Below are 72,089 nucleotides of genomic sequence, written 5' to 3' on the forward strand. Positions count from 1 at the left end.
AGGAACACATCATTTTAATTGGTACAGTTTGTGAAAAACAACCTACAGTTTATGGGCACTGATGATAACTGATATAATCACACACAGAAGGAAGTCTGAGCAACCAAACCGGTCATCCTTGAGTTCCAGGTTGCTACAGGACCCATTGTCTTCTTTACTTGACTGATGAGAAGCATTGAGGATTCATATAGGCCAAGAAACAGTAGCTAACAGTATGATGAAAGAGTAGCTAACTTTACTAAGAACAACCAGTATATTACGGTCACTTTGATCACATACTGCATTTACAAACAACTTGGAATCAGATTATTAGATATTAAGGTTATATGGTAACACCGATAAGAGTACATGAACTACCATTAACGAATACAGTAGTTTACATGAACGAATGATGAACAATGACATGAACAAACAGTTAATAATGATAAGCCTTAAAGTATTAATGATTTACAAATGTATTAACTAACAGTGTGTAGTGTCATTTGTTAATGTTGACACAGGACATAAACTCATGTCGTTTTTTGAAGGAACACACCATTTGTACTGTAATTGTTTAATGTTGATGCAGGACATGCATTCATGTAACTAGTTGTTTGCATGAATAGGTTAAGTACTATAAATTATGAATAAGATAATCCAATTTGTAAATATGATTACAGTGTGGCAATCATTATTACTAAGAAGGCTGGCTACTTGATTTCTCATAATTTAATCTGTTTTCCAGGTTGGTAATGTACAAAAGTACACTGGACATTTTGATACTCTCCTGTTAAAGTGTATGTAGAGAGTTGGAAAAGCATAATCATTGTATAACTATGAGCTAGACCGAAAACCCATGATGGTGGTGCCTTCCTTTGAAAAAAAACACATTTGTTACAGTACTGTATGAACATTTTATTTTATAAAACAACACTCCTGACAATATCCCTACAATTAATATAATTGAATTTTGTAATTGTTTGCGGTTGTTGCCCAGTAAGGGTTAGCGATTAGCTAGTTACTGTTAGCTGGCTCCAGTTAGCTGTATGCTAGCTCCAGTCAAGTGTTTGTTAGTTTTGGTTAGCACTTTGCTAGCTTGCTCAGCTATATTATATTCGTGTTAACATTAAGGTAATTTGCAATCCTTTTACCAGATTTTACTACACTATCTGAACATGAAGGTGTTATACACATAAGTGTAACATTACTGCTGTATAAGAACTTTGTGAAATGTCTGATGTAAAAGGGGCTTGACAATTACATTTGATTGACTGATTAATGTGACTGTTTATTTTTGTTTATAAGAATTGCCTGTTTACACTTACACTAAAAATACATTACATTACTCATCTCTTCCTTCATGATGTCCATGTTTCCAGATTGGTTATTCTACAAATTGTCTTTATAGCTTACACTTAGTTAATCCTGTCATTCTTGAAGGGAGGATTATGTGCTATCACTAGTATTCTAACACCAAACCATTAGTTCATACTCTTTTGGCCCACTGAGTAACCATTGAACTGGAATAAAGCATTAATAAAGGATACCTCACTATTAGGTAATGACAATACACTCTGTTTGTTAATGCATTTGTAAGTCATTATTAAAGTAGGAGTTATCATTATTAACTGTTTGTTCATGTCTTTGTTCATCATTCATGCATGTTAACTACCGTATTCGTTAATGGTAGTTCATGTATCCTTATCGGAAAGTTTTACCAGGTTATATTCTCCCCAACTAATTTTCCTACCTTCCCCCCTCTGTAACATTCTATGTGATACCTTAACTCATTACTACATACTTATCTTATAGCAGGTGAAAGAGAGAGATAAACGACCTAATGTGGATAACAACACGTACATGTACACGGAGGTATGCACATACAACCATGTATACACTGTAAGTCTACTAAACTATTAGATCCCTGTAAATGACATCACCTAGGGAGTGCTACCATGGTCATTTTTAAACGTTTGTTTTGAGGATTGTGTGGCGGAGGCTTGGTAGCGAAACGGGAAACTAATTCCACATTTGATTTTAGACTGGAGGTGACAAATGAGGTTCTGGAAAGAGACTGAGTGTTCTAACCAGATACTGAGATAATTGTATGTACAGACATACTTGTTACTCAACCATCAAGTGTGAGAATGTTAGTAGTGCAAGCAGGTAGAGGTTGTTTCCTTAGTGCAGCATATTTCTTAAAATGGAATTTCACCACAGCTCTCTTACTTAATATACTAATTGCTAATATTAGCAATGATGTATTTGAGTGATAAAAATACAACATTTCCTCAAAACAATCTAGAATTGACTTCCCCTACTTTTTGTCTGTTCATGACATATTACAAGTTCCAGCATTCATAAGGAATGAAAGTACTGCCTCCCTAACAAAATGAAGGGTGTGATAATAATGTAAACAATAGTTAGACTTAAATCAATTGCCATTTTAACGACAGTAGCCATATTTCAGAAGTGTAGGTTATACCGTAGCATTATCCTGCTAAAGTTGTCATTAACACTAACATTAACACACACTGAAACAAATTTTTTAACACAAATTGTCATAAACACTAACATTAACACACACTGCCAAAACACTAATATTAACACACACTGGCAAAACACTAACATTAACACACACTGGCAGAACACTAACATTAACACACACTGCCAAAACACTAACATTAACACACACTGGCAAAACACTAACATTAACACACACTGCCAAAACACTAACATTTACACACATTGACAGAATCACAAATACTAACACATATTTTCAAAAATACAATCCTTAACACACTTTGCAAAAAAAACTAACATCAGCACACATTGCGTAAAGACTAATATTAACACACACTGCCAAAACACAAACAGTTACACACACTGCCAAAACAGAAACTTTAACGCACACTGCCAAAACATAAACATAAACGCACACTACCAAAACACCAACATTTACACACACTACCAAAACACCAACATTTACACACAATACAAAAGCACAAATATTAATACTACATTAAGTCTACTGTATTGCAGGGCCTTTGCCCATGACTGGTTGTGTATGAGATCAAAATGATTTCACCCAATCGGTATAAAACAGCAGATTTAATAAACACTATTATGTCTTCTATAATCTAATTGACAGCAGAAAACAATTTCCCAAAACCATCGGATAATATATTTCCAAAATAAAAGAACAAGAAACATTATCACATGTACAGTACATAAACCACTCATCATTCAAATGTATTATAAAACATTGTAGCATGTACAGTACATACATCACTCTGCATTCAGATGCAATATGAAACATTATCACATGTACAGTACATACATCACTCTGCATTCAGATGCGTCATGAAACATTGTTGCATGTACAGTACATACATCACTCTGCATTCAGATGTATTATGAAACATTATCACATGTACAGTACATATATCACTCTGCATTTAGATGCATTATGATACATGATCACATATAGATTACATACATGAATGCATTCAGATGCATTATGAAACATCACATGTACAGTACATACATCACTCTATATTTAGATGCATTATGAAACATTATCGCATGTACAGTACATACATCACTCTGCATTTAGATGCATTATGAAACATTATCGCATGTACAGTACATACATCACTCTGCTTTCCAATGCGTCATGAAACATTGTTGCATGTACAGTACATACATCACTCTGCATTCAAATGCATTATGAAACATTGTTGCATGTACAGTACATACATCACTCTGCATTTAGATGCATTATGAAACATGATCACATATAGATTACATACATCACTCTGCATTCAGATGTATTATGAAACATTATCACATGTAAAGTACATACATCACTCTGCATTTAGATGCATTATGAAACATTATCACATGTACAGTACATACACCATTCTGCTTTCAGATGCATTATGAAACATTATCACATGTACAGTACATACATCACTCTGCATTCAGATGCATTATGAAACATGATCACATATAGATTACATACATCACTCTGCATTCAGTTGCATTATGAAACATTATCACATACAGTACATACACCATTCTGCTTTCAGATGCAATATGAAACATTATCACATGTACAGTACATACATCACTCTGCATTCAGATGCAATATGAAACATTATCACATGTACAGTGCATACATCACTCTGCATTCAAATGCATTATGAAACATTGTTGCATGTACAGAATATACATCACTCTGCATGTAGATGCATTATGAAACAGTATCACATGTACAGTACATACATCACTCTGCATTCAATTGCATTATGAAACATTGTAGCATGTACAGTACATACATCACTCTGCATTCAGATGCAATATGAAACATTATCACATGTACAGTACATACATCACTCTGCATTCAGATGCGTCATGAAACATTGTTGCATGTACAGTACATACATCACTCTGCATTCAGATGTATTATGAAACATTATCACATGTACAGTACATAAATCACTCTGCAATCAGATGTATTATGAAACACTGTTGCAAGTACAGTACATACATTACTCTGCATTCAGATGCATTATAATAAATTATCACATATACTGTACATACATCACTCTGCATTCAGATGCATTATAAAACATTATCACATATAGATTACATACATCACTCTGCATTCAGATGCATTATGATACATTATCACATATAGAGTACATACATCACTGCATTCAGATGCATTATGAAACATCACATGTACAGTACATACATCACTCTATATTTAGATGCATTATGAAACATTATCACATGTACATTACATACATCACTCTATATTTAGATGCATTATGAAACATTATCACATGTACATTACATACATCACTCTATATTTAGATGCATTATGAAACATTATCATATGTATAGTACATACATCACTCTGCATTCAGATGCATTATGAAACATTATCACATGTACAGTACATAAATCACTCTGCAATCAGATGTATTATGAAACATTGTTGCATGTACAGTACATACATTACTCTGCATTCAGATGCATTATAAAACATTATCACATGTATAGTACATACATCACTCTGCATTCAGATGCATTATAAAACATTATCACATATAGATTACATACATCACTCTGCATTCAGATGCATTATAAAACATTATCACATGTATAGTACATACATCACTCTCCATTCAGATGCATTATGTAATTTCCTTTGGGCGGCAGTGCACATTACATCCGGAAACAAATGGCAAATGCTTTATTAAAATCCACAAATTAGACTTACATTCAAATAGGATTCAAACCTTACAAAGCATTTTAGGCATCAACACATATATAGCACATGCACAGACACACATTCACAGACACGCACAAGCAAACTATAAAAAATATGCTTTTGCCACTACTGCATATCGCTATCCATATCAGTTTATTGCCATTGGTTCAATACAGGGAAGCAGGGGAGCTGCTTAAATAATATAGCTGCTCTCACACTGTAGTCCATGTCCAAATGACACCCTGTTCTCCACACAGCACACTACTTTGGAGGGAGCCTATTCTCCATAGGATCTGGTCGAAATGAGTGCACTATGTTGGGAGTAGGGTGCTATTTGAGACATGGGCAAAGTAGCAGCTCTAACTAAGTGACAGCTTTATGATCACCCACTGCCATATATTTTCCAACCAATTCAAGCCCTCCTCTGTGCAGAGCCAGGCTGGGGTATACCAAGGCTCTCATTCACACCATAAGACTACATTATTTGTACTTTTCAATCACCCTTGTTTGTCTAATAACATTTGTGTTTATTTGTGCCAAAATTTGTTTTGCTTAGACTCCTTTAAATGCTCAGTCTGATCGGGTACCCCCCCCCCCACAATGGTCTATTGTGATTTTACCACATTTGTGACATCACAGAGTATGTGAATGTGTATCATTCCACCAGAACATTCAAACTGCTGTTTATATATCTTACCCAAAAAGGGCTTGATGAGATAATTGTCACAATTCTGGTGTTATTTCAACCTCAAAGTGTGGAATTATCATGAAAAGAAAATATTATCAATTTGACTGTCAGAGTCTGATTATAGATATTTCTGAGTAAAAAAATAAGAAAGGGAGAAACTTTGTTTAAAGAAGCTTTAAATAAAAGATCATATTTTAAAATCAAATCCAGAAATGACACAGAGCCCTGGTCCAGAAATGAATAAGCCTTTAAAGGTAGAATCAAAGAGGTGACGTTGATCAAGGAAAAGCTGTGCATAAATTGAGGTGAGAGCGATGCTACACCTGTCTCTTTCACAGTGAGCCAGTATCTATACAAATCAAGCTCTTACAACACAAACACTGAAATAGCACAACATGAATGGACTCGATGTTGCAATGTGATCAGAGTCTTAAAAAGGCAGAAAATACTGCACTGTACAGCAGTGATTCTCAAACCCTTCCTCAGACACACAGACTTTCAACATGTGTGTTATAGCCTTGAACCTTCTGACCCGATTCTCTCAGAAGTGCTTCATAAGTAGTTGAAGTAACACTAAAAACAACAAAAGGTTTACTATTGCTGGTTTACTACTGTTTTCAACAGGTCATTTTAAGGTATATATTCATAAAAAAATATGAATATTAACGTGTTATACTGTACATAAACACTGGATACATAGCAACAGGTAAAATAAAGTGTACGGTTTTAGTTTTTCATCACCTGCTACTGTATACAAAGACATTCAAGTGAGAGAGAGAACATACTGAACAAATTCTCTATGAATTTCTAAACATATAAATATATTGTTTGATAAGCCTGCATGTTGATACTGTGCAAAAGCAGTTTTATTGTACATTTTATTGTCAAACATTGTACAGCATATTGTATTGTCTGGCAAATGTACTGTGTTATATTGTATTGTCTAGCAACTGTTCATCGTCATGAGGCAGTGTTAATGATCCTATTAAACATTCAAACATCGGATTAAAGCAAACACTTCTGAACATGAACCTTACATAATTATTATAAATATGACATCTTATATCTTGAAATATCATTTCTTTTTCTTGCACATTCAACATGAAAGTTGTAAGGGTGTGTTTCAACAATATCCATGATAATTTACTGAAAATACTGATGTATAATATCCCTGCACCCAACATCATTCATTATTACAACTCTTATACAGAAATATGTATTTCATATATTTAGTATTTGTTATATATACTTTCATAAATATACATTCATCTCCTAAAGCGTCGCTCTAAAAACAACCGTTCCCTATCACAGTACACAGGTCACAATATCCAATATATGTTGATATTCCTAAATAACCTGGAATATTTATTGGCGTTGCTGGTAATTGTAATGTTCTCATTACGTGTTCAGCATCTCTGCCCAGCCTTTTATTTGTCTGTTGTCATGTGTCTTCACAGGTCCTAAAATGCTTTTTTAGTGTTGGTTGTTCCCACATGTGTCCCACATGGCAGAAATCAGCAAACTGTCATTGGAGATACACCACCCTCCTCTGAATTTCTCCACCTGTCTCTTTAAAGACTTAAATTCTCACAGGACAGCCTATTCTTCACCGCTACAGACCCTCCCTCTGTAAAGTGAACGGAGAAAATGCTAAACTGTACGGAGATCATCAACACCTTCACTCTCAGCACTACGATTCCCACCTCCCAAAAATTCCCAGAGTTTCTAGAAATCCTGATTGGAGGATCCGATTTTTTTTTAAACCAACAAGCAGGATTTCTGTCAAAAAAAAAAGACTTTTAGGAGAGAGAATTTGGACCCCCTCTTAACATTGTTCCTCCCCCAGGGACCCGGAGTTCTCCCTCAGGTCGATGGAGCCCGAGGGGCCTCTCATTTTCCCTCTCCCGGGCCCTCCAACCAGCCCGGACGCAACCAGGCCAACACCCCCAGGCCCTTCAGATCCTCCAGGCAACCCGGCCACTCCTCCAGAACCCTTCCCAGGGTACACCTCAACAGAGCTGGATATGGACCGAAGGGACTGGTCCCTAAAGTAGTGGAAGGCCTCCTGGTCCAGGAAGTTCTGCTCCTCCCGGAGGCCCTGCTCAAACAGCTTGCGTTTGTGCCTGAACTCGATGACAGTCTTGGTGTAAGAGTTGAGGGTGGTGACGGAGGCCGCCATGCAGCACGTGAAGGACCCCCAAGCCAGACTGGGAGAGGGAGAGAGGATACATACTCATTACAGAGAGCAAGAGAGAAAAGGAGAGAGAGAGAGAGGGGGGGGAGTACAGATGAGCAGGGAGGGGGGGGGGTACAGATGAGCAGGGAGAGGGGGGGAGTACAGATGAGCAGGGAGAGGGGGGGAGTACAGATGAGCAGGGAGAGGGGGGGGTACAGATGAGCAGGGAGACGGGGGGGTAGAAAGAGGAAGTGGCATACTAATTGATAGAGGGTAGGAGTCAGGCTGGGGGGCAGGGGCGGGGGGGCTAGAGAAGGTGTAAGAACCCTGCGTCAGGCTGGGGGGAGGGGGAGGGGCCAGATGGCAAAGGAAAAATTAAGCAATTTCCCTGGATCCTGCTAGCAGCATCTGGACTGATTCAGTCAATGTAAAAACCTCCTCCTCCTGAGAGGGGTACAGATGGAGAGAGAGAGAGAGAAACAGGATCTGCAAAGCCCTTGGTTCCACCTCCTCTGGTCTGACTCTACATCTCTCCCCAAGCCCTTGGTTCCACCTCCTCTGGTCTGACTCTAGATCTCTCCCCAAGCCCTTGGTTCCACCTCTCCTCTGGTCTGACTCTACATCTCTCCCCAAGCCCTTGGTTCCACCTCCTCTGGTCTGACTCTACATCTCTCCCCAAGCCCTTGGTTCCACCTCCTCTGGTCTGACTCTACATCTCTCCCCAAGCCCTTGGTTCCACCTCCTCTGGTCTGACTCTACATCTCTCCCCAAGCCCTTGGTTCCACCTCCTCTGGTCTGACTCTACATCTCTCCCCAAGCCCTTGGTTCCACCTCCTCTGGTCTGACTCTACATCTCTCCCCAAGCCCTTGGTTCCACCTCCTCTGGTCTGACTCTACATCTCTCCCCAAGCCCTTGGTTCCACCTCTCCTCTGGTCTGACTCTACATCTCTCCCCAAGCCCTTGGTTCCACCTCTCCTCTGGTCTGACTCTACATCTCTCCCCAAGCCCTTGGTTCCACCTCTCCTCTGGTCTGACTCTACATCTCTCCCCAAGCCCTTGGTTCCACCTCTCCTCTGGTCTGACTCTACATCTCTCCCCAAGCCCTTGGTTCCACCTCCTCTGGTCTGACTCTACATCTCTCCCCAAGCCCTTGGTTCCACCTCTCCTCTGGTCTGACTCTACATCTCTCCCCAAGCCCTTGGTTCCACCTCTCCTCTGGTCTGACTCTACATCTCTCCCCAAGCCCTTGGTTCCACCTCTCCTCTGGTCTGACTCTACATCTCTCCCCAAGCCCTTGGTTCCACCTCCTCTGGTCTGACTCTACATCTCTCCCCAAGCCCTTGGTTCCACCTCCTCTGGTCTGACTCTACATCTCTCCCCAAGCCCTTGGTTCCACCTCCTCTGGTCTGTTGGCTTTCTCTATCCCTGTGGCAGGGTATTTGCCTAAGGTATTCCTACTCAGTCCAAAGTGCTCTTTAGAAAGGCAGGTTTGAAAATATATATGGCAATGGGAACAGCCAGCACTGGCTTGTAAAAATCTTTCTTAATACTGGAGGCAGAGATAGAACACAATTAATCCACACATTAATCTCACCCCTGAGAACTAGATTAAGGGTTTTATTGCCAACAAGCCCAATGCTGTTACTTATGTTCTTCTGCATGAGTGTTCAAACACCTATTCTGGATAGATGTTATGAATTTATTAATTACCAACACCAATCACAGCATGCCAATTTACTTAACCATTACATCACATCCAATAATGTCCTGTACTAAAGAGCCATAGAGGAATCTAACACACACACACACAAACACACAACCACACACACATTAATCCTTGCTATACAAATGGGAAAATCAAAATGTATTTTCCTAAAAATAGCTTACTAATCCCAAAACTAACCTCAAAACATTGTCCTGGTTTAACCACAGTTTGCAGATGTTTTTTTGTTCTCATTCATATAATAAAATCTGAGTACAAACACGTGTTTACTTTGCATTTCAGTTTGTCTGTGTAGTTGCCTTGGATAACACTGGTCTCATTCATCTTATTTTACATATTGACCTAAGTGCCTTTAATCAAATGTGAAATGTGTGAGAGGAATAAACAGGCTTGTCAATTTACAGACTGGTTATGTATGGTCTGGCGATTATTGACATGCCATGAACAGTCCACAATAACAGTCCGTAATGCAGGGGTTTTATGTCTGCTTGTTTTCAGGACAGTTCAGACACGTGTCTTTACATCAGTGTGTAATGTGATCCTGTCAGGGTTGCATTCGAAATGTAATCCATCACAGTTACTTGTTACTGGTGAAAAATTTTAATAAGTTACATAACATCTAGAGTACACAGTATGTAATCTGATTACTTTGGTTTCTTCTGCGTTACTTTTACAAATTTTATTGGGAGACATTAGAAGAAAACCAGTGGGGTTTGGGAGGCTCCAGGCAAATCCCACCCCTACCCAATCCCACACACAAACACACACACACACTCAACCACCTACGAATGCTTCTCTGTCCCTGAAATCACTCCAACCCCTGTACAGACAGTTACTCACAAATGTAATTCTGTCGGTCCCCTATTCACCTATCGTCTGACCACAGCTAAATGACCTGACTCAGAGAACAACACATGTACATATGCAAACGTGGGTGTGTGTGTCTGTCTGTCTGTGTGTGTGTCTCAGACAACACCTGTCTTGTCTATCTCCCGTTGTGGAATTAGAGGTGGAAAGCCAAGGAGAACCCAAGGCAAACTCATTAACCAAGGCAGACTCCCAATTGACCCCCTACGTCCTCCTAAGTGCCCTGATTTAGACGTGGCCCAGAGGGAAGCTGTAGGGCAGAGTTATGCACTATACAGGGGACAGGGCTCCACATGGGATGTAGAAAGCTTCCAGAGAAAACAGCCACATCACCGCTGTGAGGAAAACCTGTTATCTCCAAAACAGAAAGGCTTTCAGACAAGGAAGAAAATCACCATCATTTTTAGCATTAACAAACATAAAAATGATTACCCTTTACAAGCTGTTCTGGTTTCAGGAGGAACTGCTCAATAACTAATTACAAGGTTTCATTGAAGGGTAATGATATCTGTTTGTGTTTGTAAATAGCGTTTGATATGGACATAATGGTTGGTTGCCAGCAGGTTTCTATGGAGATGTTGCTTTTGTTCTGAGATGGAATTCGCGGGTATAGAATGACCTGGACTGAATAGAAGTCATAGAATGTTTAGTGGATTCTGTTATCAGTGGTTAGGTAGTATCCACGGGTTGCACATTTCCTTAAAATATTATTTTCAATGTTTGTTTTAGGGCTCATGACCAGCTGAGCATTTTACAGTGGTTCAAAGTATCGTGGCTGATGAATATTTGGTATGAAGTGCATCACTGATGCTTGAAAACATATCTCTATATCGTCTCTATAGATTGCGATGTCAATTAGTAGCTAAATATTTTAGAATCAATATGATGTCACAAGACTATTTTCAAATACAATATAACTTTAGCTAGCCAGCTAAGATTAAGTCCACGAAATCAGAGCTACCTAATGTTTGCTCGCCAGCTTACTTTGGCTATTAATTGTTTGCCAAATATTTGGCTACTTCACAAATAATATCATATATTTTAAATCCCCTTGTTTATTTAAATCAGTAATAAGCCCCTTGGTAACCATGGCATCAACGTGACCAGTCATTGATGAGGCATCCAAGGAAAACCAGTTGATCAATTTCTTGACAGTAACACCAGCAATCACATCCAGTCTACTGACCAGAAGGACCATCCGTAGTCCCAGGAGTGGGGCCGCCAGTCTTCAGGGCCGAGACTCACTGTGATCTGGAAGACCTGAGTGAACATCATGTGGGCCACCATGCCGAGTAGACCTGAGGAGACATAAACACACACACAGAGATATACACACACAGATATACACACGCACACACACACAGATATACACACACACACACACAGATATACAAAGATACACACAGATACACACACACAGATATACACACACACACAGAGATATACAAAGATACACACAGATACACACACACAGATATACACACACACACAGATATACACACACACACAGAGATATACAAAGATACACACAGATACACACACACAGATATACAGAGATACACACACACAGATATACACACGCACACACACACAGATATACGCACACACACAGAGATATACAAAGATACACACACAGATATACAGAGATACACACACAAAGATATACACACACAAATATACACACAGATGCAAACACAGACACACACAGACACACACACACACACACAGTATTAAACAGTATGGAACACATTTCTATGAGTGAAAGACACACACAAACCATAAAACATGCCTACACACACCGATTCAACCTTCCCTCACCACCATTACATTGGAACTGTACCTGTGCAAACCACTGGTTTTGTGGTTTCCATGTATACACATATTTGTAGTTAGAACTTTGGTAATTTCCTACAACTCCCAGGATCTCCCTCTGTCTAGCTGTCCCTCCTCTACTAACTCCACACCAACGACTGCACCTCCAACAAGGATATAGACCCTCATCCGTCTACTAACTCCACACCAACGACTGCACCTCCAACAAAGATATAGACCCTCATCCCTCTACTAACTCCACACCGACTGCACCTCCAACAAGGATATAGATTCTCATCCCTCTACTAACTCCACACCAACGACTGCACCTCCAACAAGGATATAGATTCTCATCCCTCTACTAACTCCACACCAATGACTGCACCTCCAACAAGGATATAGACCCTCATCCCTCTACTAACTCCACACCAACGACTGCAACTCCAACAAGGATATAGATTCTCATCCCTCTACTAACTCCACACCAACGACTACACCTCCAACAAGGATACAGACCCTCATCCCTCTACTAACTCCACACCAATGACTGCACCTCCAACAAGGATATAGACCCTCATCCCTCTACTAACTCCACACCGACTGCACCTCCAACAAGGATATAGATTCTCATCCCTCTACTAACTCCACACCAACAACTGCACCTCTAACAAGGATATAGACCCTCATCCCTCCTCTAAAAACTCCACACCAACGACTGCACCTCCAACAAGCATATAGATTCTCATCCCTCAACTAACTCCACACCAACGACTACACCTCCAACAAGGATACAGACCCTCATCCCTCTACTAACTCCACACCAATGACTGCACCTTCAACAAGGATATAGATTCTCATCCCTTCTCTACTAACTCCACACCAACGACTGCACCTCCAACAAGGATATAGACCCTCATCCTCCTCTACTAACTCCACACCAGCGACTGCACCTCCAACAAAGCACCTGTAAAGTCATTCAAGTTTGCAGATTCCCCTACTCATGTTGTCGCTAACATCCCTGACAGTGACAGGTCTATGTAGCATGAAAGACAGCACCTCAGCTGCTTGGTGCAGTCAGTCAATCAGGTTAGTAATATGGAGAAATCCTTGGAGGAAGTGGTTGACTTCTGGACGTATGTGGAAATCCCACGATTTGCATGCGCACAAAATGATTGGGATTTATCAAACTGGCCTACACTACACATACTCATGCTTCTTCTCATAACTCAGACCCATACTGTACTTCTATACTTCTATATTCATGTACGCAGAAGTACTATACTGTACTTCTGCGTACATGAATGCCTACCCCTATAAGGTATCCAAAATAACCCAATTGAATATGTAATTTCAGTCGATACACGAAGCAAGGTGGAGAAAATACATTTCCCATAATGTGAACTTCAAATTATATTATCTGATAAGGAATATAAAAAGGTGTAATTTTTGGAAACGTAACAAGTAGCCCGACAAGTAGTCATATACACTCACCTAAAGGATTATTAGGAACACCTGTTCAATTTCTCATTAATGCAATTATCTAATCAACCAATCACATGGCAGTTGCTCCAATGCATTTAGGGGTGTGGTCCTGGTCAAGACAATCTCCTAAACTGAATGTCAGAATGGGAAAGAAAGGTGATTTGAGCATGGCATGGTTGTTGGTGCCAGATGGGCCAGTCTGAGTATTTCACAATCTGCTCAGTTACTGGGATTTTTACGCACAACCATTTCTAGGGTTTACAAAGATTGGTGTGAAAAGGGAAAAACATCCAGTATGCGGCAGTCCTGTGGGCGAAAATGCCTTGTTGATGCTAGAGGTCAGAGGAGAATGGGCCGACTGATTCAAGCTGATAGAAGAGCAACATTGACTGAAATAACCACTCATTACAACCGAGGTATGCAGCAAAGCATTTGTGAAGCCACAACATGCACAACCTTGAGGTGGATGGGCTACAACAGCAGAAGACCCCACCGGGTACCACTCATCTCCACTACAAATAGGAAAAAGAGGCTACAATTTGCACGAGCTCACCAAAATTGGACAGTTGAAGACTGGAAGGATGTTGGCTGGTCTGATGAGTCTCGATTTCTGTTGAGACATTCAGATGGTAGAGTCCGAATTTGGCGTAAACAGAATGAGAACATGGATCCATCATGCCTTGTTATCACTGTGCAGGCTGGTGGTGGTGGTGTAATGGTGTGGGGGATGTTTTCTTGGCACACTTTAGGCCCCTTAGTGCCAATTGGGCATCGTTTAAATGCCACGGCCTACCTGAGCATTGTTTCTGACCATGTCCATCCCTTTATGACCACCATGTACCCATCCTCTGATGGCTACTTCCAGCAGGATAATGCACCATGTCACAAAGCTTGAATCATTTCAAATTGGTTTCTTGAACATGACAATGAGTTCACTGTACTGAAGTGGCCCCCACAGTCACCAGATCTCAACTCAATAGAGCATCTTTGGGATGTGGTGGAACGTGAGTTTCGTGCCCTGGATGTGCATCCCACAAATCTCCATTAACTGCAAGATGCTATCCTATCAATATGGGCCAACATTTCTAAAAAATGCTTTCAGCACCTTGTTGAATCAATGCCACGTAGAATTGAGGCAGTTCTGAAGGCGAAAGGGGGTCAAACACAGTATTAGTATGGTGTTCCTAATAATCCTTTAGGTGAGTGTATATACTCCATTGCAAAACATGGTTGTTGATCATATAAGAAACTGGTCAGAGATCAGTCAAGGTGGATGCGAAGAAACATATCAATACAGACATAAAATCAAAGTGAATTGGTCAAGCCCAGTTCAAGTCATGTGGGTCTAGGACTTAGCTGTTATTTTTGCTACAAAACAAATATCTGCAGTGGCATCCCAGAGTGGGGTTGCGGGGCTCTGCAGTTGGGCAGCGTTCCGTATGCTATCCAGTGAGAACTGTACCGGGTCGTGGTGGTACAGCTGAGACAAGATCTGTTAAAAGAAACAGTAGCCTACAGAAGGTATATAAAATTTCAGACGTTATATAGAAGATCAATGACTCTTGGAAAGACCTTGTGACCAAATGATTGTTCCATTTTAGAGGAATGCATTTTTCTTTTGGTGCTGCATTGCAATAGCCTACAACTTTTATTTTGAGTAGGCCTATTGGCTGTTTTATTCGATCTGTGGTGAATAAACAAACCTATTTTATGTCCTATTCATTTTTCATTCAGTGCGAATTTAAAATTCAAAAAAATTTTGAAATGTATTGTCAATTTAGTCAAATTAGAAATTGTGTGAAAATGCTGTAGCTCATTCAGAAACACAAAGAACCACCAGGTCCTAAAAGTGAGCATCTTTAAATGTATCAGCATATTGTAGTGTATGGTAAAATGTGCAATATCAAATGTGTTGCTTTACGCACAGGCACATGGGGCTATTGTTCGTCTTGTTTTCAAACTGTATGGATATGCCCAGTGAAAGGGCTTCGTTTTACAACCTACTGGTTCCAATAGTTTTTGGATCAGCTACAGGCTGTCGGTTTTTGACGATTGCTATATCCATAGCCTATAAACCTACGATGTTGCAGGAAACTGCGTAGGTTATTCATATTTCTATTGATAAGATTTTTCCTGTTTGTTTCAGTTGACATTCCTCTACCAGCTTTTCCGAAATAGCATGGTATTTCTCCAATTCAACCGCTAGGCTGTGCATATGCATGAGTTGAAATTACACACACTTTCCCGTCAAGTTCAACATTGATAAATGCCAACTTTAGCATATAATTCTGGCGTACGCATGGTTTAGGCACATTTGGTGCGTATACACGTTAGATACATGGCCTATTAATCCATCAGATCCATCCTCACTTCGTCCATCACTACCTGGCGTTGGTCTCCATCTACTCTCTGCTGAGGTAAACTGCCATGCATTGTATAGTCCACAGTAAAGGACGTTGGCTGCCGTGTGGCCTTCAACAAGGACCTACATGACTGAAGTGCAGGAAACTGTGAAGACGAGAGCAATGTTGACCCCTCCAATGCTGGTCATGTGCTGTTCCAAAACTGACCCCCCCAGTAGTGACCCCCAAAATGATCCAATCCTGCCAATCCTGCCACCTAAACAGCCCCTATACCTGCGTTATGGCCCTCAGTACCCTGTCCTCTACCCCACAGAGACTAACAGGATTACATCGAGACACCCCCTAGCTGTTAACTGTAACCTGCTGCAGTGTTCTTCCCTAAACCACTGCCAGAGCCCATCCCTCTGTATCTGCATCTTGTAGATGGAACTGTAAATCTGGCAGTCCGCTCTGGTGAAGTCAGCTAGTGCCTGACAGTTTATGGGAATCCCTCGCTATGAAACTCCAGCTGTGATGAAACGATACGCTCAGTGATGATTTAATGCCATATGCAAGGTGGACTGGGTGTCTATGCGGTGGACTGACTAGGAAACGTGAGAACAGACATTGGGTCAAATTCCCCATCCCCTATTTCTCATGCTGTATTGATTATGCACATCAGCCATCTATATCAGCTGTCATATATTTAATTAGATATGGCCAGGCAATTAGTCATAAATATACCAGTCAAAAGGAGAACACTATATAGGACGCATGAGGCCATTTCACTCTGAGAGAAACAGCTGTCCTGAGGCTATAGCCGAGATAAAATAAAACAGCCAGGACCCTAACCCTGCACTGGAGGAGAAATGACATACATACAGGCATAGCATTCTGGTAGTGTGAATGTCAGACTGTGGAAGCAGTCATTAGTCACTGAGGTCTGTGGGGGAGAGCTGTGATGTTGACCCGCTCTGAGCTAAAGGAATGACAGACTGGGTGACAACTAGAAGAACAGGGGAGGGAGGGATGGAGGGAGGGAGGGAGGGAGGGAGGGAGGGAGGGAGGGAAAGGGTGAGAAAACGGTCACAGAAACAGAGGAAAAGCACTCAGGCCCCGTTGTGAAGAAGATAAAGGAGAAAAAGACTAGAGACAAATGTGTAGGAGAAGAAGAAGAGCCATGATCAAGAGGATCCAGTTACGTGTTGTTCACTCTGGTTGAATTCTGGTACCAAATATGAGCCAATCACTTACAACCAACTAGCCAATGTCGCGTTAGATGGTCATTCTCAAGCAAATGTTGTCATAGCAACAGTTCTCTTTCGTTAAGGATTCCTTGCGACTCCTGCTTCACGTAAACAGTCGGCTCATTCTGAACATGCAATCATTAGTTACTAGCGAGTGATAGCGACACAACAAGCAGAGTGTCTTTTTAGCTATGGATTTATTGAAATGGCGTTAGCTTTTTGTCGTCAATACTGTGACCAGTTTCCTGGAACACTATACAGGTTACCCCAAATAGTTAGACCTTGGAAGTAAAACAAAAAATCATTTTTTTTTAAGCACTTTTCTACATTTTAATGTGTTACAACAGTCCATTGGGTCAAGGTGAAAAACCTACAAATAATTTACAAAACAGAAGATAATGCATAATATGCATAATAATTCACCCCCTTTAGTCAATATTTTGAAGGGGCACCTTCACCAGCATTAACAGCCAGGAGTCTATCTGGGTCAGTCTCTACCAGCTTTGCCCATCTGCACACAGATGTTTCTGCACATTCTTCACTGCAGAATGGCTCAAGTCGGATGAGGACCTTCGGTGAACTCTTTCCACACATTCTCAATTGGATTTGACTAGGCCACTACATGACATCGTCCTATCTGTTTTTAAGCCTCCCCAGTGAGGCTTTGGCTCTATGTTTGGGCTCATTGTCCAGCTTGCAGATTCATCTTCTCCCATTCTACATCTTTTGCACAATCAAGCAGGTTTTCTTCCAGGATTTCTCTTGACTTTGCTGTGTCCATTTTGCCCTCTATCTTCACAAGCTTTTCTGGGCCTGACGCAGAAAAGCATCCCCATATTACAATGCCGCCACCACCATGCTTCACGATATGGGCGGTGTTGTCAGTGAATCTGCCTAGCTTGTTCTAGGCAGATTCACAGTGTTACATATTCTCTCCATTTGTTAATAATGGACTTTACTGTGCTGAGGGGGAAAATGATGACATTATGGACTTTTTTTGTGTTGATTAGTACATGTTATAATTTGTAATAAGATGTGGATGTCTGTGTGGGTGAACCAGTGTATCAGCAGAACATTGATGTGCAATTGATAACACAAATCAGGGATGCTACACTAACAATTAGTGCTGATACCGGCACAACACCCCCCCTCCCTTAAAACTAGACATGAAACGAGATAATAAAGTCCTTGTTATTCTCACAGAAGTGTTGTCATGGCAATGTCAATGATTCCAGGTGGATTGTGGGCACTTTCAGCTCTAAGAGCCTCATCGCTGTGAGGAAGTAAAAGAAGGGTTGGTATAGCATAGCAACACAACCTTCACTTTTCATCAAGAAGATTCGGAATAAACTTAACACGGCCTCATCTGGGCTTCTGAGGAATCCCCCTGAGTACATCTGGCAAGTGATGTCAACTTCCAACATAGATGAGAGAGGAGAGTCAGAGAAAAGGAGAGTCAGAGAAAAAGAGAGGGAGAAGAAATGAGAGAATAAGTGAGATGGATGGAAAGAAAGAGAAAAAGAATACCCTAACCCATACCCGTACAGCCCCACCCGTACAGCCCCACCCGTACAGCCCCACCTGTACAGCCCCACCCGTACAACCCCACCTGTACAGCCCCATCCGTACAACCCCACCTGTACAGCCCCACCCATACAACCCCACCTGTACAGCCCCACCCATACAACCCCACCTGCACAGCCTACACCCATACAGCCCGATCCGTACAAACCCACCTGTACAGCCTACACCCATACGTACTGGCCCACCCGTACAGCTCCACCTGTACAGCCTCACCTATACAACTCCACCTGTACAGCCTCACCCATACAGCCCCACCTGTACAGCTCCACCTGTACAGCCTCACCCATACAGCTCCACATGTACAACCTACACCTGTACATTCCCACACATACAGCTCCACCCATACAACCCCACCCATACAACCCCACCTGTACAGCCCCACCCATACAGCCCCACCCATACAGACACACCCATACAGCCCCACACGACAGCCCCACCCGTAAAACCCCACCTGTACGGCCCCATCCGTACAATCCCACCTGTACAGCCTACACCCATACGTACCGCCCCACCCGTACAGCCCCACCCCTACAGCCCCACCCGTACAGCCCCACCCCTTATCGCACTGTCCTACATCTAAAGACTAAAAATTTTAAGATCTGTGGTAAAAATAAAAACAACACATCCTTAGTCATAAAAACCCTCCTCAAATTGCATCACACAGAAAATATATATGGAGTAGCTAGTTCCATTTTCTAGCATGAGGGGTCAAACATACACATTTTAATATATTTCTATTTTATAACTGTCAGGTCCTGGCAGATGCCTCTAGGCATATCTGCATTATTGTTTCTGTTCTCCCCAATTAGAGAAAGCTGTGTCTTATTGTCTCTAACTGGGGACCCTATCTAAGTTGTTCTGTTTGCCTTTCAGTTTGTTGGTCATTGTTTTGAGTTAGCTGTCTGGGTTGCTGCTCTTCAGTTCTGGTTTGTATCTCTCCTTTTTTCCCTGTTAGTTTTCTGAAAGAAGACCATTAAAAGGATGTACTTCAGCTCTGTGCTTCTTGTCCTGCCTCTGAAATGTGACAATAACTTTTATTCGCAACTTTCCCTATTCGTTTAAACATTCTCATATCTCTAGCAAAGATGATAACATACAAGTAAGCAAGCAAGTTTATTTATATAGCATAATTCTTACATAGAAGCAATACAATGTGCTTTACAATAAAAAGAAACATATAAAAATGCAATAGTATTAAAACAGTCAGACAATTCTCTAAACCAGCTGTCTCCAGAGGAACTGAACATGAACTTCAACACCCCAGTATCTCAATCCTCACATTCCAATGCTAGGATGAACCCGTCAGTCCTTTTGTGAGATCATCTTTGCATCGATGTCTTACTTGGCTCTCTCCAGGGGCATATTTAGGCCATGTCTGTACATGCTTTTTATTTTCATCCTCAATGAATTACAGTTACCATAACTGTTTACTGAACCACCCTGGTATATCAATCCTCACGCTCCAGCACTTGGATAAACTCGTCAGTCCTTTTGTGAGAAAATACCCTACATCGATGTCTAAACAACAGAACAAGAACTTACATTATAATAATCAATTTGCTTTACAAAGAAAAAGAGAAAATGTAAAAATAAAATAGCATAAAAACAAGGTTGATATTTATTAACAATATAGTATCAAAGAAATCACACTTTTACCCCACCACCCAGGGGAAAGGGAGGAATGGTATTTCCCACCCACATCTGGAACCAAATTTTAGGGCCTGATTTTCCCCCAACCAATTTTTTATGAAACACGTCTGGCTGTCATGCTACAGACATGGTGCCAGCCATTGGAAACCACAAGAAACAACAAGGTAGTCCAGATAAATGACTAACATGTTTAGTTATATGATGTGAAGAAATAAAATCAGCTACCGTCATGACTTAAAAAGAACTCAACATAGCCACTGACAAATGCCACTTGCAATAAAAAAAAGAAAGTAAGAACAGAATTTCAGAAAGAAATGGTGTCGTCCTTCATGTTAGCCATTTAGATGTACTGCCGAATTACGTTAATGAATTTCTTACTGTGCCATCCATAGTGCTACCGTCACACCATGATTATGATGTGCCCTTGGCTACATTTATCTCAATGAGCTGGTGAGGTCTGCAAAATCATACCAGACTCTGAAATCAGATGTGACAGAATTCAGGAACGGAGGATTATGTCGCATGTCACTACTTTTCAGGAGAGCTGTTTGTAAGAAGAAAAACATTCTGGAACATTTTGTATTTTTTTGCGGAAATGCCTTCTTGAAGATGTGAACTTTCATGTGACTTATTAACAAACTAGTATGTGAAGTGTAAATACGAACAAAATTTTTAACTCAAACCCTTGTTTAACCAGCGTAAAATTCAGGACTTTTCCTGATAGACATGATTGGCTGAGATAATGAAGGGGCTGGACATGCTGAGTTCTCTTTTGTCTATCAAGTCACCAGCTTTTGTCATAACGCAACTACTTATTCAGCAAATCGATTCAAACATGGACAACTGTGAACGTGTTGATAGAGCTCTCAACCAGATCACTGCCTTGATATAGCTGGTGTGGTCAACAAATCTGAGTAAAACAATGGTCCACGAACAATGATGCACAGATTCTTGGTGTATTCAACACCTTGAGTGTGAACGGTAGGGAAAACACAAAGCTTAAAAAAACGAAGTCACCAGACCAAATGAAAAAGGACTTTGTATGTAATGAAGTGAAATTCTGTCTGCCTCTAAACATTCCTACATGTATACCGGTAAGTTTAACGTTTACTAGCTAGCTACAGATAATTCCTTTTCAGAAGCTTTTCAAAGTCCTTTTCATTGCTAATTATCTATCTATAGCTACTAATGTTACGTTTAAAGTTAGCTAGCTAGGTAACAATGTTAACTTACCAGATAACATTTCCTGGTTTCTAGCTTGTTCGTTGGGTAGCTAGCTTTTCACGATAGTGAGCATGTCACTTAGTTTGATAATAAGCTACCTGACTGACCGGTCATTCATCCAGATGTGTGTGATTATGCCTAGCTATTATGTATACATTGTCTTTACTAAAATGAGCAAGTCACTTAGTTTGATTATTAGCTACCTGATTGACCATTCATTCATCTGATTCTGATGCGTGATGTGTACAACCCAGTCCATCAGTACAGTAAGACTGTTAAACAGCTCAGTGGCAGTCCACCTGCACCTTTCACTGTAGGTACTGTTTATACCTGATGTATCAACTGCTTATGAAAAAACTTTAATTTTATTTGGTTTGATATATAGGACCCTATTCCTGAATTCTGTCACAAATGTTTGCTGGGAGTTTGATCCCTTGTTTTCATGTATTAATTAAATGGTCAGTTTCAACATCCATTACATGCTGGTTTGTATTGATACTGTATGTTTGTAACCACAGAATTCCTTTGATGTTCCTTGTTTAATGTGTTCAGAGTGTAAAGAATGGGGGAAACCAGATCAGTGTGAGCCAAAGTCCTTAAATGATGGAAACATCTCTCCATTCTGAAGGTACAATCAATTCTCCAAAAGTTGAAAGCATTGGGTTGTCGTTGGCATGCCCTCAAGGACCATGAAAGGAGCTGAAATGATGTACACTCTGGGAGAGATTATTATTTGTGGGACCATTGTGTTTCCTTGTCTTTTGGCTAATCACCAGTGGTATCATTGGTAAAAGATTAATAAGATTGACTGAATATTAGCTAATGGCTTGTAGTGAGTTTCATGTTCGATTGTAGTGAGTTTGCAGGTCATTTGTTGTGGATTTTTGTTTTAGATTCCATCACTCACAGTTGAAGAGTACCTATGATAAAAATTACAGTCTTCTACATGCTTTGTAAGTGGGAAAACCTGCAAAATCGACAGTGTTTCAAATACTTGTTCTCCCCACTGTAACCCTGCTTAAACATCCGCACCACAAGGCTATAAACAAGGACTTTCTGGGTAAAAAAGAGCCTTGTAATCCAGATGGTTTGAGGGCTGTGTTCACAAAAGCAAACAGATGCCACAGAGCCCCAGGAGAGCAACCCAATCAAATAATGAGGAAACAAAAAGAGAACTTTGTGACACATTGGAAAGAATCAAACCCCCAGAAAACCTAACAAAACGGAAAGAGTTTGTATTAAACAGACTCAAAATAACTGACCACTGTGACTCACCCAACATGGGACTCACCCAACATGGGACTCACCCAACATGGGACTCACCCAACGTGGGACTCACCCAACACGGGACTCACCCAACACGGGACTCACCCAACATGGGACTCACCCAACGTGGGACTCACCCAACACGGGACTCACCCAACACGGGACTCACCCAACACGGGACTCACCCAATGTGACTCACCCAATATGGGCACCTAAACTGCACTTAAACACTTAAACTGGTCCATACAGGGACGTCACTACAAATTAATGGATGGGGGGGGCTAAGCCTCGTTTTGGGGGGTCTGGGCATACTCCCTAAAACATATTTTCATCATTTATTTTTAGAGTAACAATGGGTGTAAAATCTATCAAAATAAGGTTATTTTTGGTCAAGGTTGGCTAAAGGTATACCTGTCCCATATGTTTTGTTAGAAACTGATCTAATATGACTTAAATTATATCCAAATGAATACAGGTGCTAGTCATAAAATTTGAATATCATAAAAAATATGATTTATTTCAGTAATTCCATTTAAAAAGTGAAAATTCATTCCACACAGACTGATATATTTCAAGTGTTTATTTCTTTTAATTTTGATGATTATAACTGACAACTAATGAAAAACCCAAATTCAGTATCTCAGAAAATTAGAATATTGTGAAAAGGTTCAATATTGAAGACACACTCTAATCAGCTAATTAACCCAAAACACATGCAAAGGCCTTTAAATGGTCTCTCAGTCTAGTTCTGTAGGCAACACAATCATGGGGAAGACTGCTGACTTGACAGCTGTCCAAAAGATGACCAACAATAGGGATAACCGCACCCTGGACTGGATTGTGAAACAAAACCCATTCAAAAATGTGGGGGAGATTCACAAAGAGTGGACTGCAGCTGGAGTCAGTGCTTCAAGAACCACCACGCACAGACGTATGCAAGACATGGGTTTCAGCTGACGCATTCCTTGTGTCAAGCCACTCTTGAACAAGGTACAGCGTCAGATGCGTCTCGCTTGGGCTAAAGACAAAAAGGACTGGACTGCTGCTGAGTTATGTTCTCTGATTAAAGTAAATTTAGCATTTCCTTTGGAAATCAAGGTCCCACAGTCTGGAGGAAGAGAGGAGAGGCACAGAATCCACGTTGCTTGAAGTCCAGTGTAAAGTTTCCACAGTCAGTGATGGTTTGGGGTGCCATGTCATCTGCTGGTGTTGGTCCACTGTGTTTTCTGAGGTCCAAGGTCAACGCAGCCGTCTACCAGGAAGTTTTAGAGCACTTCATGCTTTCTGCTGCTGACCAACTTTATGGAGATGCAGATTTCATTTTCCAACAGGACTTGGCACCTGCACACAGTGCAAAAGCTACCAGTACCTGGTTTAAGGATCATGGTATCCCTGTTCTTAATTGTCCAGCAAACTCGCCTGACCTTAACCACGTAGAAAATCTATGGGGTATTGTGAAGAGGAAGATGCGATACGCAAGACCCAACAATGCAGAAGAGCTGAAGGCCACTATAATAGCAACCTGGGCTCTCATAACACCTGAGCAGTGCCACAGACTGATCGACTCCATGCCACGCCGCATTGCTGCAGTAATTCAGGCAAAAGGAGCCCCAACTAAGTATTGAGTGCTGTACATGCTCATACTTTTCATGTTCATACTTTTCAGTTGGCCAACATTTCTAAAAATCCTTTTTTTGTATTGGTAATATTCTAATGTTCTGAGATACTGAATTTGGGATTTTCATTAGTTGTCAGTTATAATCATCACAATTAAAATAAATAAACATTTGAAATATATCAGTCTGTGTGTAATGAATGACTATAACATACAAGTTTCACTTATTGAATGGAAGTACTGAAATAAATCAACTTTTTGATGATATTCTAATTAAATGACCAGCACCTGTATATAAACGTATCCTCTGTCCTCATCCATCCAACACCAACAAAAGGCACAAAAACAGCTGTTCTATGTAGGCAAAATACTTTTGTCAACTATAGATTATAGGTAATTAACATCTAAATACGGAACAAATTCTATTTCTAAAAGCGATTTCTCTGAATCATTTTCTGAATAATTTCAGAACAGATTTAGTCATTAGCCTAATAAATTAAGTTATAAAACTAAATTATCATAATTTTAAAAAGAAACATTTAATAACTGCATATTCCTTCTTCTGAGCAGAATAGGTTGCACTTCAAACCCAAACAAACACAAATCTGTGGAACACACAGTTTCGCAACATGTGATGTTTTGAAACCGAATATTTTTACATAACTAATCTGGAACACTCTATTGGCTTATCCAACAGCAATTTTGAAAAACATCTTCTTGTACCAAGTAATCATTTGATCAAGTCAGTAATCATTTGATCAAGTATGTGTGTGTGTGTGTGTGTGTGTGTGTGTGTGTGTGGTACCTGAGAGCACGGTGAAGACAGCAGCAAAGGCATTTAGTTTGAGTCCGTCGATCAGGTTGCTGGAGTGGAAGAGCTCAAGGCACATGAGACTGAATCCAACCAGCAGAAGCATGATGTAGAGGATCTCTGACACTACTGACAACCATAACACACCTGAAACACACACACACAAACACATGATGTAGAGGATCTCTGACACTACTGACAACCATAACACACCTGAAACACACACACACACACACACACACACACACACACGATGTAGAGGATCTCTGACACTACTGACAACCATAACACACCTGAAACACACACACACACACATGATGTAGAGGATCTCTGACACTACTGACAACCATAACACACCTGAAACACACACACACACATGATGTAGAGGATCTCTGACACTACTGACAACCATAACACACCTGAAACACACACACACACATGATGTAGAGGATCTCTGACACTACTGACAACCATAACACACCTGAAACACACACACACACACTGTCTGTCCCTCTGTGTCTGTCACTCTCTGTCTGTACCTCTGTTCTTTTCACTCTCTGTCTGTACCTCTGTGTCTGTAACTCTCTGTCTGTACCTCTGTTATTGTCACTCTCTGTCTGTCCCTCTGTGTCTGTCCCTCTCTGTCTGTACCTCTCTGTCTGTCCCTCTGTGTCTGTCACTCTCTGTCTGTCCCACTGTGTCTGTCCCTCGCTGCTGTCTGTCCCTCTGTGTCTGTCACTCTCTGTCTGTCCCTCTGTGTCTGTCCCTCTCTGTCTGTCCCTCTCTGTCTGTCCCTCTGTGTTTGTCACTCTCCGTCTGTCCCTCTGTGTCTGTCCCTCTGTGTCTGTCACTCTCTGTCTGTACCTCTGTGTCTGTCACTTTCTGTCTGTCCCTCTGTGTTTGTCACTCTCTGTCTGTACCTCTGTGTCTGTCACTTTCTGTCTGTCCCTCTGTGTCTGTCACTCTGTCTGTCACTCTCTGTCTGTCCCACTGTGTCTGTCACTCTCTGTCTGTACCTCTGTTCTTGTCCCTCTGTGTCTGTCCCTCTGTGACTGTCCCTCTCTGTCTGTCCCTCTGTGTCAGTCCCTCTCTGTCTGTACCTCTGTGTTTGTCACTCTCTGTCTGTCCCTCTGTGTCTGTCACTCTCTGTCTGTACCTCTGTGTCTGTCACTCTCTGTCTGTACCTCTGTGTCTGTCCCTCTCTGTCTGAGTTCATGTGTTTGTCCCTTTGTGTCTCCCTCTGTGTCTGTGACTCTCTTTCTGACACTCTCTGTCCCTCTGTGTCTGTCTCCCTGTGTCTGTCCCTCTGTGTCTGTCCCTCTGTCTGTGTCTGTCTGAGAGTGGGCTCAGTCTGAATAGCCTGGTGATATCTTTTCTGTAGTAGCTTGTTGTTTTGCTGTTAACATCGTCCCCAGGGAGACATGCAGAAATGCATGGTTGTCAAACTGCAGGATGCACAACCAGAACAACTCATTTTGGGACGACTGTGTCTGATTTTGGATGTAGACACGAGCTCACAGAAAATGTTTCAAAAATATCTGATGGGGAGAGAGATGTTGATAAGAAGAATTCCTCCATGTACTAGACTTCACTACATGTCCATGCTTCTCTCTTCTGTTTCTGACATGTATCAGACAGTCCAGATGCATTTCAGACTTGATCTGCTAATATCTTTTTTTAATTATTTCAATAAAAATTGTGGATCCACAGAGTAGCACAAACATGCCTTCAGGGGGAAAATGTTAATGAAACTCACGTGAAAATAATTATGATATTTTTTTGCCATCCAATTTTCTGTTCATCTTCAGTGAGCCTGAGCACTCAGCAGTGAGTAGATATTGATTCTGTTTCCTTACAGTTCCACGGAAGGAACGCCTTCAGAGACACTTGGAATGTGGCCCAGGAACACGAGGAATTATTCAGAGGTGAACCTCTGTCTCTCATTACAAAATAATAGGCTGCCTGTTTTAATCAAGCCTAGTTAGCCATCAGTAATATATAATACAGTGTGCACTCCTTCACTTGTAACTGTAAGGCCATTGGATTGATGAAGGCACACACTAGAGATAAATAACATTACTGTATTCAAGTTTAGCTATTAGTCAGTCTAAACTCCAGGAGAAAGTCTGTAGACTAACCACCACATGCACATGCGCACACACACACACACACACTACTCACCTCTCTCTGAGGCTGGAGCCAGATCGATGAAGCTCCGACACTTCTCACCTGAGAGAGGGACAGAGTGAGAAAGCGATGGATGGATGAAGGAAAACACAATAACAGTTGAAATGTTGATAATTCTTGGGCAAGGATTGGATGGTGACTTCCTGGTTGTGTGTTCCTCTGCACCAGTATGACTGTCAAAGCCCTCTGATATAATCACTGTGCTGTTACGAATACTTTTAAACTCGTCCAATACATTTTGTATTTGAGTGTTTCTGTAAGACCACTCCCCAGGGCCTCATTAAGTCCTATTTTCCTACTTATTCAACGGAATTTAGAATGAAAAATTGATAATAATTGATAAACATCATTTGTTCTGAGATGACCATGGTGATTTGCATGTTAAAAAGCCCCTAATTACCTATACAGTGGGGAGAACAAGTATTTGATACACTGCCGATTTTGCAGGTTTTCCCACTTAAGCATGTAGAGGTCTGTCATTTTTATCATAGGTACACTTCAACTGTGAGAGACGGAATCTAAAACATAAATCCAGAAAATCACATTGTATGATTAATAATAATAATAAATTTGCATTCAATAAAATTGCCATAAGTATTTGATCACCTACCAACCAGTGGGAATTCCTGCTCTCACAGACCTGTTAGTTTTTCTTTAAGAAGCCCTCCTGTTCTCCACTCATTACCTGTATTAACTACACCTGTTTGAATTCGTTACCTGTATAAAAGACACCTGTCCACATACTCAATCAAAGCTTTGGTTGAGCTTTGGGTCATGACCGAAAGGACAAGATCCCGGATACAGGCAGCTGAAATGAGACAGCTGAACCCTTTCTCCGCAGGGTGGCTGGGCGATCACTTAGAGATAGGGTCAGAAGCTCGGTCACCCGGGAGGAGCTCAGAGTAGAGCCGCTGCTCCTCCACATCGAGAGGGGTCAGCTGAGGTGGCTTGGGCATCTGTTCCGGATGCCTCCTGAACGCCTTCCCGGGAAGGTGTTCTGGGCCCGTCCCACCGGGAGGAGACCCCGGGGAAGACCTAGGACACACTGGAGGGACTATGTCTCCCGGCTGGCCTGGGAACGCCTCGGTGTCCCCCCGGAAGAGCTAGAGGAAGTGTCTGGGGAGAGGGAAGTCTGGGCATCTCTGCTTAGACTGCTGCCCCCGCGACCCGGCCCCGGATAAGCGGAAGAAGATGGATGGATGGAGTTGCTTATTTTCATTTTCGAAAAACATTGCAAAAATCTGAAACATTCTATCAAAACCTGATGCAGAAAAATGTATCCATGCTTTCATTACTTCTAGATTAGATTACTACAATGCTCTTCTTTCCGGTTACCCTGATAAATCAATAAATAAACCTCAATTAGTGCTGCCCACGGCTGCTAGAATCCTAACTAGAATAAAAACATGTGAACACATTACTCCTGTTCTAGGGTCATTACACTGGCTGCCTGTTAGGGTTAGGGCTGATTTTAAGGTTTTATTGTTAACCTATAAATCAATACATGGACTTGCTCCTACTTACCTCGCTGAAATGATCCAGCCATACATACCTACACGTAACCTACGATCGCAAGATGCAGACCTTTTAATTGTACCTAGAATTTCTAAACAAACAGCCGGAGGCAGGGCCTTTTCTCATAGAGCTCCACTACTAATGAAGATCTGCCAATTCAAACTTAGTGCAAACTTTCAAATGTCTCATCTCTACAGCACTTTATAATTAGGTGTAGCCTGGCCCAGGGGCATGAAGGTGACCAGTAGGCTTGATACTGTCCACCCTTGCTGTCTTGCCAGGTGGGCTCTCGTCGCCACTGGGATGCCCTCCCTCCAATGCCATTTGGGGGAAGATTCACTGGCTTGTTGTTGTCTCTCTGTTGCGCACTTGTGCAATTGGGCTGTACTCTGCTGGCAATACTCGGCCCTCATTCAGGGTGGTTGCGGTTGTTGGGGGTCCCTTTGATTGATGCCTGGCAATGTGGGTGGATTGATTTCCTGCCTGTAGGGCCATGTCCAGGGCCTCCCCCGGGTAGGGCCACAGTGTCGCCGGACCCCCCTGTCTCAGGTCCAAGGTGTTACGCTGCTATACTATTGTGCTGGGGGATTGAGTCAGTTCTCCTTCCACATTAAGTTATCTTTCTCCACTATAAATCGTTGTTGATATGAGGAATGCATTTTCTGAATTTTCACAATCTCCTCCTGTTTTAAACTTTAGGAGGACATGAGGTCCTGGTCCACACCTGCGGAGTACCTGGTTTGGGGGGCCCGTTGCTGTCCCTGTCCTTGTCCATCTGGTCATACTTCTGACCTAGTCTTAATTTGGATTTAGCACAGATAAATGTATTAATTAGTCCAATTGGACTCTTAATATCTCACCCGGCACAGCCAGAAGAGGACTGGTCACCCCTCTGAGCCTGGGTCCTCTCTAGGTTTCTTCCTAAAATTCAGCCTTCTTAGGGAGTTTTTCCTAGCCACTGAAATTCAACACTACTGTTGTTTGCTCTTTGGGGTTTAAGGCCAGGTGTCTCTGTAAAAGCATTTTGTGACAACTGCTGTTGTAAAAAGGGCTTTATAAATAACACAGTGGTAAATATGCCCCTGTCCCAACTTTTTTTTTACGTGTTGTTGGAATAATATTCAAAATGGGCATGTATTTTTCCCAAAAGAATGACATTTATCAGTTTCAACATGTATTATTGTTGTCTTTCTACTATTTTCAATTAAATACAGGGATACATGATTTGCACATCATTGTATTCTGCTTTTATTTGCATTTTACACAGCGTCACAACCTTTTTGGAAACAGGGCTGTAGAATAGGAAACATCCGGGGGTATAAGCACAATGGTGGAAGTTTCCTGGCCCACACCAGGTCCATTAATACCAACTGATCAATATTTGAAGGCCGGAGAATCCAAGCCCTGAAGATTTTAGGCCATTCTGAAGGCCAAGGGGTTCACCCAGGTATTAGATAATAATAAACTGGACACTGAGTGAGTCCATCAACATACCCTACAGGAGGGCCGATGACGTAATGTCTTTTAGGTTATTATTAAAAATAATAATAATAAATAAAGATAATAATGCTTTTATGAATAGTTTGCTAAATGTTTTCTGATTACTTCCCTTACCCTCCACAGAGACAACCCAGAGCGCATATTAACATGTCTTAGCAAACACTTAGCTAGGAGGCAAGCAGAATATATTTCTTTAAGGAAATCAGATTGCTTGGAGTCTGGCAGAGGACTTTTTTAATGTAAATAAATTCCATTTTCTGCGATATTGTTAACTTCAAGACAATGCGAGGCGCTGCAGATCAGCATGGACAGAGTCTGTGTGCCATGCAGGACAAACAGTGGGATGATAGATTATTAGTCTTTGTGTGTATGTGTGTGTGTGGATGTGTGTGTGGCGGGGTACAATAGTATGTATTTGTTAAAGTACTTCAGGGAGTGTGTGTGTATTCAGGTGGATGTCTTTTTCTCAGTGTGTTTCAGTAGTAAAGGTGTGGTACATGATATCCCAGGTGAATTTGGATATTCTTGGCCTTGGATGATAACATATTCCTAGTAACTAATACACTAAAACATAGGTAGCTAGGACACCAAATTACATTTGCTTGAATGTGTGTGTGTGTGTGTGTCTGCATATGTAAATGCATGTGTGTGTCATTTTTTGTGTCTCTGTGTGTGGGTGAATTTGGTACGTGTGTGTGCATACTCAATAAGCTCTGACAGACTCCTTTCCCTACCACATCATCAGGGAACAGCTCAGGTTTGTAAGGCAAAAACAAACAACAAATGTCCCTAAAGCTTGAACTGGTTGGGTGGCTGACCCACTACAACCACCAAGCCTGTCCACAATGACTGAGCCAACATCCCTGTCCAACCATCCAGCCAACATCCCTGTCCTCTTCCCTGTCCAACCATCCAGCCAACATCCCTGTCCTCTTCCCTGTCCAACCATCCAGCCAACATCCCTGTCCAACCATCCAGCCAACATCCCTGTTCAACCATCCAGCCAACATCCCTGTCCTCTTCCCTGTCCAACCATCCAGCCAACATCCCTGTCCAACCATCCAGCCAACATCCCTGTCCAACCATCCAGCCAACATCCCTGTCCAACCATCCAGCCAACATCCCTGTCCAACCATCCAGCCAACATCCCTGTCCAACCATCCAGCCAACATCCCTGTCCAACCATCCAGCCAACATCCCTGTCCTCTTCCCTGTCCAACCATCCAGCCAACATCCCTGTCCAACCATTCAGCCAACATCCCTGTCCAACCATCCAGCCAACATCCCTGTCCTCTTCCCTGTACAACCATCCAGCCAACATCCCAGTCCAACCATCCAGCCAACATCCTGACTAGTCATGAGTTGCCATGAGTTGACACACATGCATATGCACACTTCATGTAGCACAAGTGCGTATGTTTATCCTTTTTCCCACTCAGCCCTCACTCCCTTTCACCCTCTCTTTCCTCAATCTTCTCTGCCTGTTATTCTTTTCCTGCCTACCTAGCCTCCATAATTCCTCCTTCCCTATCTTCCTCCTTTCTCTCCCCCTCTTCATTTAATGCATTAACCGGTCTGCCTCAGTAAGTTCCAGTGTGTTTAAACTATGATCTCATGTGGTTAGACTCTAATAGCTTCTGTAATGAATATGAATGAGTCTTTTAGCCCACTGTGCTAATACAGCTCCATTGCAATGTCTGTCAGGAATCAACCTAGTCCCAGAGGGTTCAGTTTCGACTGGAATTTTGGTTTCGCTTACATTGGTCAGAAGTATGCCCCATCTCCCTTTGTCCTGATAATATAACCCCCCCATACCCCCAAGTTAGACTTTGTGAGAGAAATGGTTCCTTGCACCATGTGACCTACACATACTGGGGCATTTAGTATTCTCCAGAGCAACAAAATGGCTTTAATGACATGGCTTTAAATTAAGAGCCAATTGAGCTAGCTATTTGAAAAGTCATAAACAAATGATTAGTTTCTCTAGTATAAATAGAAGCATTGGCCAAATTACTACAATGTAAAGATTACATTTGATTAAATATATATGAAAAATAAAAAATAAAGTGTACAGTAGTTATGAGTAGACATTTCAAATTAAAACAGTGTGGACTGGCCACATAATATAATGTGCACAGGCAGGCGGTACAGGTCTATTTACACCAGCAGGCTCAGGAAAAGTTTCTTCCCATCTACTGTAACCCTGCTGAACTCTGTAACCCATACCATCACTAACCACACCCACCCATCCACCACGGAGTTCTGCCCCTCAGGGACCTTGTTGCACTACTCTCTTGTACTGCATGTCTACCTCAGGAACCTCCTTGCTGCTGCCCCTGCATTTCAATTGCACATGCCACCTTGCACCTTCAATTTGCCTGCACTACACTTCCACACTTCCAGACAAACAGTTTTCCCCCTCAGACCATAAGGCTCCTCAACCAGCAACACTGATCTGTTGATCACATGTACACTTCATATGCTCAGGTCACTTTCTATGGACATTCATGTACATTTCATATGCTCTGATTACTCTCTGTGTACATTCATGTACATTAGCACATTTCAATGTATCCATTTATAGGCACTACATCACTTATATTTAAAATATTTAAGATTTCTATTCTGTCCATATTACCATTTCTACATTATTTGGAATTGCTTCTAGTAACTATTGTTGTTTATATTTTAAATGTTCTGTTATTCTCTTTGCTTTATATATTTCATAATTACTACACAGATGTCACATGTCACATAGTTCAGAATAATGCATGTTATTCAGTGCACTTGAGAATTAAAATACTTTGACTTTGGCTATGATATTGATATATACTGGGCATGAAAAGTAACTGAATTAAGCTTGACACAATGTATGAGAGTACTAACTATCTCTGTACGAAGGACACTAGGTAGGAAATGTGATGCCCCATTACTGATGGGTCCCAAACACAATGTCCATACCTCCTGATAGGAGTTTTCCATGTGACTGTCATAGACTATGAATAGACCCATGGACCGTAGGTTGGAACATACCATTGTGAGGAAACCTGTCTTTACCTGATGATACACATGTATTTTTGTTTCCATTCTCTTGTTAGAGGAGTGGTACTTTGTTATCTTGTGCTATATGAGGTACCGTATCACAAACAGTTGGTATCCATTTTTGAAGGGCCCCACACAACCTGATAAGAACTATGGAACTATGGAAGTTTAACATCGTAGCCTCATGCTGAATAAAGATGGTTCTCCCCTGACTTCCAGTTGCATTAATTTTGCTCATGGATAAAAAATGGACAGAATCTAACCATGTTTTTATTATTTTATCTTATTTATACAGGGAAAACCAACTGCTACTGATATCTCATTAACAGTGGTGTCCCACATTGAAAGCACATTAAGAATAGCAAACCCACTACACTGTAAAATGTGGAGGGCACAGTGGCCTTCAACTTCCGGTCTTCATGAAGAATATTCCCAGAGTGGAGGGCACAGTGGCCTTCAACTTCCAGGCTTCATGAAGAACATTCCTAAAGTGGAGGGCACAGTGGCCTTCAACTTCCAGTCTTCATGAAGAACATTCCCAGAGTGGAGGGCACAGTGGCCTTCAACTTCTGGTCTTCATGAAGAACATTCCCAGAGTGGAGGGCACAGTGGCCTTCAACTTCCGGTCTTCATGAAGAACATTCCCAGAGTGGAGGGCACAGTGGCCTTCAACTTCCAATCTTCATGAAGAACATTCCCAGAGTGGAGGGCACAGTGGCCTTCAACTTCTGGTCTTAAAGAAGAACATTCCCAGAGTGGAGGGCACAGTGGCCTTCAACTTCTGGTTTTCATGAAGAACATTCCCAGAGTGGAGGGCACAGTGGCCTTCAACTTCTGGTCTTCATGAAGAACATTCCCAGAGTGGAGGGCACAGTGGCCTTCAACTTCCAGTCTTAATGAAGAACATTCCCAGAATGGAGGGCACAGTGGCTTTCAACTTCCGGTCTTCATGAAGAACATTCCCAGAGTGGAGGGCACAGTGGCCTTCAACTTCCGGTCTTCATGAAGAACATTCCCAGAGTGGAGGGCACAGTGGCCTTCAACTTCCAGTCAGAGTTCAGTATAATTAGGTTAAGGTTATGGAAATGGATAGGGTTGGATTCAGCTAAAACACAAATAGGCTCCCAGATGTGACTCAAACAAGCATATTTTAATATCTCTTTGACATCAGCTGCCTCCCATCTAGACAGTATTTCTCCATAGAGAAGCCAGAAGAGGACTGGTCACCCCTCTGAGCCTGGGTCCTCTCTAGGTTTCTTCCTAAATTTCGGCCTTCTTAGGGAGTTTTTCCTAGCCACTGAAATTCAACACTACTGTTGTTTGCTCCTTGGGGTTTAAGGCCGGGTGTGCTGTAAAAGCACTTTGTGACAGCTGCTGATGTAAATAGGGCTTTATAAATAAATGTGATTGATTGATTGATATAGCAGCTTGTTTCAGGTTACAGGGAAATTAATCACTAATGGAATAGGGAGCTGTGACGGGCTGAGTGTGTTATGTTAATTGATGCTCGTTATAGAGGTTTGTTAAGAGGTTACGGCTGTCTCTCATGTGTACAGGATGGACCCCTATCTACCACACAGTGAGCAGGCACACTGTGAAACACACACCCATGGACACACACGCATGCACACACACTCACCACACACCCATGGACACACGCATGCACACACACTCACCACACACCCACATACTGCACACATGGAACATCAGAGGCTCTTCAAAGGGTTCCAAACAGTCACAGACAGAGAGAGGCACACTTACTAAGACCCAAATCTCACCCCATTCCCTACAGGGCACAGGTCTGACGTTGTGTGGTTCATGGAGAATAGGGTGTCATTTGGGACAGACTTGTTCCGTTCCCCAGCATCACTAATTAGCATTGAAACATGTTCAGAGGTGTCTTTAATCTAGTCATGCATGTCATCTACGGTATATGACACACACACACACACACAGACAGACACAAAACACACACACAAAATGTCTGTCTTGCATCATGTATTCTGTGTGTTAGTTCATTTGACAAAGGTGTCTTAAATCTAGCCATGCATGTCATCTACAGTACAGTTGTGCTCATGAGTTTGCATGCCCTGGCAGAAATTATGAAATGTTGGCATTGATTTTGAAAATATGACTGATCATGCACTAAAACTGTCTTTTATTTAACGATAGTAATCATATGAAGCCATTCATTATCACATAGTTTTTTGGCTCCTTTTTAAATCATAATGAGAACAGAAATCACCCAAATGGCCCTGATCAAAAGTTTACATACCCTGGAATGTTAGGCAACACTGTTGCTGTTTGCTCCTTGGGGTTTCAGGCTGGGTGTTTTGTAAAACCATTTTGTGACAACTGAAAAAATAAAAAGGTCTTGATAAATAAATGTTATTGATTGATAGAGAATGAAAGATTTTAGCCAAAACTGCCAGAAGAATTGTTCGGGATACAAAGAAAAACCCACAGGTAACCTCAGGAGAAATACAGGCTGCTCTGGAAAAAGACGGTGTGGTTGTTTCAAGGAGCACAATACAACGATACTTGAACAATAATGAACTGCATGGTTGAGTTGCCAGAAAGAAGCCTTTACTGTACCAATGCCACAAAAAAGCCCGTTCACACTATGCCAACACCTTGACCCTCCTCACATCTTTTGAAGTGATGAGTCCAACATAATGCTTTATGGTCACAACCATAAGCGCTTTGTTTGGAGAGGGGTTAACAAGGCCTATAGTGAACAGAATACCATCCCCACTGTGAAGCATGGTGGTGGCTCACTGATGTTTTGGATTGTGTGAGCTCTAAAGGCATGGGAATCTTGTGAAATTTGATGTCTAGATGAATGCAACATGTTATCAGAAAATACTGGCAGACAATTTGCATTCTTCTGCACGAAAGCTGCGCATGGGATGATCTTGTACTTTCCAGCCCGACCAAGTTGACCCTCTAGTGGTTACAGCAGAAAAAGCAGAAGGTTCTGGAGTGGCCATCACAGTCTCTCTGGGGAGATCTCAAATGTCAAAAGGCATTTTGCCAAGACGAATGGGCAGCTTTTCCACCTGCAGGAATTCGGGTCCTCATAGACAACTATTACAAAAGACTGCACGCTGTCATTGATGCTAAAGGGAGCAATACACAGTATTAAAAACTAAGGGTATGCAGACTTTTGAACAGGGGTCAGTTCATTTTTCCTTTGTTGCTATGTTTTGAATTATGATTGTGCCATTCTGTTATGACCTACAGTTGAATGTGAATCCCATAAGAAATAAAATACTTATTTTGCCAGCTCACTCATGTTTATAAATGGTTCACTCATCTTTATAAATGGTTCATATATTACCAATTCTCCAAGGGTATGCAAACTTTTGAGCACAACTGCATATGACACACACACAAAATACACGCAACTGTGTTGCATCACGCCTTTCTGAAAGTTGGGCTGTGATGTCACTGTCTGATCATCATTTATGTCCACGTTCCTACTGGTGCCATATAATTAAGAGACCACTGCAAATTGAACACTTCTGTTCTTCACTCAAAAATGTACTTTTCCACTTTTTTGGAAAGGAAACAAAAAGGTGCAGTGGTCCCTTAATATTTTCTGGAGCTGTATAGTGCCCTCTGTGTGTGCAATGTCCTCTGGTTCTGAGTGCCCTCAGTTTGATCAAAGTCCTCTGGTTCTGAGGGCCCTTTTTTTTACCTAAGTCCTAAGGGTCTGAGTGCCCACTGTTCGGTCAAAGTCCTAAGGGTCTGAGTGCCCACTGTTCGGTCAAAGTCCTAAGGGTCTGAGTGCCCACTGTTCGGTCAAAGTCCTAAGGGTCTGAGTGCCCACTGTTCGGTCAAAGACCTAAGGGTCTGAGTGCCCACTGTTCGGTCAAAGTCCTAAGGGTCTGAGTGCCCACTGTTCGGTCAAAGTCCTAAGGGTCTGAGTGCCCACTGTTCGGTCAAAGTCCTAAGGGTCTGAGTGCCCACTGTTCGGTCAAAGTCCTAAGGGTCTGAGTGCCCACTGTTCGGTCAAAGTCCTAAGGGTCTGAGTGCCCACTGTTCGGTCAAAGTCCTAAGGGTCTGAGTGCCCACTGTTCCTTCAAAGTCCTATAGGTCTGAGTGCCCTTTGTTTAACCAAAACCCTATGGGTGTGGATTGGACGTAGTGCACTATAAACGGAAGGATACTGGGGGTCATTTAGGATACATAAACTATGATGAGGTTGAAGAGAGATTGCAGTGTGTTCAGGTGTGTTGGGTGGAGGAACACTTTTCTAAGACATTGATGTACGCAGCATTTGCAGAACAGGTGCTTTACGTCCAAAAGCTGACATACATGTAACACAGTACAAATTGGATTCAAACATATTATACGCATGTTAAAACAACATACAGTGGGGAGAACAAGTATTTGATACACTGCCGATTTTGCAGGTTTTCCTACTTACACAGCATGTAGAGGTCTGTCATTTTTATCATAGGTACACTTCAACCGTGAGAGACGGAATCTAAAAAATCCAGAAAATCACATTGTATGATTTTTAAATAATTAATTTGCACTTTATTGCATGACATAAGTATTTGATCACCTACCAAGAATTCCATCTCTCACAGACCTGTTAGTTTTTCTTTAAGAAGTACTCCTGTTCTCCACTCATTACCTGTATAAACTGCACCTGGTTGAACTTGTTACCTGTATAAAAGACACCTGTCCACACACTCAATCAAACAGACTCCAACCTCTCCGCAATGGCCAAGACCAGAGAGCTGGGTAAGGACATCAGGGATAAAATTGTAGACCTGCACAAGGCTGGGATGGGCTACAGGACAATAGGCAAGCAGCTTGGTGAGAAGGCAACAACGGTTGGCGCAATTATTAGAAAATGGAAGAAGGTCAAGTTGACGGTCAATCTCCCTCGGTCTGGGGCTACATGCAAGACCTCAACTCGTGGGGCATCAATGATCATTGGCCAAAATCCCTGCTGCAGTGTGTGCAAACCTGGTCAAGAACTACAGGAAACATATGATCTCTGTAATTGCAAACAAATCTTTCTGTACCTAATATTAAGTTCTGCTTTTCTGATGTATCAAATACTTATGTCATGCAATAAAATGCTAATTAATCATACAATGGGATATTCTGGTTTTTGTTTTAGATTCCGTCACTCACAGTTGACTTTGCTTTGTAAGTGGGAAAACCTGCAAAATCGGCAGTGTATCAAATACTTGTTCTACCCACAGTATATTAACAGGGTAGTCAATCTTATTTATTTATTTGCAGGACAGAACATGTTATGTAAATTGGATCACATATGAGGATTACTCTCAAAAATGGGCAGCTGAGCATGTTCAGAAATTCAAGAGAGTCCATTTAAGTCCATGGAAAGGGAATGAGTGAATGAGTGCGCACTTGGAGTGATAATACAGGGGGCAGGGGGCATGGGGTAGAGGGCATATAAGGAGGCGGCTGTGGGATGGATAAGGTCACTATAGTAACAAATCCTGTCAATCAAATGTAGAAACTTTCAGATATAGTCCTAGTAAAATGCAAGGTGATGGCATGCAAACCCATTTCAACATAAATATGAATATCCACATAGAACTATATAGGTATGTGTACATATCATAGAACTATATAGGCATGTGTACATCCCATAGAACTATATAGGCATGTGTACATATCATAGAACTGTATAGTCATGTGTACATCCCATAGAACTATATAGGCATGTGTACATCCCATATAACTATATAGGCATGTGTACATCCCATATAACTATATAGGCATGTGTACATCCCATATAACTATATAGGCATGTGTACATCCCATAGAACTATATAGGCATGTGTACATCCCATATAACTATATAGGCATGTGTACATCCCATAGAACTATATAGGCATGTGTACATCCCATAGAACTATATAGGCATGTGTACATCCCATATAACTATATAGGCATGTGTACATCCCATAGAACTATATAGGTATGTGTACATATCATAGACCTATATAGGCATGTGTACATAGCCATAGAACTATATAGGCATGTGTACATCCCATAGACCTATATAGGTATGTGTACATCCCATAGAACTATATAGGCATGTGTACATCCCATAGAACTATATAGGCATGTGTACATCCCAAAGAACTATATAGGCATGTGTACATCCCATAGAACTATATAGGCATGTGTACATCCCATAGAACTATATAGGCATGTGTACATCCCATATAACTATATAGGCATGTGTACATCCCATAGAACTATATAGGCATGTGTACATCCCATAGAACTATATAGGCATGTGATGGACAGTGAGGTCTGGAAGTATTTGAAGGGGTGGGGTTGATGCTATGTAATGGAGGTGCTTTGTAGACAATGTGCAGATAATTTTAAAATGGTTCATCCAATAGGGATGAAGATTCCCTCAAATGATAGGTAACAGTCTGCAATATCATTCCAAAGTTTTCTAAGATTTTAAATCAAAAGTACTGTCATACAGAGCCAGAAAACAGTATTTATCACTGTCCACGTGCATCACTGATTACACTAATGGATCACGTGAGTTCACTAACCCATTACCAGGTGGTTTGGATCCTGAATACTGATTCGCTAAGAGCTGTATTGTTTACCCCAGGGATGACATCACATAACTTTGTACTCTTCTAGTTGTGTTGTGTGTGTGTGTGTGTGTTTGTGTGTGTGTGTTTGTGTGTGTGTGTGTGTGTGTATAACCGGTATATGGCATTAAAGGTTCATAACACTGTTACCTCTGGCAAAGACAACATTTTTGAGAGCTTCAATAACCACTTTGTTATGTCTGGCCATGCATTCAGCTCTGCTACATCTCTACCGCTGCTGGCACTGTTGTTTCTGTTCCGTGACTTTTCACCCAGAACTCCCCTCATTTCTCCTTTCATCCACTTCAGGTGAATGAGGTTTGCAAGGAGCTCCACAATTTGGATCCTTACAAATCAGATTGGAAGGATGATCCGGAAACTGCCTTTCTGAAGCTGTCTACCCCTGTTATCTGTTATCGCAGCCACTGTCGCTCGCCTGATGAAACTCTTGCTACAAACGTCTGAAATCCTGCTGGATTGAAAAGGAGGCAAGATAGGCCCAAACTGTTACAGGCCAATTTAAATCTGTCCACCTATCTAAAGTTTTTGAATCCATGGTAATCAAAGAAATAACCCAACATTTTGTGTCAAGGCATAAACCCTCTGAGGTGCAGTGTGTCTTAAGAGCAGTTATATTACATCACATCTGCTATAGCCAGCAAGCAGTATTTTGCGGCTGTTTTTGTTAAGCTGGGAAGAGCTTCTGAATTTCTCAATCATCTCATTCAAATCATTTGACTTAGCAACTGCCCAGTCTGGTTCAAAAGACCTAGCTTGGTTCAAAAGACCTAGCCTGGTTTAACAGACCTAGCCTCGTTAATTATACCTAGCCTGGTTCAAAAGACCTAGCTTGGTTCAAAAGACCTAGCCTGGTTGAATACACCTAGCCATGTTCAAAAGACCTAGCCTGGTTCAAAACACCTAGTCTGGTTCAATAGACCCAGCCTGGTTCAAAAGTCCTGGCCTGGTTCAAAAGTTCTAGCATGGTTCAAAAGACCTTGCCTGGTTTAAATGATTATTTCAGAACTCGGCTTTCTTGTTCTCCAGCTACTCCTCAAATTCCAGTAAAACAAACTGAATGCTCTTCTATTAGAATCCAACTCAGCCTGCCCTGCAATTATTCTCACCATAGCAGGAGTTAAAATATGTTGAGTTGCAAAACATATTTTGGTATTTAGTCGAATTGTTCATTCTCATTCTAGACCCACATCAGACACCTCCAGTATAAAATATAATACTGTATTGGTTTGTTCATTTAGCAACAAAACTTTCTTCACCCAATCTGCAAAACATGCTCTCGTGAAAATGACCATTCTACCAGTTCAATTTACAGGATTGGTGCAAATATTCATCTCAATACATTCGATTTAGTACATCACAAAGCCATCCACTTAGTCACCAGTGCCCCATAGAAAAATAATTGTGATCTTTAGACTCGTAAATTAGCCCTCGCTGCAAAAACAATCCTAGACCCACTGGTACCAGCTCATCTATGTTCATCTGAAGCAAATCACCTCTTTACATCAGTTCAGTCCTCAACATCAGCTCACCCGTGATAACACTGCCCTCTGGTAAACACCTCACACTGGTTATCCAAAGTCAACACCTCATTCAAACTTCATTATTTTGAGTTCCCTGCTGCAGATGACCAGACCTAATTGCAGATGATACTCAAACTTAACACTTTCTTAACCCCTCATTTGTTCAAAATTAAAGTGAGCTGCAATTACTGACCCTAAATATCACCCCAAATGATGACCTATTGAAACTCATTCATCGGTATATAATGTTTGATTGTCTTTGTTTCTACAGTTTTCATGTGTAACTCAATGAGTTGTCTTGCAATTGTTATGCCTTTTGCCAAGTCCTCATTGTAAAGGAATATTGGTTCTCAATTGGCTTACCTTGTTAAAAATAGGTGAAACTGAATGAAAATGATCAGAATTAGCAGTTCTAGTACGTTACGTTGTCAAGGGAGATATGCAATGTTTGGGGTGCTTAACAAAATAAACATTAGTTTATACAGAAGACTGGTGCCTTCACTGGGCCATTTACTTCATATCATGCTTATGAAGAAGCTACAGCCACCCAGTGTGTGGCGTTGCCATCAGTGTGTGGCCCTTAAGGAATGACTCATTTCGAATAAATGAAAGCTGCTATACTACTCACTTTGCAACACTTCCAAAGGCAGCGCCCAAGCTTCATGTGAGCTAAGGTTCAATTCTCAATGGCTGGCCCATGCATTCTTTGCGAGGGGAAAATAAGTTGATTTTAGGTGGATTCTGGTGTATCATTGCTTTTATCTGTGAAATACTAGAATGGACTTCCAGACAGTCCAGGGGAAATTAAGCTGTTCTGGCTCCTGATGGTCTAACAGCTTATTAAGATATTTTGTGTTTTGCTTTTTTTTGTTCATATTCGTACATTATAATTTAGTATAAATGAGTTCCAACTGTATTCTAATATTATACAGAGTAATCTGAAGTTCTACAATGCAGTCTTATGTTCTAATGTGTTTACTGACGTTCTAATGTGTATTTTGTTGTTCTATTGTGTACTCTGTTTCTTCTGATGTTTCTTCTGATGTTTCTTCTGATGTTTCTTCTGATGTTCTAATGTGTATTCTCTTGTTCTGATTGGGTATTCTGTTTTTTTATAGACTTGTACAGACTTAACTGACAAAAGCAGGGAGGGAGGAGCACTCAAATAAAACAGTCACCTGCAACACCATGAGGTCAAGGAGGCCGCAGGCTGTGTTATCCAGGAACACATCTCTATGTTCTATCAAATATTTGTCTGAATTGTTCAAATAACTCTCCTTTGTAAGGGAAATCAGGCGTTTTCATCAAAAGCAATGTTAAAACTGAATTATTCTCATTACTCTGCATGATTAATTACTTCCATTTTGTTTTGGGCCAACTTTAACATGGGGTTCTGAAATGAATGCAATTCCATTTTAACACCTGCTATGGGTCAGATAATAAAACTGTCTGAATAACAAGCTATGTACCAGCACCACAATCCCATCCAGATTCATTACCAAGCTATGTACCGGCACCACAATCCCATCCAGATTCATTACCTAGCTATGTATCAGCACCACTATCCCATCCAGATTCAATAACAAACTATGTATCAGCACCACTATCCCATCCAGATTCAATAACAAGCTATGTACCAGCACCACAATCCCGTCCAGATTCATTAAAATGAGTGGGAGATTGGAAACAATGAAAACATGGATGACATTATATTGTCAATGAAATTGATCAGATCATGTGTAGTAAATATTAATATGTGCTTGTGTGTGTGTGTGTGTGTGTGTGTGTGTGTGTGTGTGTGTGTGTGTGTGTGTGTGTGTGTGTGTGTGTGTGTGTGTGTGTGTGTGTGTGTGTGTGTGTGTGTGTGTGTGTGTGTGTGTGTGTGTGTGTGTGAAACATACACACTGCATATCCATCAATTTGAAATTTTTCAAACCACATCTTGCTGGTCTTTGATATTCTAGATCATTTAAAGCACATATGTATAAGTATTAAATTAATTCCAATATGTTTTATCTTGTTAGAGCGCAAGAAAATACAAAACAATAAAATGAATGTTTAAAAAGTTAACAAAAATAACAAACATCATGAAATAACTATTGGAAAGACTTAATATGAAATGTATTTTTATTCATTTTGCACTAAAATAATAAAACATTAAACACAACGGATTGTATTCAGCTATAAGCATATATAATTAAAATATAATTACCATAAAACAGGCCAGAGCTACATTTACATTCAGCGTATGTAAATGTAGGCTAAGCACTTTTTCCCCAGCCAAGATAGTACCTGTGGTATTTTATAACCTACCATATTTTCGCCTTATTTAACTTTTGTATACTGTTAACTACACGTTAAGAGCTCGGAAGTAGAGAAAAAATTTCATTGTTAACTGTACGAATGAACTTTGATTTGTTAACATGGTTTGATTTATATGTCTTTGTATCTCTATCGGACTCCAATTTCTAAAAATATTTTGAAAGCTAACGGTTAATTAATTCTAAGAGCTTTTCCATAGCGCGCCGAAGAAACCCATAGCGGAACGTTAATATCTCACCTGAGCCGTGAATGTTCTCCTCGCAGGAGTACCAAATCCCAGTGTGAAAGCGGCGGAACAGAAAGCGATCGTCTCCAGTCTCCCAGCTGTAGTGGACCTTGCTCTGGTCCGTCTCGTTCACGCCGTAGTCAATGCAGTTATGCCGCCGCTGCTTGCTGCAGTTTGGTTTGGGGACGCGCTGAGTACCCTCGCACCAGTACGTGGTAATAAACGCGGTGGTGGAGAAGAAGAGTGCAACGAGGTTGAGTCCAACGGAGAGCAACGCGCGGCATTTCCGCGTGGTCTTCATTTTCTTCTGTGCAGTGGGAGCGTAGGAATTGTGACACTACAGCTGGCAAAGTTCATAAATGACAGACGGGCCAGTAAAGAAGTTACAAAGCTAAACCGTACATTGCCAGGCGAAGGGGCGGAGTGGAGAGGAGAGCGCACGAAACTCGCAATTCTCCTACAAGTCTGAACGATCGGCTCCCGCTCTGTAAACGTAGCTCAAAGATGAGAGGAGGTTCTCTGAGTGTAGGTAGTTCGGTTACGTATTATCCCCGTCATGTTATGTTTTTTCTATCTGCGTCAGTGTGTGACCTCTTCAGTGTTGAGGGAATGGCCGTGACAGCGGGAAGACGCGGCTACTGTGAGTTGATAAGCTTTAAAAGGGGGCTAAAGCCTCTGCTACTCACCCACCGCTCTCTCTCCCCCCTCTCTCTCCCTAGCTCTTTCTCTCTCTCTCTCTCTCCCTCTCTCCCTGCCCTCTCTCTCTCTCTGTCTGTTTCTTTGTCATTCCAGTTCAATTTAATTAATCTCTTGATCTTTAATTCTCTCTATCCTTCCTTATTTTCTCTCTTTCTGTTTCACACATTTTCATGTCAATTTAACTAACAGGCTTAATTTGTATGGTACCGGTCATCACGTACAGTGCTACAACAGACATCAAATAAATGATGGTCCAGGTGGATAATAAGACAAGTTTTCATACTCAATCACAATTAGCTGGACAACACAGGAGGACATGATGAATAAATGAAGCACACTTCATCAATGTCAAAGAGGGACTGAAGTGGAAATATCAGAAATGCCACCCTCTCTCCTCTTTTTTCCTCTCTTTTTTCCTGTCTGTCTGTCTGTCTGTCTGTCTCTCTTTCAGTCTATCTATCTATCTACAATTTAGCCCAAAAGTATTCATACCCATGCCAAATAATGAGCCGTAGAGAATTTTGATTTGACCAGTAGGTTTCTTCTGACTGGAAATGACATAAACAGTGACAAAATATGGTAAGACATTGTGCTGGAGATACAAATGAATAATGTAACTATTTCTGTTTTTAGCCATGACTTGCATTTCAATCAATCAATCAATCAATCAAGTGTATTTATAAAGCCCTTTTTACAACAGCAGTTGTCACAAAGTGCTTTACAGAGACACCCGGCCTTAAACCCCAAGGAGCAAAGAACAGTAGTGTTGGATTTCAGTGGCTAGGAAAAACTCCCTAAGAAGGCCGAATTTTAGGAAAAAACCTAGAGAGGACACAGGCTCAGAGGGGTGACCAGTCCTCTTCTGGCTGTGCCGGGTGAGATATTAAGAGTCCTATTGGAATAATAAATAAATTTCTCTGGGCAATTTGATTCTAGACTAGGTCAAAAGTATGACCAGATGGACAAGGACAGGGACAGCAACAGGCCCAGGTAAAACCAGGTACTCCGCAGGTGTGGACCAGGACCTCATCTCCTCCTAAAATGTAAAACTGGAGGAAACTGAGAAAAGTTAGAAGTGCATTCCTTATATCCCCCAGCACAATAATATAGCAGCGTAACACCTTGGAACTGAGACGGGGGGTCCGGCGACACTGTGGCCCTACCCGGGGGAGGCCCTGGACAGGGCCCAACAGGCAGGAAATCAATCCACCCACATTGCCAGGCATCAACCAAAGGGACACCCACCAACTGCAACCCCCCTGAATGAGGGCCGAGTATTGCCAGCAGAGTACAGCCCAATTGCACAAGTGCGCAACAGAGGGTCAACAACAAGCCAGTGACTCTTCCCCCGAAAGGCATTGGAGGGAGGGCATCCCAGTGGCGACGAGAGCCCACCTGGCAAGACAGCAAGGGTGGACAGTATCAAGCCTACTGGTCACCTTCACGCCCCCGGGCCAGGCTACACCTAATTATAAATGCTGTAGAGATGAGTTTTTAGCTGCACACGGCTGCTAGAATCCTAACTCGAACAAAAATATTTGAACACATTACTCCTGTACTAGCCTCTTTACACTGGCTGCCTGTTAGGGTTAGGCCTGATTTTAAGGTTTTACTCTTAATCTATAAATCAATACATGGACTTGCTCCTACTTACCTTGCTTAAAATGATCCAGCCATATATACCTACACGTAACCTACGATCGCAAGATGCAGGCCTTTTAATTGTACCTAGAATTTCTAAACAAACAGCTGGCGGCAGGGCCTTTTCTCATAAAGCTCCACTACTGTGGAATGATCTGCCAATTAAGGTTAGAAATGCAAACTCAGTGCAAACTTTCAAGTGTCTGCACTAATTGAAGTTTTTTTATTAATTTGTCTGGATAACCAGAGAGAAGAGCATTGCAGTAATCTAGTCTAGAAGTAACAAAAGCATGGATACATTTTTCTGCATACGTTTTTGATAGAAAGTTTCAAATTTTTGCAATGTTTCGATGATGAAAATAAGCAACTCTTGAGGCATATTTTATATGTTCATCAAAGGAGAGGTCAGGGTCAAGGGTAACGCTGAGGTTTCTTACAGTTTTTTGGGATATGACCATGCAGCTGTCGAGGTTCACAGTGAGATCTGCTAACAATGCTCTTTGTTTCTTGGGTCCTAAAACGAGCATTTCTGTTTTCCTTGAGTTTAAGAGCAAGAAATTCTCTGTCATCCACTTCCTAATATCTGAAACGCATGCTTCCAAAGGAGCTAATTTAGGGGCTTCTCCATGCTTCATTGAAATATATAACTGTGTGTCATCAGTGTAACAGTGAAAGTTTACATTGTGATTTCGGATTACATCGCCCAGAAGGAGCATATATAGTGAGAACAATAATGGGCCCAGAACCGAGCCTTGAGGAACACCAAAGCATACCTTTGACTTGTCAGAGGATATGCCATCCACACTAACAAACTGATATTGTTCAGATAAATAAGATTTAAACCAGGCTAGAACATGTCCACGTAGCCCAATATTGGTTTCCAGTCTCTCTAAGAGAAGGGAGTGATCAATAGTGTCAAAAGCAGCACTAAGATCAAGAAGCAACAGGACAGATGCGGTACCTTTGTCTGAGGCCATTAGAAGGTAATTTGTTACCTTCACGAGTGCAGTTTCAGTATTATGATGGGATCTGAAACCGGACTGGAGTATTTCATAAATGTTATTTGTCTTTAGGAAGGCATTCAGTTGTTGGGAAACAAGATTTTTGAGAGGAACGGGAGGTTTGATATTGGCCTCTAATTGTTTCATCTGTCGGGATCCAGATTAATTTTTTTTTAGAAGAGGCTTAATTTCCGCTATTTTTAGTGAGTTTGCTACACATCCGGAGGAAATGGAGAAATGTATTATGTTCAGCATTGGCTGACCTAGCACAGGAAATGGCTCCTTAAGTAATTTTGTTGGAATCGGGTCTAGCTGAGAGTTTGTGGGTTTAGAACTCATTACAAATGTAGTAAATGTGTCGAGCGATACGGTATAAAAAAATTCAAGTGTCCCCATTGACACCTGGTCAGGGAGGTTCAGGACATTTTTAGGACAACTGAGATTTTGAGGACCATAACTATTTAAGGAGGAGTCAGTTATTTGTTTTCTAATGGTGATGATCTTTTCATCAAAGTAGTTCATGTATTCATTACAACTAAAGTGAAGACCCACTTCACTTGCTAAGCTTTGCTTTTTTGTTAACTTTGCAACTGTATCAAAGAGAAATTCTGGATTGTTTTTGTTTACCTCAATCAGGTTGGAGAAATAAGCTGATCAAGCAGACGTGAGTGATTTTCGGTATTGTACTGTCTAACCAGGCTAGTTTAAATATTTCCAACTTGGTGGTGTTAAAAACAAAGGGAATGTGTTTGATTGACACGAGACAGATGGCAGCATCTTACCACACCCCTTTTCACTGTAATAAATATGGATTGTGCATGTTTTGAGTTAGAGACTCCTCAGACGATTATGTGTGTGTAAGCGGTTGACGTGTCTCTCATATGTGTATAATAGTTAATAAAACTGTTATAATGTACAAAGAGAACTTTGTCTCTGTGTCCCTTACTCCGAGTGTCGATACATGGAATTTCCATCACAGTGGAGCGCCACTTTCGCTCAAGTTTCTTGTTGCGTATTTCTTTCGTTTTCAGTGGTGCAACTGTGTCTAATGTATTTCGCAGAGTTTAGATCCTCAATTTGATCGTTTACATATTTATTTACTCTGTCGTTAATGAGCGAACTTGTAAGAATATCTAGGAATTTATTTGTAGTCCGAGAATTTATAGTACGGCTTTTGAAACTCATTGTCCATCCATCCATCCATATTCTTCCGCTTATACGGGTCCGGGTCTCGGGTGTAGCAGTCTAAGCAGGGATGCCCAGACTTCCCTCTCCCCAGACACTTCCTCTAGCTCTTCCGGGGGGACACCGAGGCGTTCCCAGGCCAGCCGGGAGACATAGTCCCTCCAGCGTGTCCTAGGTCTTCCCCGGGGTCTCCTCCCGGTGGGACGGGACCGGAACACCTTCCCAGGAAGGCGTTCCGGAGGCATCCGAAACAGATGCCCAAGCCACCTCAGCTGACCCCTCTCGATGTGGAGGAGCAGCGGCTCTACTCTGAGCTCCTCCCGGGTGACCGAACTTCTCACCCTATCTCTAAGGGATCGCCCGGCCACCCTGCGGAGAAAGCTCATTTCGGCCGCCTGTATCCGGGATCTTGTCCTTTCGGTCATGACCCAAAGCTCATGACCGCTCATGAAACTCATTGTTTGCGGAGCAAATGGATTTCTTGTTTTAACGGTAAATGTAATAAGACAGTGATCCGATAATCCAGGACTTTGGGGGGAAACTATTAGATCTATTATATCTATGTCTCGTGACAGGACTAAATCTTAGGTATGATTGTGGCAGTGTGTTGGACCTGAGACATGTTTGATAAAACCCATTGAGTCAATTATGGCTTCAAAGGCTTTTTGAAGAGGATCATTGGACTTTTCCATATGAATATTGAAATCGCCAAAAATTAGAATACTATCTGCCATGACTACAAGGTTAGACAAGAATTCTGGAAACTCAATGAGGAACATTGTGTATGGCCCGGGGGGCCTATAAATAGTAGCTATGTAAAACGATTTATCGGCCTAGTTAACTTTCATTAGTAAAACTTCAAAAGAATGAAACTCAGTGATATGTTTGAGAGTACATTTATATTTACTGTCATAAATATTAGCGACACCCCCTCCTTTTCGGGATGCACGAGGGATATGATCACTAGTATAACCAGGAGGAGAGGCCTCATTTAAGGCAGTTAATTCATTAGGCTTTAGCAACGTATCACATAAACCAATAACATCTAGTTTATGATCAGAGATTAATTCATTTACGGCAATTGCCTTTGGAGCAAGGGATCTAACATTTAGGAGTCCCATTTTGAGATGCGAGGTGATACAGTCATTTTTATTATTATTTGTGACCGAGGTGGAGGAAGGCTTTATCTTAATAAGGTTGTTTTTGTTAGCACTACCTTGTTTAACTTCTCAGCCTGGAACGAGTCACAGTGGCAAAAGGTAAATCTGTACTAACTATTCTGGCTATGCTATCGACAGACTCCACTATGCTAGCAGGCTGGCTAACAGCCTGCGGCCTGACCTGCACCCTATCTCATGTTAAGGCTATAGGAGTGAGACTCCTGTCAATGTTCCTAGATAAAAGAAGAGCACCACTCCAGCTAGTATGGAGTCCGTCGCTCCTTAGCAGATCAGGCCTGGCCCTATTTCTGGGAGAGTCCCAAAAAGAAGGCCAGTTATCTACAAACTCTACCTCCTGCGACGGGCAGAACTCCGTTTTCAGCCAGCGATTGAGTTGCGCAAGTCTGCTGTAGAGCTCGTCACCACCCCTAGCTGGGAGGGGGCCAAAGACAATTACTCGATGCCGACACATCTTTCTAGCTAGTTTACACGCTGATGCTATGTTCTGCTTCGTAATCTCTGACTGTTTCATCCTAACGTCGTTGGTGCCAAGGTGAATAACAATATCTCTGTACTCTCTATACTTGCCAGTTTTAGACTTCGCTAGCACCATCCCCAGATTTGCGGCTACGTCGGTGGCTCTGCCCCCCGGTAAACAGTGTACGATCGCTGGCTGATTCTTTAGTCGAATACTGCGGGTAATGGAATCGCCAATGACTAAAGTTTTCAGTTTTTCAAAGCCACCGGTAGAAAATGCCTGCCGATCATTCCCCTCCGAAGACAGCTCGGGCCTTGACTCCGACTCCAGTGGGGAAATCCTGTTGAAAGTCTCAGTTGGATTTAGCAATAATTCAGGTTTAACTGGTCGACGGCATTTCTTCCCAGTTGACTAGTAACTGACTAGACAACTATTGCTGTTCAGCTGTTCTCAGTTTATAGGTATTAGAATGCTCTCTCATGGTGGAAATTACAAGACCATTTTAAATGGTTTAGAAACTTTCAAATCTCAAAGATTTGCAACAATTTCAAGGGGTCTGAATAATGTTGGACATGGCTTTTTTTTTTGGTAAAAAAAACAGAAATAGTAACGTTATTCATTTGTATCTCCAGCACAATGTCTTACCATGTTTTGTCACTTGTTTATATAGTTTCCAGCCAGAAGAAACCTATCGGTCAAACTCTATCTATATGTCTGTCTGTCTGTCTAACTACCAACTATCTGTCTGTCTGTCTATCACCTCGTTCTCTTCTATAATTTTTATTATTGTTATTATTATTATTTTACCTTAATTTAATCAGGTAAGTCAGTTGATCACCAATTTTTATTTACATTACCAAGAGGCACAATATTAAGAAATTATAAATATGGAGTGTTAAATATTTTATAGGTAAATAAGGTGCTTGACATGTGATGGCCAGCTCAAGAGCCTGACTGTATACAGAGAAAACATGGTGGAACTCAAATTTGTGGGTTTACTGATTGTTTACCAGACATGTACAGTGGGGAGAACAAGTATTTGATACACTGCCGATTTTGCAGATTTTCCTACTTACAAAGCATGTAGAGGTCTGTAATTTTTATCATAGGTACACTTCAACTGTGAGGGATGGAATCTAAAATCCTCAACAAAATCCTGAAAATCCTATATGATTTTTAAATAATGAATTTGCATTTTATTGCATGACATAAGTATTTGTTCACTTACCAACAAGTAAGAATTCCGGCTCTCACAGACCTGTTAGTTTTTCTTTAAGAAGCCCTCCTGTTCTCCACTCATTACCTGTATTAACTGCACCTGTTTGATCTCGTTACCTGTATAAAAGACACCTGTCCACACACTCAATCAAACAGACTCCAACCTCTCCACAATGGCCAAGACCAGAGAGCTGTGAAAGGACATCAGGAATAAAATTGCAGACCTGCACAAGGCTGTGATGGGCTACAGGACAATAGGCAAGCAGCTTAGTGAGAAGACAACAACTGTTGGCGCAATTATTAGAAAATGGAAGAAGTTCAAGATGACGGTTAATCTCCCTCGGTCTGGGGCTCCATGCAACATCTCACCTCGTGGGGCATCAATGATCACGAGGAAGGTGAGGGATCAGCCCAGAACTACATGGCAGGACCTGGTCAATGACCTGAAGAGGGCTGGGACCACAGTCTCAAAGAAAACCATTAGTAACACACTACACCATCATGGATTAAAATCCTGCAGCGCACCCAAGGTGCCCCTGCTCAAGCCAGTGCATGTCCAGGCCCGTCTGAAGTTTGCCAAAGACCATCTGGATGATCCAGAGGAGGAATGGGAGAAGGTCATGTGGTCTGATGAGACAAAAATAGAGCTTTTTGGTCTAAACTCCACTCGCCGTGTTTGGAGGAAGAAGAAGGATGTGTACAACCCCAAGAACACCATCCCAAACGTGAAGCATGGAGGTGGAGACATCATTCTTTGGGGATGCTTTTCTGCAAAGGGAACAGGATGACTGCACCGTATTGAGGGGAGGATGGATGGGGCCATGTATCGCGAGATCTTGGCCAACAACTTCCTTCCCTCAGTAAGAGCATTAAAGATGGGTCATGGCTGGGTCTTCCAGCATGACAACAACCCGAAACACACAGCGAGGGTAACTAAGGAGTGGCTCTGTAAGAAGCATCTCAAGGTCCTGCAGTGGCCTAGCCAGTCTCCAGACCTGAACCCAATAGAAATTCTTTGGAGGGAGCTGAAAGTCTTTATTGCCCAGCGACAGCCCCGAAACCTGAAGGATCTGGAGAAGGTTTGTATGGATGAATGGGCCAAAATCCCTGCTGCAGTGTGTGCAAACCTGGTAAAGAACTGGACTAGCCAAGCATGTCTCCAGACCTAAACCCTATTGAGCATCTGTGGGGCATCCTCAAACGGAAGGTGGAGGAGCGCAAATTCTCTAACATCCACCACCTCCGTGATGTTATCATGGAGGAGTGGAAGAGGACTCCAGTGACAACCTGTGAATCTCTGGTGAACTCCATCCCAAGAGGGTTAAGGCAGCATTGCAAAATGATGGTGGCCACACAAGATATTGACACTTTCAGCCCGATTTGGACATTTTCACTTAGGGGTGTACTCACTTTTGTTGCCAGCGGTTTGGACATTAATGGCTGTGTGTTGAGTTATTTTGAGGGGACAGCAAATTTACACTGTTATACAAGCTGTACACTCACTACTTTACATTGTAGCAAAGTGTAATTTCATCAGTGTTGTCACATGAAAAGATATAATGAAATATTTGTAAAAATGTGATGGGTGTACTCACTTTTGTGAGATACTGTATCTATTTTCTTTCTCACACAATAAACACACTTTTTCCATAATTTATTGAAATCCAATAGTTACATTACAGTCAGAAGGATTAACAAATTTTAAGGTCAAATATGGTTACAGGAAGCATCTCCTTCCAGACGTCCATGCTGCCCAACCGCTGTTACAGAAGCACCTCACTGGTACCTCATGGGACTCCGTCAGCCTGTGACCATTGCTTACACTGCCAAATACCACAGGCCTCTATTATTAATATTGCATATAAACTATCCTACATTTGTTCTTATAAATTGAATTTGAAGTGTTGGTATGCATGGAACCAGTGTCATTTCAAACAGTTAATGAATACCAAATGTTCTTAGCCTTAGTGCTTGTGCACAACCTTGGCCATATGAACATTTGATTTCATCCTGGTGTTCATAAAACCATTCTTGAATTTGTTTGTAATCCAGGAATATTAGAATATCATGAGGGAACTGTGTTTGTTTGCACTGTAGGGTCCCTCTCCCATACACTAGAGGGTGATAGCAGTGTCTCTCCCATACACTAGAGGGTGATAGCAGTGTCTCTCCCATACACTAGAGGGTGATAGCAGTGTCTCTCCCATACACTAGAGGGTGATAACAGTGTCTCTCCCATACACTAGAGGGTGATAGCAGTGTCTCTCCCATACACTAGAGGGTGATAACAGTGTCTCTCCCATACACTAGAGGGTGATAGCAGTCTCTCTCCCATACACTAGAGGGTGATAGCAGTCTCTCTCCCATACACTAGAGTGTGATAGCAGTGTCTCTCCCATACACTAGAGGGTGATAGCAGTGTCTCTCCCATACACTAGAGGGTGATAGCAGTGTCTCTCCCATACACTAGAGGGTGATAGCAGTGTCTCTCCCATACACTAGAGGGTGATAGCAGTGTCTCTCCCATACACTAGAGGGTGATAACAGTGTCTCTCCCATACACTAGAGGGTGATAGCAGTGTCTCTCCCATACACTAGAGGGTGATAACAGTGTCTCTCCCATACACTAGAGGGTGATAGCAGTCTCTCTCCCATACACTAGAGGGTGATAGCAGTCTCTCTCCCATACACTAGAGTGTGATAGCAGTGTCTCTCCCATACACTAGAGGGTGATAACAGTGTCTCTCCCATACACTAGAGGGTGATAACAGTGTCTCTCCCATACACTAGAGGGTGATAACAGTGTCTCTCCCATACACTAGAGGGTGATAACAGTGTCTCTCCCATACACTAGAGGATGATAGCAGTGTCTCTCCCATACACTAGAGGGTGATAGCAGTGTCTCTCCCATACACTAGAGGGTGATAGCAGTGTCTCTCCCATACACTAGAGGGTGATAACAGTGTCTCTCCCATACACTAGAGGGTGATAACAGTGTCTCTCCCATACACTAGAGGGTGATAACAGTGTCTCTCCCATACACTAGAGGGTGATAGCAGTCTCTCTCCCATACACTAGAGTGTGATAGCAGTGTCTCTCCCATACACTAGAGGGTGATAACAGTGTCTCTCCCATACACTAGAGGGTGATAACAGTGTCTCTCCCATACACTAGAGGGTGATAACAGTGTCTCTCCCATACACTAGAGGGTGATAACAGTGTCTCTCCCATACACTAGAGGGTGATAACAGTGTCTCTCCCATACACTAGAGGGTGATAGCAGTCTCTCTCCCATACACTAGAGTGTGATAGCAGTCTCTCTCCCATACACTAGAGGGTGATAGCAGTGTCTCTCCCATACACTAGAGGGTGATAACAGTGTCTCTCCCATACACTAGAGGGTGATAGCAGTGTCTCTCCCATACACTAGAGGGTGATAGCAGTGTCTCTTCCATACACTAGAGGGTGATAGCAGTGTCTCTCCCATACACTAGAGGGTGATAGCAGTGTCTCTCCCATACACTAGAGGGTGATAACAGTGTCTCTCCCATACACTAGAGGGTGATAGCAGTGTCTCTCCCATACACTAGAGGGTGATAGCAGTGTCTCTCCCATACACTAGAGTGTGATAACAGTGTCTCTCCCATACACTAGAGGGTGATAACAGTGTCTCTCCCATACACTAGAGGGTGATAGCAGTGTCTCTCCCATACACTAGAGGGTGATAGCAGTGTCTCTCCCATACACTAGAGGGTGATAACAGTGTCTCTCCCATACACTAGAGGGTGATAGCAGTGTCTCTCCCATACACTAGAGGGTGATAACAGTGTCTCTCCCATACACTAGAGGGTGATAGCAGTCTCTCTCCCATACACTAGAGGGTGATAGCAGTCTCTCTCCCATACACTAGAGTGTGATAGCAGTGTCTCTCCCATACACTAGAGGGTGATAGCAGTGTCTCTCCCATACACTAGAGGGTGATAGCAGTGTCTCTCCCATACACTAGAGGGTGATAGCAGTGTCTCTCCCATACACTAGAGGGTGATAGCAGTGTCTCTCCCATACACTAGAGGGTGATAACAGTGTCTCTCCCATACACTAGAGGGTGATAGCAGTGTCTCTCCCATACACTAGAGGGTGATAACAGTGTCTCTCCCATACACTAGAGGGTGATAGCAGTCTCTCTCCCATACACTAGAGGGTGATAGCAGTCTCTCTCCCATACACTAGAGTGTGATAGCAGTGTCTCTCCCATACACTAGAGGGTGATAACAGTGTCTCTCCCATACACTAGAGGGTGATAACAGTGTCTCTCCCATACACTAGAGGGTGATAACAGTGTCTCTCCCATACACTAGAGGGTGATAACAGTGTCTCTCCCATACACTAGAGGATGATAGCAGTGTCTCTCCCATACACTAGAGGGTGATAACAGTGTCTCTCCCATACACTAGAGGGTGATAGCAGTGTCTCTCCCATACACTAGAGGGTGATAACAGTGTCTCTCCCATACACTAGAGGGTGATAACAGTGTCTCTCCCATACACTAGAGGGTGATAACAGTGTCTCTCCCATACACTAGAGGGTGATAGCAGTCTCTCTCCCATACACTAGAGTGTGATAGCAGTGTCTCTCCCATACACTAGAGGGTGATAACAGTGTCTCTCCCATACACTAGAGGGTGATAACAGTGTCTCTCCCATACACTAGAGGGTGATAACAGTGTCTCTCCCATACACTAGAGGGTGATAACAGTGTCTCTCCCATACACTAGAGGGTGATAACAGTGTCTCTCCCATACACTAGAGGGTGATAGCAGTCTCTCTCCCATACACTAGAGTGTGATAGCAGTCTCTCTCCCATACACTAGAGGGTGATAGCAGTGTCTCTCCCATACACTAGAGGGTGATAACAGTGTCTCTCCCATACACTAGAGGGTGATAGCAGTGTCTCTCCCATACACTAGAGGGTGATAGCAGTGTCTCTCCCATACACTAGAGGATGATAGCAGTGTCTCTCCCATACACTAGAGGGTGATAGCAGTGTCTCTCCCATACACTAGAGGGTGATAGCAGTGTCTCTCCCATACACTAGAGGATGATAGCAGTGTCTCTCCCATACACTAGAGGGTGATAACAGTGTCTCTCCCATACACTAGAGGGTGATAACAGTGTCTCTTCCATACACTAGAGGGTGATAGCAGTGTCTCTCCCATACACTAGAGGGTGATAGCAGTGTCTCTCCCATACACTAGAGGGTGATAACAGTGTCTCTCCCATACACTAGAGGGTGATAGCAGTGTCTCTCCCATACACTAGAGGGTGATAGCAGTGTCTCTCCCATACACTAGAGTGTGATAACAGTGTCTCTCCCATACACTAGAGGGTGATAACAGTGTCTCTCCCATACACTAGAGGGTGATAGCAGTGTCTCTCCCATACACTAGAGGGTGATAGCAGTGTCTCTCCCATACACTAGAGGGTGATAACAGTGTCTCTCCCATACACTAGAGTGTGATAGCAGTGTCTCTCCCATACACTAGAGGGAAATAGCAACGCGGGAAAAACATGGAGGAGTCATTTAGAATAACAAATTCTCTTTTTAGTATGCAAAACATATCAACATGGAAAGTTGAAGGGAATTCAGGGATTGTGAAGGAGCTGAGACAGAAAAATGGGGGTTCTTTTTTGTCGGCTCTTGAAAATACAGGAATTGAGTTCAATCTGTTAATTTAATTAATGTTCTCATTGAATCATTAGTCTGAAAGCTGTGATTAATCACATTATTCCGGTACAGTAGGTGGTGGCATGTACCTTAAATTTAAATGTAATGTCTTAGATTGTTGACAATTTTGGCTTTTTGACTAGCCCTCTGGGATTATAATGGACTCAGTCAGAGGCAAAACCAGGACATGAAGGTATTTTCCTATCTAGAAAGACAGCAGTTTCTGTTACTCCATGATATTCTGATATGGATTTTTCTTGTATCATAAATACAATTTTATATGAATTAGTTAATATTAATCATATTAATCAATTCTCACAAATCATCAATAAAACAAAATCTAGGTATGATTACAACACAATACAAAAGTTATTCACAGACCAGATAGCCAGGTGATCAAGGATCATTTTTGAATGTCATGAACTGGGCTTTCCGCCCCAGGCACACAGTGAAGAGATATGTTGAAATGTAGATAGGATGCTGACAGAATGTTCTCTTATTGGGAAATGTCACTTGACAACACTTGGAGAACATGCGTGACTTGTGTACGTAATACGTTGATTAGCAAGTGTCAAGTCTCGATTCACTATCAGCTTACTGGTTTCTCTCATCATCAAATGTTGGAGTGGAAACACTTCAGATTGATCGGGTGAAAAGGAAAGAGAAGAGTTTTTAGAGATTAAGGAAGGATCTGGATGGAAGTCGGCCAAGTTTTTTTTCCACTCTCAAACTTATAAATTGTCCAATTACTGCCTTGCCGTAGCAACCCCAAAGGGGTAGGAGAGACAAACAGAGATAAGTCTTGAATACTTGCCAATTTTTCTACAAACATGTGGTTTAGCGGGATTTCCATAGTGAATTGGGCTATTGGACATACGCAGTTCACAGAGCAGATGTTATTTATATACATATCAGGGCTTCTGTTAGCCTGCTATAGCTGGATTTTGGCAGATGTAAAAAACATTATAAGCCGGTAAAAGTATTGGCTACCAACCAAATGGTCTGGAAGAAAAAAATCTAATTGTGAAGTTTGCAAAACTGTCAAACTGGATACCATGTCCTCATGGGGGACTTCGGTGGAGTGCAGCCTAAAAAACATCAAAAATGTTATTACTTATCCCAATTTACACTTCGCCCACTGAGAGGGGATTATCTCTCTAAAAATGAATAAATATGACCTCAAGATCAAGTCTTTGGGAGGAAAAATGTACCAGGCTTATGCACATCACAAGCTGCTTGAAGGAGTTCGACACTTTTGATTTCCCAACATTAGTAGTTCTCCTTGAGCATGCCAAGATCCACCACAAATGCAGACATGCTCTGTTGACATGACAAAAATCCTGTGCAATTGAAACGAAGTGAGCGCCGTGAAAATGAAGCACTCATAAGCTCTTGTTGCGCAGGTTAAATAACATCAGGTGAGTTAATGTCTGCTGAAAAAACATTCTGGGCTAACCAAAAAATATCCAGTGTAAGAGCCCCGAATGCCTGGTTCTGGTGATGCCTATGGATTTGAGGAAATTATCGGTTGATGTTTAACTGGGCAAAATGACTTTTTATCAGTTGTAGCCAAAATGAATTTCATTGGTCGGCACAAACAGCTGATTTGTGTGTTGATGTTTTTTAGGGTGATTATTTATTAGTGTATAGGATACTAAAACATTTATGATTTAGCAGTGAAGACTCTGAACCTATTAGCTTTTATAAGAACATCATATTCTACTTTATCTCATGAACGTAATGGCTAACATTTGAAAATAATTACGTAAAACTAATAGCATATTTTAATTAGATATCAAAGTTCAGGGTTTTCTCCAGTTAATGCCGGGCTTTGTCCTGCTAATGCTTGGTTCTGTCCTGCTAATGCTTGGTTCTGTCCTGGGCTGTGTACAGCTAATGTCATGTTCTGTTCAGTTAATGCTGGGTTCTGTTCAGCTAATGCCTGGCTGTCCAGCTAATGCCAGGCTGTGTCCTGCTATTGCCTGACTCTGTCCAGCTGATTGCTTGTTCAGGTAAAAATAGACAGAAGCATTAGCACTTCTGTCATGTTTAATCTAAGTTGAGGACTAACTTCACTGTAACTGTGAAGTTGGTAGGTCAGCGGCTCAGCCAAACTCATTCCATGGAGGGCCTACTGTCTGAGGTCTGTATATCAGAACCTTTTCAATTTAGAGCTATACAACCAGGTGAGCATGGGCCCTAAATTATCAGTGATCTTACATCATCAATCAAGTCCAAGGTAGCACACTCTGTCCTCCGTGGAATGAGTTTGATACATGCATGGTAAAGTTAACAATTAATGCTCACATGTACTGTATGGGTTGATAAGGTGAGGGAAATGGTCTTGTCATCCTCTGATGTGGGGATGTTGTGACCTACAGTCATGTGGAAATGTAAATACAACCCTGGAAGGTTGTACTTTTCTAACATATTTTGACACATGGATATTTGAGCTGAATTCCAGCTACATTCATTGATAAAGGAAATCAAATTTCACAAATCACAAGTACATTTTGAAAATATTAATTCAATTAAAATAAACAGACATCCAATTTCACCAAAACAGGTGCAAATTATTAGAAAATCATAAAATAGTACATTGGGCGGTCCAGCTTTTCCAGAAAATATTAGAAACTTGGTTTTGGTGTGTTGTCACACATGTTAGCAGAATCAAAATACCTATTCCAGGCGGTCAGAAGAAAGATTATTTGAAGAACATCCAGGCCCGGCTCCACGAGGGGGCAAAAGCGGGCAAAGCCTCCTCAGTTGGAATGTTGTGCCCCCTCAGTCTTGTATCTCTATTTTGTCCTACAATTTGCCCCCAACTTGATTTGTTGCGCTGATGATTTTGCTGTGTAGCGGCATAGAGGGCAACAGAAAAGCCATAGTTCTGGCAGCGCATTAATATCATACATAAGTCACATATTGGAGTTTTGATTGGCCTTCACACAGTTGAAAGACCGGGTCAATTTCAAACTGTAGGTTTACATTCAAAGTTACTAATGCCCAGGGACGTCAATAAGCCAATTAAAAAATATTAATTAGCCCCCCCTAAATAAATCAATGTATCAGTCAAGATATTTTTCTCTGTGATTTCTTTTTTTCGTCAACCTTTCCATCACATCTAAACTTTTTACATGTTCAGTTGAGTTTCATGCTTTGAATGTAACTCGTTCATCTGAAGTGAGCTGTCTTCTGTCATAGTAGCTAAAGTTTCTAGTGGTTGGAGGAGTAAATCTTTTTAAGTTCATAATGTATGGAGAAATGTATGGAGGTAAAAGAAAAAATGTAGATTGTAAAAATGTCATGTATGGAAATTGTTTAGACATATTGCAGTTTGTGAAATTAGACTTGCGCAACAGACCAGACGTCATGTAATATCAAAGTGATCAGTCTATTTTTTCTTTACCGGAATGCAAGAAAGCTAGCCACAACTTTCTACTAGACACTTCAGAGAAGACTAAGATTAGTCATTTGTAATACAAATAAATGAATAATAATATAATTCAAAAAAATAGTAAGGTTGCCAATAATTGGGGACCATGCCGATGTATTTTATTGCGACAACACTAACCAACTACTGAAAATATACATTTCCTATTAAAGACATGCTTGCTAACATTGGTATGTCAATAATCATCAGTAACACAGTTGCAAAACTGCATTCTTCACAGATTCATGTTTGTTTGGGTTTGAAGTTAACGTATTGCAACCTATTCTGTTCAGAGGAAGGGAGTTTCTTTTTTAAATTAGGATACATTTTTGATGACTTCGGAGATTAATGGGCTAATGACTAAATCTGTTTTTGAAATTATTCAGAGAACTCGCTAAGAAACAGAATATATTGTATGTAGATGTTCATTTACTATAGACAATAGCTGACAAGTATTTTTGCTACATTTCTATGACTTTTGTTGGTGTTGGATATAAATAATAATAATAATAATATAATATAATAACCCGCCTGTACGGTGGGAAAAAGTAGGAATTTTGTAGCATGTGGTTCAAAGGCAGAGAGTGGCTGGAATACTCTTGCAAGACAGATGCAGCTTTCTGCTATGCTTGTCAACAGTTTAACATTGGCTCCAATGCTAATGCTGAAAAGGCATTCACCCAAACTGGGTATAATAACTGGAGACATGCAATGGATAGCAACAAGGGACTGAGGAGGCAAGCAAAAACTGCACAGGCAACGGAGATTTCAACAGTTTGCAAGAAATCTGTATGTACTGTATTTGTCATTGATTGTAGATATTGTGGAATTTCTTGCGATAAACGAGCATCCTCTCAGGGGAACTTGGGATGTGATGGATGCAAGGGGGGAGATGAGCAGTGGACTATTCCTGGCGATGTTGGATTATACAGTCAGGAATGCCAAGGAACTCCCCGCAATGCCACATGCACATCCCATCACATCCAGAACGAAATAATTGGACTCATGAGTGAAGTTGTCACAGAGGAAATAGGTGACTCCTGGTACACACTTAAAGTGGATGAGACTGAAGACCTGACCGAGTGTCAGAACATTTCAATTGTACACCTTTACGTGGCAGTTTGTGAGAGGCTACTGTCAACGACAAAGGAATGTGATGGTTTAGGGTGAAGCAAATGACCTGTACCCTGGCATCCGAGTCATCCGCAGTGCTCAAGAGTGCATGGAAGAACTGCGATGTGACAGTGAGTTTTACAAGTTATGGGAGAAATCCAAGGACACAGCCACTCCCACTCCAAGCAAACAGCCGAGAGTTATGAGTAGTAATCAAAAGAATATGTGGTGGAAACAGCAGTGCATCCCGATACATTGGACCCAGAGAGCGAAACCTTCATGGATGCGGAAACCACTACTGGCTTCCATGGAGCCTCAGGCGGTTCTGAAAGGTATCCCCCAAATAAAATCTATATTACTATTATAATTATCTTTCTGAAAATATGCTGCATTCCATGCTGTTTCAAGTTCCTCATTATTAACCCAGTCCCCAAGAAGCCAAGGATCACAGGAATTAACGACACTAGACCCATCGCCAACAGGTCTGTGGATGACATGGTCAACATGGCTCTTGACTTCATCCTCCAGCATCTGGACTCCCCTGGAACCTACGTCAGAATCCTGTTAATTGACTTCAGTTCCGCATTCAACACCATAATTCCTGCTTTGCTCCAAGACAAGCTATCCCAACTGGAGGTGGATCACAGCCTTCCTGTCCAACAGGAGGAAGCTGGGGACGTACTTGTCTGACCCCCTTACCATCAGCCCTGGCTCCCCTCAACTCTGCATCCTGTCCCCCCTACTCTTCCTGTACACCATCAGCTGCACTTTCAGTCACCACTCTGTCAAGCTTCTGAAGTTTGCGGATGACACCACTCTCATCAGACTTTTGATGGAGACGAGTCCACCTACAGGTGGGAGATTAACCATCTGGTGTCCTGGTGCAGTCAGAAAAACTTCAAGCTCAATGCCCTAAAGACAGTGGTGGCTCCCCAGTCAACTCTATTGAGTCCTTTCACTTTCTGGGCAGCACCATCACCCAGAGCTTCAAGTGGGAGCTGAACTTCACCTCACTACCAAAGAAAGCCCAGCAGAGGATGTACTTCCTGTGGCAGCTGAAAAAGTTTGACATACTAAAGTCTATGATGGCACACTTCTACACTGCCATCATAGAGTCCATCCTGACCTCCTCCCTCACAGTCTGGAACGCATCATTCATTCTGCAGAGAGGGTGACTGGCTGCAATCTACCTTCTCTACAATACCTACACACCTCCAGGATGTGGAGGCGAGCTGCAAAGATTGTGGCTGATCCCTCTCACCCTGGAAATTGACTATTCAGAACTCTTCCTTCTATCAGGACCAGAACCTCTTGTGACAAGAAACAGTTCTTTTCCTAGGGCAGTAGGCCTCAATAACATGCCCCTGGAATCAAATTGACTATAGTCCGCTCCCCACATACACACAAAGCCCTCAACAGGACAAATCTATAAACCCTCTCCACATTTGTTGTGAAAATTACTTGGCAATAAAACTCGGATTCTGATCATCCAGGGAAAATGCGCTTGCTCAAAATAAGCCAAGGAGGAAATTGTCTGGAAAGCCACCGCAGCAGAAGGCAATTGGCTGGAATGCCTACCTCGCTGAAGGCAATTGGCTGGAAGGTCCACTTTGCAGAAGGCAATTGACTGGAATGGGATTGCTGGAACAGAATTGGCTGGAAAGTAGCAGCAGGCTCCAAAAAGAATAAATTGACATTCCATTGGTACTGAGTTTGTCACGCCCTCCGCATCCACCTCCTCATAGTCCGGGCCAGGCTTTCTCTCCTGTCTGTCCATGTATGTGGGGCTTTCCCCCACTGCCCCTCAAGTCTCCACACCTGCTATTCATTCCCTCATCAGCCTGCCTTTAAATACCCTGGTTTCCGTCCGTCCAACGCTAGATTGTTCTTATTCACTACTAGGTAGTAACGTTCACGTCCGCGCCAAACCATAGTTTGAGCACCCAGTTTAGGTCCTTCCTACGAACACTGTTTGTTCCCCATTACCAAGACCCACCTTACCCAGCCTCAAAACACATCCACCTGCCCACCTGTCACCCACCTACTCTGCCTACTCGCTGTCCTGTCTGCCTCGCCCTACTTACCTACCTACCTACCTGCCCAGCCCCCACCCCTTCGGCCTGGCCTCAGTCCTTCCATCCAAGCCACCATTAAAAAACCCTTTTTGTTTCTCTGATTGTGTCTGGTGTCGTGCGCTTGGGCCCACTTGCGGCTCCCCCAGTAACAGAGCTGTCTGTGTTGCTAAATAACACTTAGAGGGCCTTGTTAGCTTACATAACATCTTTATTTGTTTTTTTCCTAGAATCCTACCTAGTGCAGCTTTAAAGTTTATTTCAGATTTATCAATGTTTTGGGGATAAGGTTTAAGTTATGGTTAGAAGAAAATCACTTAAATTTGGATTAAAATTTGTGACCATTGGACTGAAGGCCGGGATGTTTCCCCTAATTCACCACCCCCGACCACGATGCCCTGCCAAAATTCCCTTCTATTCAACTTTGAGTGTGCTCAACACTGCCTCCAGCAGCTGGTCTGTAATGGGGCCATTATAGTAGTGTTGCACAACTCTCCACTCATATTTGTAAATAGTTTTGCTACAATAACGGCCCCATAGTCTTTACTCTAATGTTACCTGACATAATGTAAAATATCTTACAAATTTGTCTGATAAAATTGTTTACACTTCTGTTGTCACCTTCATCTGTCAATAGTGTAATAAAAATATATAAATATGTCAAATTATGGGTTTCCTGCAGGCATTTTTCACATTACTGTTAAACCACATGGCAGCCTGGAGAACCGGCCAAACACAGAACACAGTAATATTATCTGGCAGTAACTTTATCTGTCAGCCTTCTTATACTACCTGCTACCTAATACCGATGACATTATGTGGTTTGTTTGTCTTTACATGCATGGTGCTTGTGTGTGTTAATTGGTTTTCCCTTGTAATAATGCCATGAGACTGGAGATGTGTGTGCGTCACTGATCATGTGGCTTCAACTGTTCAGTTATGCACCCAAACTTCGATTTAACTTTTACTGTGCATTTTTCTGTAACCAGCAGAGTATGTGGGCAAAGGCATGGAGTGTTATCAGAGCAGTGTTATCCAGTATGGAGCCCGAGTACCATTCCAGAACCAGGCCCGAGTACCACTCCAGTACCGGGTCCGAGTACCACTCCAGTACCGGGCCCAAGTACCACTCCAGAACCGCTCACGTCTTGTGGTCAGAGTGTGCATCAACACGTTGAACATCAAACATGAATCCACCACTTTTTTGCTGCTCAGGTTTTTGAGTTTTATGAAGAAACCCATGAAACACACAGGAGTAATGAAGGTAACTTGCATCGATTATGTGTACCAACTTTGGGTTCATAATCATCATTATTGTTATTTCAGTACTATTTTAATGTAGCCTTTTATTCGGCTAATAATAACATAATTTGTATTTCTAGAAAACAGGAATCAGCAGCAATGTACTTACATTTTCACAATGTATTTTCGGGGTGTAAAAAACCCAGGCAGTATGGTGGGTGGAAAAGAAACGCAAAATTCCCCTTTAACCAAGTGTGTCGTCTACAGGCACTGGTAGAGATACTGAGTCCATTAGCAGACCTCATCGATAATATCCCTGAACGAAAATGTAATTCTTACCCTCACCTTAAATAATGTAACTTTCCCTTCACATTAATCTCATTGTCAAGTGATTATTTCACACCTGTTCATAGGAAAAAGTATTTATACTATGTTTAAATCCAAGTAATGTTGGTAAAGGTCAGTGTTTACCAGTCCTGGCACCCAAAAGGATTGAGTTTCTTCCCTTTCACCCTCGTGTCTGATTGAAGGCTTTGTGTTGGCTCCTTTCCAGGTTTCTTAAGTTCATGTTTGTCTTGAGTTTTCCCTAGTCACTGTGCTTTTACATCTTGTTGCTTGCTTTTGTCATCTTAGGCTGGGTCTCTTTATGAGCATGATGATTTTAAAAGGTCTTTGATTAAATAAGCTGTTTACATTGACTGAGGTGAATGAAGCAAGCTACAGAAGCCAAGGTTTTTGTTGCTCTCCAGAAATCATTTCAGAGGCTTTTAAGTTGTAGAGAAATGCAGTAAATGAAAACTGAAAATAAATAAGGCAAAACAATGTTTTGCCCAGATTGGCAGAAGAACCAATTTAGTACGACTTAGCAGGATATATTATGATGTAGTATTGCATAATATGACATCGTTTAAAACTATGGTTTATGGTTAGTCATTCGAGCTTGAGGACTTTGGTGTCCCAATTCAAATAGCTTGGTAAACCTGTGTTTGTGTGTGTCTGTGTGTCTGTGTGTGTGTGTAACTTACCACATACCATTAGTATTGTTAATAAAACAATGACGAACAAACACACGGATAATCAGGATAAACAACCAATACCGAACATGTTTTATAACAATGTCTGTCCATTTACAATATCCTCCCTAACAGCATTGAACTTTGAAATGAAAATAGGAATTCAATGTCATAAAAATGTCTTGAGACAAATTATATATTTCAATTCAATCCTCTGAAAATAAAGGAACATTTTAATTTATTCATCCAGAGTGCCTGTGGATCTGACATACTCAGCATCTGGAGGGCCAGGAGAAAGCCTAAAAACATCACTGCATCTGGAGGACCAGGAGCATTTGGAGGGCCAGGAGTATCTGGAGGGAAAATGTGCCTCGGTTCAGGGCAGGCAGGACATGAGGTGCAGAGAGAGTACAGGGAAACATCCTTTTAATGTTAACACCAAAACAACAAAAGGAGAAGCAATTCGCAAACAAAGGCAAGGCACACAAACGATGATCCACAGCTGGAAGTAAAACAAGGGCAGCTTAAAAAACTTCCTCAATTAAAGGCAACGCAGTGCAGCTGCCTCTAATTGGGGACAACCATAACTGCAGCACAGAGATGCCTAGGGACACATCTGCAGTCAGGCCCTGACTTTGGCCCACAGGTGCATAGAGATACCTAGAGGCTTCCAGCAAGGACCTGACAGTACCCCCCTCAAGGCGCAGGTTCCCAACCGCAAGACAGGAACATCCAAAGGGGGGAGGGCGGGGTGCCAGATGGGGGCCCTGTCCTCTGGGAGTTATGGGGGTTCTTCTGGGCTTGTCCGTGGGGTCACAGACTTGGCTGCCCCCTGGATCCTGACTGGACTGCGGCTACGCAGCCCCATACGCAACAAACTGCGATGCTCTGTGTGCTCTGACACCTTTCTGTCAGTACCAGCATTATACTGTTCGGTGTATATATAGAGAGGTTTTATGTATGATATACAGTATATGTACATAAAGGTTTTTGGAAAATAACATTTTAGGAATGTGTATACCTTGTTCCCAGTCTGGTCACTGAAACACTTTGACGTCACAATTGTTTTTTTTGGCTATCCCTTCTGATGCATGATACAGCAGATTTTTGTTTTGGTTGGTTAAACCTGTTGAGCCCACATTAAGACACCTGCATGTCACACCTGAATGACGCTAAAAGGCTGGTTCATGTTTCCTTTGTTTTTTTGTCCCTCCTCCACAAGAGATGAATGTAATAAATAGCCAGACAGTACTAGTGTGACATTATAGGATTCATGAAAAGAATCGTGAATGCTTTCAATTTCAGAAATCTTCACAAAATTGCAGGTACAGTTTCCATTTCTTTTAATGAATAATGTGGATAGAAAATTATAGATTGTTCTTCAAATGTATTTTTTGTAATGTTTTTCCAAAACAAATCCTTCCATTGCATACTATTTAACACTAGTATGTGATTTTTCATTTCAAAGTATGACTTTGTCCTTTTTTCATAGTTTTGCTTGTATACTAGTTGTCAATGTGTATCCTGTAGTTTCCAGTGATCGAAGTCAAAGGTTTTTAAGCTACGAGGTTGTAATAAATGTGACTGTTGATGAATACATCTGTTACTAACCACTGGTCTCTTTGTTACTCTGACAGGAATGGACAACAGTAGCAGATTGGTGTTCACTGTCGTCATGGTAATGGCATACATGGCGATAGGAGTCAAGACCATTCCACTCCATTCTCTAAGTGTGGACAACATCACAGTTTTGGCCTTCGGCCCAGCTGTTACGGTGAGGTTACATGTAATATTTTATAAATTCAGGTTAAACATGATAGAAAAATCTAAAACCATTGATTGAGTTTACGATCATTCCAGAGGTTACGTTACTAGATATGAGCAGTGTTGTAACAATGTTTTAATAGTCTCTCCCTGTCTGTCTTTCCTAAGGCTACCCAGGTCAACCCCAACAACCCTGGGGTCAACACTCTGAACCCCAATAACCCTGGGGTCAACACTCTGAACCCCAATAACCCTGGGGTCAACACTCAGAACCCCAACAACCCTGGGATCATCACTGAGAACCCCAACTTGCCTTCTGCTTTTCCCACCACCACCACCACCACCACCACCACCACCACCACTACTACTCCACCAGCACCACCTTGTTCCTGGTCCGGACGGGACAGAAAAAACAAGAAAGACAGGAAAAGATGTGAAAAAGAGAGAGAGGAAAAAGAGGAGAGAGAGGAAAGAGAGAGAGAGAGAGAGAGGAAGGACAGACATAAACATAATAGAGAGAAGTGAGTGAGAAATCTTTAAAGAATTAGAGAAGGACCAAGAGATGAGGGGACAGAGATAGTGTGACATATTGTGAATACTAAAACTAACTAAAACTAACAACAATCAGTGTGATTGGAAATAACACATGATTGGTTTGTGTAGACACAGTCCATTGTGTCTCTTGGGTAAATTCTGGGTAAAGTCTGGGTTAAAATGCCTGATTATTGAGCACAATGAGAGTGATCAGAAGATTTTGCAGAGGTGTGGCTTTCAGATTTATTTCGGCCACTCTTGATAATAAACATTTATCTGTTCAATTTTATTGTCTCCATGTAAGCCTCACCTCTAATCATGAAAGAAAATTATCCATTTAAGCGACCTTAAATAAATTGTGTTCTTTGATCTGGGATTTCTTGTGTATAACTCTCTTGCTGTGAGAACGTCACCCATTTACTTTGAAAAGGTCTTCATAACCTGGTCGACCATTTGTTATTTAGAATAGTTTCAATATCCATAGAATATGCATTTTTCTGCAACTGAACCATGTTTTACTGAATAATAATTAGACTATCACTGTACCTTTTGTCCTGCTCTGATCTCTCAAAGTGACAAATAAAATTACATTTTGATTTGTTAATCATATGTGCAGACCAAGTCAAGTGTATTTATGAAGCACATTTAAAAACAACTTATGTCGACCACCCTGAAATAAGGGCCGAGTATTGCCAGCAGAGTTCAACCCAGTTGCACAATGGGCGCAACAGAGAGACAACAAGCCAGTGACTCTGCCCCCAAAAGGTATTTGAGGGAGGGCATCCCAGTGGTGATGAGAGCCTACCTGGCAAGACAGCGAGGGTGTAGCCTTTCTGGTCACCCTCACACCCCTGGGCCAGACTAAACTTAATCATAAACCATGCTGTAGAGATTAGTCTTTAGTAGAGACTTCAAAGTTTGCAGAATCTGCATTTCTAACCTTTAGATCATTCCACAGTAGTGGAGCTCTATGAGAGAAAGCCCTGCCACTAGCTGTTAGATTAGAAATTCTAGGTAAAATTAGAAGGCCTGCATCTCTGCAATCTAAGGTTACGTGTAGGTATGTATTGCTGGATCATTTCAGCTAGGTAAGTCGAAGCAAGTCCATGTATTGTTTTTTAGGTTAACAATAAAACCTTAAAATCAGCCCTAACCCTAACAGGCAGCCAGTGTTAAGAGGCTAGTACTGGAGTAATGTGCACTAATTGAAGTTAATTGATTTATCAGGGTAAATGGAAAGAAAAGCATTTCAGTAATTAAATCCGGAATTTAAAAAAGCATGGATACATTTTCTGCATCAGTTTTTGATAGAAAGTTTCAGATTTTTGCAATGTTTCGAAGATGAAAATAAGCAACTCTTGAGACATATTTTATATGTTCTTCAAAGGAGAGGTCAGGGTCAAGGGTAACGCCAAGGTTTTTTACAGTTTTTTGGGATACGACCATGCAGCCGTCGAGGTTCACAGTGAGATCTGCTAACAACGCTCTTTGTTTCTTGGGTCCTAAAACGAGCATTTCTGTTTTTCTTGAGTTTAAAAGAAAGAAGTTCTCTGTCATCCACATCCTAATATCTGAAATGCATGCTTCCAACGTAGCTAATTTTGGGGCTTCTACATGTTTCATCGAAATATACAAATGTGTGTCATCAGCATAACACTGAAAATTGACATTGTGATTCCTGATTACATCACCCAGAGGCAGCATATATAGTAAGAACAATAATGTAACAGAACAGATGCAGAACCTTTGTCTGAGGCCATTAGAAAGTAATTTGTTACCTTCACGAGTGCAGTCTCAGTACTATGATGGGGTCTGAAACCGGACTGGACCATTTCATAAATGTAATTTGTCTTCAGGAAGGCATTCAGTTAGGAAATAAATTTTTCAAAGATTTTTGGGAGGAAAGGGAGGTTCAATATTGGCCAATAATTGTCTGGGCACTGGAAATAGCTCCTCTGGTAGTTTTGTTAGAATCGGGTCTAGTTGGCAATTTGTGGGTTTAGAAATCTGTACTAACTTAGTGAACGTGTCGAGCAATACAGGTTCAAAGAAATCAAGTGTCCCCATTGACACCATGTCAGGGAGGTTCAGGACATTCTCAGGACAACTGACATTTGTGACAGAATTCCTGAACGGGGGCTTATTGCAAAATCTGAGTTTTATAAAGATTCAGAGCTTTGTAATGGTATATGAAACAATATTGTTTAATGAAGTTATGGGAAAGATATGCTGATTTTAAAGTTGATAATCTGCTCTACTGAGAAAGATTAACAATTTCCAGAGAGCTGGTCTTTGTTTATGTCCATTCAGCTAAGTTCACACCCACTTAGGTCTTAACCCCAACCAGCTATTTAAGTATTCAAATGGGGACACTCTGGCCTTGTGCTAAACTGGGCTGGTCTGGTCATAATCACACACACACACAGGTCATTCAGGTAGCTTATTATCAAACTTAATGACTGAATGTAAGCATAATAGCTAGGCATAATCCGATGTGTTGACCACGCTAGCTAAATTCATGGCAGTGATATGGTTGAGAGCTCTAGAAATGCGTTCACACTTGTCCATGTTTGAAAATTCCGGGATCATAATGATTTTTTGAAGAAGTAGTCGCGTTATGACAAAAGTGGGTTACTTGATAGACAAGTCAGAACTCAGTAATGTCCAGCCTCTTCATTATCTCAGCCAATCATGTTTTGTAGGCAAAAAGTCCTGTATTTTCCGATTGTTAAACAAGGGTTTTAGTTTTAAATTGTATTCATATTTACACTTTGCATACTAGTTTGTTATTAAGTCACATGGAAGTTCACAATTTCTGCAAAAAACCTCTCCTGAAAAGTAGTGACATTCGACATAAGCCCCCATTCAGGAATTCTGTCACATTTTGGGGAATTGTTGTGGAAACTCTTGAACTGATGTATACTTGGTCCTATAAATGTATAAATGGGTTACTAGTTAAAGGACTGAGTCCCCATGTTTGGATAAGAAAAGGAATGTGTTAGAGAGGGAACTGGTGTTTGCCTAGGGGGCATCCTTGACCGGCACCAGCAGATTAGAGGGTAAATCAGTAAATCTATATATCCCTTAGTGTCTATCTGTTGTTTGTCCAGACATTGTGAC

The 72,089-nt window shown here is 41.7% G+C and overlaps 2 protein-coding genes across 2 annotated transcripts; one reads left to right on the plus strand and one right to left on the minus strand.

The window, feature by feature from the left end:
* Positions 1-5,159: 5,159 nt before the first annotated feature.
* Positions 5,160-45,304, minus strand: gsg1l (gsg1-like). Its single transcript, XM_013136162.3, has 5 exons — positions 44,705-45,304; positions 27,930-27,977; positions 25,743-25,895; positions 11,902-12,013; positions 5,160-8,155 (listed from the first exon to the last, which is right to left on the minus strand). Exons 1-5 carry the CDS (start codon positions 44,991-44,993, stop codon positions 7,774-7,776), a joined length of 984 nt encoding a protein of 327 aa, XP_012991616.1. The 5' UTR covers positions 44,994-45,304; the 3' UTR covers positions 5,160-7,773.
* Positions 45,305-67,887: 22,583 nt separating this feature from the next.
* Positions 67,888-69,345, plus strand: LOC105009530 (probable basic-leucine zipper transcription factor P). Its single transcript, XM_010868946.4, has 3 exons — positions 67,888-67,996; positions 68,309-68,445; positions 68,604-69,345. The coding sequence occupies exons 1-3, from the start codon at positions 67,945-67,947 to the stop codon at positions 68,958-68,960; spliced, it is 546 nt and encodes a 181-aa protein (XP_010867248.1). The 5' UTR covers positions 67,888-67,944; the 3' UTR covers positions 68,961-69,345.
* The last annotated feature ends 2,744 nt before the right edge of the window (positions 69,346-72,089 follow it).

Source organism: Esox lucius, chromosome 11 (assembly GCF_011004845.1).
Source record: "Esox lucius isolate fEsoLuc1 chromosome 11, fEsoLuc1.pri, whole genome shotgun sequence".
NCBI classification, from domain to species: Eukaryota; Metazoa; Chordata; class Actinopteri; order Esociformes; family Esocidae; genus Esox; species Esox lucius.

Bases quoted from the DNA above. Each gene is read 5' to 3' on its own strand.
- LOC105009530 (XM_010868946.4), top strand. From the start codon at position 67,945: ATGAAAAGAATCGTGAATGCTTTCAATTTCAGAAATCTTCACAAAATT. The intron at 67,997-68,308 runs GTACAGTTTCCA...TTACTCTGACAG, and splicing joins AAATCTTCACAAAATTGCAG to GAATGGACAACAGTAGCAGA. The intron at 68,446-68,603 runs GTGAGGTTACAT...GTCTTTCCTAAG, and splicing joins CCTTCGGCCCAGCTGTTACG to GCTACCCAGGTCAACCCCAA.
- gsg1l (XM_013136162.3), bottom strand. From the start codon at position 44,993: ATGAAGACCACGCGGAAATGCCGCGCGTTGCTCTCCGTTGGACTCAAC. The intron at 27,978-44,704 runs GTGAGATATTAA...TCCCTCTCTCAG, and splicing joins GGAGAACATTCACGGCTCAG to GTGAGAAGTGTCGGAGCTTC. The intron at 12,014-25,742 runs GTACCACACACA...ATGTCTCCTCAG, and splicing joins TGTCTTCACCGTGCTCTCAG to GTCTACTCGGCATGGTGGCC.